Source organism: Thalassophryne amazonica, chromosome 16, assembly GCF_902500255.1.
Source record: "Thalassophryne amazonica chromosome 16, fThaAma1.1, whole genome shotgun sequence".
In the NCBI taxonomy this organism is placed as follows: Eukaryota; Metazoa; Chordata; class Actinopteri; order Batrachoidiformes; family Batrachoididae; genus Thalassophryne; species Thalassophryne amazonica.
The window spans coordinates 60,182,972-60,243,919 of NC_047118.1; the positions used below are offsets into that span (position 1 = coordinate 60,182,972).

Sequence of the window (60,948 nt, forward strand, 5' to 3'; positions counted from 1 at the left end):
ATTGTCCAGAGGAATCTGTGGGAAAGCAGCTGGTTAACCACACTAATGAAGAACTGGAAAATAAAGAGGCACAGGTCACGTTTAGACCACGTAAGAAGCCAGAAGGCACAATTATTATTACAGACACTCAATGAAACAACATTTTACTCAATTAGTTAGCCCACAGGTTAAAGACTCAAAGCACTGCCTCTGGATCCTGAACAGGTTTTTCATTACTTCAGTCTGATTTAAACTGTACAGAATGTATTTGATTTTGCACTCAGATGGACCTACAGATTCATAAGCTGACTGTCCAAACCTTGGCCCACGAGCCCTGTGCCGTGTATCTCCGGTAGCGTATCCAGCGTCTACGACGAACACAAGAGTTCCACTTCTTGTCTGGGGAGAAGTTGGTCGGGAAATCTACTGCGTATTCCCAGCCCTGAAGAGAAACAGGCAAATTAGCATAAGGCACCCCCTCCCCCCACCCCTCAAAATTGAAAAAACAAAACAAAACAAAAAACGTGTGGTATTGACCATTTTTGCAGTCTCCGTCCCACTAGGACAGTGGCACAGTCTGTTCATTTTAATAATGACAATGCAATCTACTATCAGCAGTGAAATTTTTACCATAGTGGTGCACTGTTTCTTTTTTAAGGCTCAGCAGGACTCACAGATACCCCCAAATCCCAAGAAGCATAAAGCAGGAAAACACGAGGCACATAGACTCAGAAAAGCAGCATGCTAAAAAAGAAAACAAAAAACCTTTAGCCCCACTGAAAACAAGTACAGAAATATTCCATTGCATAAAAATAAACTCTGTAACTAACAAGCTTTGCAAGGATGGCTCATTGTGAACACTGTAAACATGATTAATGGATGTGCCAAAATGATTATTGATTTTTAGTATTAATTTTGTTATTTTGTCTGTATTATTTTTTGTTGGCGTTATTAAAAAAATATTTCTCATCTGGTAGAGGTTTTCATTGGCCTGGTGGCCCGCCAGGAACAAGCACGCCACCCCTCAAACATGGCTGAGTACACATTTGTTGTGTTAAGCCTGGGTCCCACCGAATAATGAAGGATGAATAATGAGCCACGCAGCATGTTTTCTTTGCTACGAGAGGGTTTCTTCAACTATCGCGGGAGAATAGTGGCTCTGAATGGCTCTTAGACTAGAGGCATTATCTTCAGTTAACGAGCATCCTCTCTGAGCGTGGCGCTAATTTCAAGATGTTCAAAATTTAGCAACAACAGTGTGGGGCAGGTTGTGTATGAGGTTTTAGAGGCATGTGTGTGGTGCTTACGAGGCTGCTAAAAGGCCATTATCTGTGTGCCTGGCAGCGACGCAGGACCTGAGAGACTATTTTTGGAGCGGCTGCCCTCTTGCGCACACAATTCCACTTGCTCTGTGCGTTGGACACTGTATATAAAAGAATTATTTTGTAGCAAATTAATCATTTTCTGACAAACCTTGGATACTGAAAACACCTCTAATCGGTTCTGGAATCACAGAGGACTGTTTCATCTGGAAGCTTTTTGTCCCCTCTCTTTCCTGCTCCATGTGGAATGTATTTTGAAAATCTTAAGGTAACTATTTTTAAAGTTTTTATAGCTTGATAAAAGTTCCTAGCTGTAAAACTATGTCTATAGTTGATTTAATATCTTGTTAATGGATAACATTACCAATATATTATTATTCATTATTCATGGCTTATTATTCGGTGGGACCCAGGCTTTAAGCCCCTTTCTCACATGGAACTGGGCACATTTACAGAAAACCATTGTTCTGGTAACAGGAGAGATTTGACATTCACACCCAAGCTTTGCTTACGTAAAATTTCTCTAAACACCTTGTACACTTTTAAATTAAATTTGACCTTTATTTAACCAGGTAGTCCCATTGAGATTGAGACCTCTTTTGCAAGAGAGACCTGGACAGTTATTAAGTTTCCAATTCACCTGAAGTGCCACGCTCCCACGTATGTTGAATAACTGGACTCGTACCAAAAAAGCATGCTACATGGCTCATTATTCGGTAGGACCAGGGCTTTAGTGGCAAAGATGAGGCTGTTAGAAGCCCATTATCTGAGTACCTGGTAGCTACGAGGACAGGACAGACTATTTTGGCTCCACCCTCTTGCATACTTCGTCCTGACAATCCCACCTGCTTTGTGCGCCGGACGTTATATATAAAATAATTATTTTGTAGCGGATTAATCATTTTGTGTCAGAGTTTGGATGTTGAAAACACCTCTAATTGCTTCTGGAATCACAGGACCATTACAGCTGGAGCTTTTATTTTCTCTTTTTTTCCTCTCTCTCTCATGTGCTGCATGAGGTGGAGAATGTGTTTGGGACAGCCTAAAAGGTAATTATTTGAAATGTTAATACTGTCATGGTTTGGTAAAACAGTTGCATGTTCATTCTTTCTTCATAAGCAGCTGTAAAAGTATGTTTATGATAGATTTAACATCTTCTTATAATGCAGAACTTCTCAAAGTGTGGGGCGCGCCCGTTTGCGGGGGGCGTGGAGAGGCATCGGGGGGGGGGGGCGTAAACAGGCTGGAAATGCGCTGCAAAAATGTGCGGAACAAATGTTGAACGGTGCAGCATCATGGACCCGTTTTAGAGCACACCAAACTACCGCGCTTCCATGGTTGCACCACGCTGCAGGCAGGGAGGGGGGTCACGATGGAGACATGCAAAGGAGGAGCAAAGCAAAAGACAACAGACGCTGAAAACAGCATACCTTCATCAAAGACTAAGTCCCGGAAGTATGATAAAACATATCTTGCTCTCGGATTTACTTCAAGACTCGTCGGAGAAGAAGAGAGACCATTGTGTGTGCTTTGAAAACACTTGCAGCGGACAGTTTGAAACCATGTAAGTTAAGAAGACACATAGAGTCAACACATCCCTCCCATGTCAACAAACCGCTCGAGTTTTTCCAAAGGAAACTAGAAGACTACAACAAGCAGCACATGACCTTTACCAAAGCAGCTTCAACTAACAACGCGGCACAACTAGCATCATATAAAGTTGCTTACAGAATCGCTGTCTGCAAGAAACCACACGATTGCAGAAGAGCTCATTCTCCCCGCAGCTATAGATATGGTCTCTGCTATGATAGACGAGAAAAGCGCTCTGAAACTGAGGTCTATTCCCCTGTCTAATGACACAATTAGCAGGCGCATACGTGACATTTCACATGATTTGGAGGAGCAGCTAACAGAGAAAGTGAGACAGTCCCGTTATGCTTTACAAGTGGACGAAGCCACAGTAAATAATAAAGACTGCCTTCTCATCGCATATGTTCGCTTTCTCACGCCAACCTCCCTGAATGAGGATTTACTGTTTTGTAAACACGTAACAAACAGAGCCACAGCTGACGAAATATTTCAAATCATAAATGACTATTTGATGAAACACAACATAAAATGGGAGAACTGCGTCGGAATCTGCACAGATGGAGCAAAGGCAATGGCAGGACACAAGTCGGGGCTGCAGGCACTGATACGCCGAGTGGCACCAAACGCGCAGTGGACGCACTGTATAATACATCGAGAGGCACTTGCATCAAGACAACTGAGCCGTGAATTAAACGAGGTGTTATCTGATGTTGTGAGCGCAGTTAACTTCATCAAAACAAGACCCCTAAAAGCACGCATGTTCTCTGCACTCTGTGATGGGGCGGGACACTCAGCCGTGTTGTTTCACAGTGAGTCCCGCTGGCTCTCCCAAGGCAAAGTGTTGTCTCGAGTGTTTGAACTGAGAGAAGAAATTTGGATTTTCATGGAAGAGCAGCACATGTTTGACCTTGCATCAAAGTTTAAAGATGAGCAGTTTGTAATGAAACTGGCATATCTCAGTGACATTTTTGCAAAATGACTTAAATCTGCAGCTACAAGGCAAAGAGAAGCATCTCCCTCACCTGGCAGACAGAATTAACAGCTTTAAAAGAAAGCTGGAGATGTGGGGAAAATGCATTGAAAGGGGAAACACTGACTCATTTGAGAACCTAAGTGAGTTTGTAGAAAGCTACCACCTGGATGCTACACCAGTTATGAACTGTTTCAAGGGTCATATCTCTTCTCTTGGGGATTTTTTCCAAAAATATTTCCCAGATGACTGTGCTCACTATGACTGGGTGAGAAATCTTTTTCAAGCACAACCACCCACTGGCCTACAATGTAATGAAGAAGAGCAGTTCACTGATTTGACCAATGACTCGAGCTTCAGGCTGAAGTTCACAACACAGACACTGACTGAGGTTTGGATTGAGGTGGCAAATCAGTACCAAGCCATTGCTGAAAGGGCCTTAAATATTCTCCTTCCTTTTGCCACTTCATACCTCTGTGAGGCTGGATTCTCAGCTGTTGCCTGTATAAGAACCAAGTACAGGACAACTCTTAACATTGAGCATGAACTTAGAGTGGCTTTGTCATGTATTGAGCCCAGATTTGATGCTATCTGCAGTGGAAAACAGGCCCACTCTAGTCACTGAGATTGAAGGTGCACAGATGTTGTAGGCACTTTATGTTGCAATAATATTACAAATTGTTATTGTGTTCAGACCATTGTTGCACACCTTGTTATGCAATATTATTAATGTAAATTACATGTTATCTACATGTTATCTTATCTATCTTTAAGTTATATGACGTTTTATTGCTATCTAAAAGCACTTTTTCAGTTTGGTGACACAATAAAAGTAAGTTTATTTGAAAAGAGTATTAAAGTTGCTGTTTTATATAAGCCCTGAATTGGCAAGGGGGGCATGGATTATTTTTTCCATCCAAAGGGGGGTATGGCAAAAAAAGTTTGAGAAGCGCTGTTATAATGGAGCTGATGAGCTGCACTGTGTGCACGTTGACGCAATGATTTGCACTCAAGACGACCATTTACGCAGAACGCAAGCGTGCAAAAGCGCGATTTTGCTGACAATAACGGATGAACACAGAGTTAAAAGTTGGATCACTGTGTCAAAATGACTATAAAGCTGCGAAAGAAATAAGGCCAGCAAGAAGAAGTGCAGAGGCGACTGTCTAGGAACCCATGGTTTGGTTCTAGCTGGTTTGGTTATGGACGGGTTTTGTGTTTTGTGTTGTTTTTTTTTTGGGGGGGGGGGGGGGTGAACCACACAGGTGTGGGTGTTGGTCACAGAGAAACTTCTCCACAGTAGTTCTTTTTCTTCTATTTTTTCAACCTTGCACTGGGTGCACACGCAGAACTGCTGCATTTAATGACTCTGTAACACAGGTGAACTGCAGCCAGACACACAGATGTGCACACCGCCTAGACTGTGCAGAAGTGCCTTTTTTGCACTGCGTTTAAAAAATGTGATGACATCTTGAATAGATGCTGTGAATGGGGGACTTTCAAGATCCCGCTAGACAGCGCCTACGTACATGCGTGATGTCGTCACAACTGTATCCGGTTAGGGAGACGCGGTTTTGTTCAATAACATGAACTGTCAAGAAACTTTCTTGTGTGTGATTGGAGTTGTAATAATAGTGAAAAGATGTTCATTGTGCCCAAAATGTTGGTATTTTGGTCGTTGAACTTTCCTAGCAACGAATCCCCAGTCACACGGCACTAACGAAAGATACTGAAGCCAAAACGAAACAATAAATCTGGACTTACGTTGACTTTCAGAGACATCATTTAACCATCGTCCAGCTTTGTTCCTGTACGAATCCCAACGACAACTTCAAGTCCTGCGTATTCCGTTTTTTGTTTCTGTCTTGAGAGTTCCTCATCATTCGCATAATTCCCGTACCGTCAGCATTCCGTTTGACTGTCATCCAACTTCGTTCAACCTCCCAAGTCCGACATCTTGCACGAACAATGTACACACACACAAACGGCTGTTCACATGCTGTCTTTGGCTGGAGAGGCTGTGCACCACAGATGGCTGTGTGTGTGTCGGATGCAGTCCCCGAAGTCATGTCATATGGATGCAGTCCCTGAAATCATGTTATCCTGCTATCGCCACAAAGTGCTCTACACAGTGTGCATCTTCTATGGCACACTGTGCATGGCTTTGTGCTGTGTGGAGGATACAGCCTTTTGGCTCCTAAGTGGTTTATTTCAAAAAAAAAAATTGGAATCTTACTCTTGGACCACAACTTGTTGAGCTCTAATGAATGCTACACTGCAATAACCTCGACTTCTGGGGAAAAAAAAAACACATTTCCCCAAAAACAGAAGCCAGTATCAGTAGAAGAGGATTAAAAAACCTTTAGTATTTGGGTCTTGACTCAAACTTGTGCGTGTGTATGTGTTCAATGAAGAGACAAAAGAACACTATAAACAAACATCAGTATGATTGTGTGTCTTCATGTATTGCTTCTCACCCCAGTTTGGCTGAGCTCTCCTCCACAAGTCTGATCCACGTACCAGTCTCCCTCCCACTCCCAGCTCCGGGAGGGCAACTGGAAGCTATGGAGCGGCTGCGGATTCATCCCCGTCACATCGCTCCATGGCCAGCGGTCTGTGGGCAGCAGCGTGTCAGTGAAGCCATCTCGAGGGTTCCACCTCTGAAATAACACATACAAACAACCAACAGAAGATCTTCACAACACAAAGCAGCTGGATTTGCGAACTTCACTGTTTCATTACTTTAAGAAATCACATGTCCTTAAGTATTCACACCCTTTGGTCAATACTTTGTTGATGCTCCTTTGGCAGCAATTACACTCTCAAGTCTTCTTGAATATGATGATACAAGCTTGGTGCACCTATCTTTGGCAGTTTTGGATAGAGTAGTTTCTCCTGAAACCAACTCTCCTCTGTTTGCAGAGGATAGAACTATACATCTACTACAAAACATTTAACAGGTAGGCTCTAAAATCTTGGACATCAGACTTCAAAAATGTTTATTAACTGTTAAAGCTTTATTCAGTAAGCCTGCAATAATATGTCAGCAGTCTAAAAAATGATCAGACCAAAATTTATCGGAAGATAATTGATCCGCTGATGGTTTTCAAGGTTATCTGAAAAGCTAATCTGATAATGAAAACATTAGCTACGATAATTAGCGGTTAGCGGATTAATGGAACTGTGCCCCCCACTGAAGTATTGTGTGTAGAACTCTGATGGAAAAAAAAAAGAATTTCATCCATAACATAACAAAAGCCCTGTGAAAACTTTCTGGATGCATTGTACAGAGCCTGATTTATTGCTGCACTACAAGTTGTACTTTCAGCAACTTTTGTCACCTTAATTAAGGTGGTGTCGTGTGGTGTAGAAATTTTCACTATGCATATAGATTTTAAAAGGATTTTGGATCATTCCTATACCACTGAGAAAGAGTGGCTCTGGGTTTTATCTCAGGTAAAACCAGAGCATCTGGGGAACAGGTTATTTCCTCATGGTCACAGAAGTAGTACAGTAGTGTTCAGAATAACAGTAGTGCTATGTGACTAAAAAGATTAATCCAGGTTTTGAGTATATTTCTTATTGTTACATGGGAAACAAGGTACCAGTAGATTCAGTAGATTCTCATAAATCCAACAAGACCAAGCATTCATGATATGCACACTCTTAAGGCTATGAAATTGGGCTATTAGTAAAAAAAAAAAGTAGAAAAGGGGGTGTTCACAATAATAGTAGCATCTGCTGTTGACGCTACAAACTCAAAACTATTATGTTCAAACTGATTTTTAGCAATCCTGTGAATCACTAAACTAGTATTTAGTTGTATAACCACAGTTTTTCATGATTTCTTCACATCTGCGAGGCATGGAGTCAACCAACTTGTGGCACCTTTCAGCTGTTATTCTACTCCAAGATTCTTTAACAACATTTCACAATTCATTCATATTTCTTGGTTTTGCTTCAGAAACAGCTTTTTTGATGTCACCCCACAAGTTCTCAATTGGATTTAGGTCCAGGGATTGGGCAGGCCACTCCAAAACATTAATTTTGTTGGTTTGGAACCAAGATTTTGCTCGTTTACTAGTGTGCTTGGGGTCATTGTCTTGTTGAAACACCCATTTCACCTCTTCAGCATAAGGCAACATGACCTCTTCAAGTATTTTGACATATCCAAACTGATCCATGATACCTGGTATGCAATATATAGGCCCAACACCATATTAGGAGAAACATGCTCATATTCCTCGGCCTCCTTTAGCAGTAACGGTACTTGTAATAAGTGTAGCTTGTTCGTAGCTTTGGAGGCCAGGCTGGGCGAATTGGAGACTCGGCTCCGCACCGTGGAAAATTCTACAGCTAGCCAGGCCCCTGTGGTCGGTGCGGACCAAGGTAGCTTAGCCGCCGTTAGTTCCCCCCTGGCAGGTCCCGAGCAGTCGGGAAAGCGGGCTGACTGGGTGACTGTGAGGAGGAAGCGTAGCCCTAAACAGAAGCCCCGTGTACACCGTCAACCCGTTCACATCTCTAACCGTTTTTCCCCACTCGACGATACACCTGCCGAGGATCAAACTCTGGTTATTGGCGACTCTGTTTTGAGAAATGTGAAGTTAGCGACACCAGCAACCATAGTCAATTGTCTTCCGGGGGCCAGAGCAGGCGACATTGAAGGAAATTTGAAACTGCTGGCTAAGGCTAAGCGTAAATTTGGTAAGATTGTAATTCACGTCGGCTGTAATGACACTCGGTTACGCCAATCGGAGGTCACTAAAATTAACATTAAATCGGTGTGTAACTTTGCAAAAACAATGTCGGACTCTGTAGTTTTCTCTGGGCCCCTCCCCAATCGGACCGAGAGTGACATGTTTAGCCGCATGTTCTCCTTGAATTGCTGGCTGTCTGAGTGGTGTCCAAAAAATGAGGTGGGCTTCATAGATAATTGGCAAAGCTTCTGGGGAAAACCTGGTCTTGTTAGGAGAGACGGCATCCATCCCACTTTGGATGGAGCAGCTCTCATTTCTAGAAATCTGGCCAATTTTCTTAAATCCTCCAAACTGTGACTATCCATGGTTGGGACCAGGAAGCAGAGTTGTAGTCTTACACACCTCTCTGCAGCTTCTCTCCCCGTGCCATCCCCTCATTACCCCAACCCCGTAGAGACGGTGCCTGCTCCCAGACCACCAATAACCAGCAAAAATCTATTTAAGCATAAAAATTCAAAAAGAAAAAATAATATAGCACCTTCAACTGCACCACAGACTAAAACAGTTAAATGTGGTCTATTAAACATTAGGTCTCTCTCTTCTAAGTCCCTGTTGGTAAATGATATAATAATTGATCAACATATTGATTTATTCTGCTTAACAGAAACCTGGTTACAGCAGGATGAATATGTTAGTTTAAATGAGTCAACACCCCCGAGTCACACTAACTGTCAGAATGCTCGTGGTACGGGCCGGGGCGGAGGATTAGCAGCAATCTTCCATTCCAGCTTATTAATTAATCAAAAACCCAGACAGAGCTTTAATTCATTTGAAAGCTTGTCTCTTAGTCTTGTCCATCCAAATTGGAAGTCCCAAAAACCAGTTTTATTTGTTATTATCTATCGTCCACCTGGTCGTTACTGTGAGTTTCTCTGTGAATTTTCAGACCTTTTGTCTGACTTAGTGCTTAGCTCAGATAAGATAATTATAGTGGGCGATTTTAACATCCACACAGATGCTGAGAATGACAGCCTCAACACTGCATTTAATCTATTATTAGACTCTATTGGCTTTGCTCAAAAAGTAAATGAGTCCACCCACCACTTTAATCATATCTTAGATCTTGTTCTGACTTATGGTATGGAAATAGAAGACTTAACAGTATTCCCTGAAAACTCCCTTCTGTCTGATCATTTCTTAATAACATTTACATTTACTCTGATGGACTACCCAGCAGTGGGGAATAAGTTTCATTACACTAGAAGTCTTTCAGAAAGCGCTGTAACTAGGTTTAAGGATATGATTCCTTCTTTATGTTCTCTAATGCCATATACCAACACAGTGCAGAGTAGCTACCTAAACTCTGTAAGGGAGATAGAGTATCTCGTCAATAGTTTTACATCCTCATTGAAGACAACTTTGGATCCTGTAGCTCCTCTGAAAAAGAGAGCTTTAAATCAGAAGTGTCTGACTCCGTGGTATAACTCACAAACTCGTAGCTTAAAGCAGATAACCCGTAAGTTGGAGAGGAAATGGCGTCTCACTAATTTAGAAGATCTTCACTTAGCCTGGAAAAAGAGTCTGTTGCTCTATAAAAAAGCCCTCCGTAAAGCTAGGACATCTTTCTACTCATCACTAATTGAAGAAAATAAGAACAACCCCAGGTTTCTTTTCAGCACTGTAGCCAGGCTGACAAAGAGTCAGAGCTCTATTGAGCTGAATATTCCATTAACTTTAACTAGTAATGACTTCATGACTTTCTTTGCTAACAAAATTTTATTAGAGAAAAAATTACTCATAACCATCCCAAAGACGTATCGTTATCTTTGGCTGCTTTCAGTGATGCCTGTATTTGGTTAGACTCTTTCTCTCCGATTGTTCTGTCTGAGTTATTTTCATTAGTTACTTCATCCAAACCATCATCATGTTTATTAGACCCCATTCCTACCAGGCTGCTCAAGGAAGCCCTACCATTATTTAATGCTTCGATCTTAAATATGATCAATCTATCTTTGTTAGTTGGCTATGTACCACAGGCTTTTAAGGTGGCAGTAATTAAACCATTACTTAAAAAGCCATCACTTGACCCAGCTATCTTAGCTAATTATAGGCCAATCTCCAGCCTTCCTTTTCTCTCAAAAATTCTTGAAAGGGTAGTTGTAAAACAGCTAACTGATCATCTGCAGAGGAATGGTCTATTTGAAGAGTTTCAGTCAGGTTTTAGAATTCATCATAGTACAGAAACAGCATTAGTGAAGGTTACAAATGATCTTCTTATGGCCTCGGACAGTGGACTCATCTCTGTGCTTGTTCTGTTAGACCTCAGTGCTGCTTTTGATACTGTTGACCATAAAATTTTATTACAGAGATTAGAGCATGCCATAGGTATTAAAGGCACTGCGCTGCGGTTTGAATCATATTTGTCTAATAGATTACAATTTGTTCATGTAAATGGGGAATCTTCTTCACAGACTAAAGTTAATTATGGAGTTCCACAAGGTTCTGTGCTAGGACCAATTTTATTCACTTTATACATGCTTCCCTTAGGCAGTATTATTAGACGGTATTGCTTAAATTTTCATTGTTACGCAGATGATACCCAGCTTTATCCATGAAGCCAGAGGACACACACCAATTAGCTAAACTGCAGGATTGTCTTACAGACATAAAGACATGGATGACTTCTAATTTCCTGCTTTTAAACTCAGATAAATCTGAAGTTATTGTACTTGGCCCCACAAATCTTAGAAACATGGTGTCTAACCAGATCCTTACTCTGGATGGCATTACCCTGACCTCTAGTAATACTGTGAGAAATCTTGGAGTCATTTTTGATCAGGATATGTCATTCAAAGCGCATATTAAACAAATATGTAGGACTGCTTTTTTGCATTTACGCAATATCTCTAAAATCAGAAAGGTCTTGTCTCAGAGTGATGCTGAAAAACTAATTCATGCATTTATTTCCTCTAGGCTGGACTATTGTAATTCATTATTATCAGGTTGTCCTAAAAGTTCCCTAAAAAGCCTTCAGTTAATTCAAAATGCTGCAGCTAGAGTACTGACGGGGACTAGAAGGAGAGAGCATATCTCACCCATATTGGCCTCTCTTCATTGGCTTCCTGTTAATTCTAGAATAGAATTTAAAATTCTTCTTCTTACTTATAAGGTTTTGAATAATCAGGTCCCATCTTATCTTAGGGACCTCGTAGTACCATATCACCCCAATAGAGCGCTTCGCTCTCAGACTGCAGGCTTACTTGTAGTTCCTAGGGTTTGTAAGAGTAGAATGGGAGGCAGAGCCTTCAGCTTTCAGGCTCCTCTCCTGTGGAACCAGCTCCCAATTCAGATCAGGGAGACAGACACCCTCTCTACTTTTAAGATTAGGCGACACCCTCTCTACTTTTAAGATTAGGCTTAAAACTTTCCTTTTTGCTAAAGCTTATAGTTAGGGCTGGATCAGGTGACCCTAAACCATCCCTTAGTTATGCTGCTATAGACGTAGACTGCTGGGGGGTTCCCATGATGCACTGTTTCTTTCTCTTTTTGCTCTGTATGCACCACTCTGCATTTAATCATTAGTGTTATGTGTCGGACGCAGCTCGGAGAACCGACCAGCGTTTGAAGGACCCAGTATGAAATAAGCAGAGCACGGTACAAAGGCTAACTGAATTTAATACATAACAGTGATAATACAGAAAGGTGCGGTCTGGCGTGGTGCGCTCCCAGCAGCGCTAACGGTCCGGAGCCAGAAGCTGTTTCGGACCCAAGGACCCCGCCGACACCCCCCAGGTGGCCGCAACAACCGAGTCTGTGAAAGAAGGAACCATTATGTGAGTCCACACTCTACACACAGAACACTTAAAGGTGTACAAACAGCAAACACTTCCTGGCTTGATTGCTGATCAGCTTCCAACCTGCAGGCATGGAACATCCAGTTCACAAAACTCCACCGCAGTGGAAGCTGATACATGACTAACAAACAGCTCAATACAGTAAGGTGTGAGGGACACCACATTTACTGACTGTATAACTGTTAGTCACAAAATCTAACGTACCTCAGGAAGTGTGCTGACGAGCGTGAGACCTCACCCCCTCCTCTTTCACAGACTGTGCATCAAACCTGGACGTTTCTCAGCATCCGCTGCTGATGAGATGGCTCCCGAGACGACGATCTCACCCGTCTGGTCACAAGGTCGAGTCTCTGGCAAATACACACTGTGCACTCCAGTCTTAAATGCCAACATGCTCCAATCCATCCAGATGCACCTCAGCTGTGAGTCCTGACGAGTCGCAGGTGATCAGGGTGAGGTCCTGACAGCCTCAGCAACACAGCCACTCAGTCCCAAATGCACGCCACCTGGGAGGAAAACAAACAGACAAACAAACCGGCAGCCAGGCCCCCCCCAGCCATATAACAATTAGTGATCGATCTCTGCTCCCCTCCACAGCATGTCTTTTTCCTGGTTCTCTCCATCAGCCCCAACCAGTCCCAGCAGAAGACTGCCCCTCCCTGAGCCTGGTTCTGCTGGAGGTTTCTTCCTGTTAAAAGGGAGTTTTTCCTTCCCACTGTAGCCAAGTGCTTGCTCACAGGGGGTCGTTTTGACCGTTGGGGTTTTACATAATTATTGTATGGCCTTGCCTTACAATATAAAGCGCCTTGGGGCAACTGTTTGTTGTGATTTGGCGCTATATAAAAAAAAAATTGATTGATTGATTGATTGATATCATGATGCTTGCACCACCATGCTTCACTGTGAACTATGGCTTGAATTCAGAGTTTGGGGGTCATCTCACAAACTGTCGGCGGCCCTTGGACCCAGAAAGAACAATTTTACTCTCATCAGTCCATAAAATATTCCTCCATTTCTCTTTAGGCCAGTTGATGTGTTCTTTGGCAAATTGTAACCTCTTCTGCACATGTCTTTTATTTAACAGAGGGACTTCGCGGGGATTCTTGCAAATAAATTAGCTTCACACAGGCGTCTTCTAACTGACACAGCACTTACAGGTAACTCCAGACTGTCTTTGATCATCCTGGAGCTGATCAATGGGTGAGCCTTTGCCATTCTGGTTATTCTTCTATCCATTTTGATGGTTGTTTTCCGTTTTCTTCCACGCATCTGTTTTTGTTTTTGTCCATTTTAAAGCATTGGAGATCATTGTAGATGAACAGCCTATAATTTTTTGCACCTGCGTATAAGTTTTCCCCTCTCCAATCAACTTTTTAATCAAACTATGCTGTTCTTCTGAATAATGTCTTGAACGTCCCATTTTCCTCAGGCTTTCAAAGAGAAAAGCATGTTCAACAGGTGCTGGCTTCATCCTTAAAGAGGGGACACCTGATTCACACCTGTTTGTTCCACAAAATTGACAAACTCACTGGCTGAATGCCACACTACTATTATTGCGAACACCCCCTTTTCTACTTTTTTTTTTTTACCAATAGCCCAATTTCATAGCCTTAAGAGTGTGCATATCATGAATGCTTGGTCTTGTTGGATTTGTGAGAATCTACTGAATCTACTGGTACCTTGTTTCCCATGTAACAGTAAGAAATATACTCAAAACCTGGATTAATCTTTTTAGTCACATGGCACTACTATTATTCTGAACACTACTGTATGTGACCACTGGTCAATTCCATTCCCAACATTTAGTTGTTGTTTTTTTTTTAACAAACCAGAACTATACAATACAACATTGGATGCATTGTAACAAAAGACAAAAATCACCAAGAGATTTCATGACTAAAATAAATATAATGAGAAAGAAATAAAAAATAATTCTTACTATTCCAAATACATTTTCTTTATACTGACATGTCTTGTGCATTCAATGTTTTTGCATATTGCCCTTGGTTATCATGAACATAAAATGACCATTTAGACCATAGTTTTTAAAAATTTGTTCATCTGTTACCAGAATGGAAAAAGTCATTTTTTCAATTTCAATTTATATATCACCAAATCACAACAGAGTTGCCTCAAGGCGCTTCACACAAGTATGGTCTAACCTTACTAACCCCCAGAGCACCAGTGGTAAGGAAAAACTCCCTCTGAGGAAGAAACCTCAAGCAGACCAGACTCAAAGGGGTGACCCTCTGCTTGGGCCATGCTACAGACATAAATTACAGAACAATTCACAAAACGAAAATGTAGGAAATGCTGTTGGTGCACAGGACAGGAGAGTCTCCAGCACAAATACCACACCCATCTCTGGATGGAGCTGCACCTTAAACAGAGAGAGAGAAAAAAAAAAACAGAATCAGGCATCAGAAAGACAAGAAATACAGTATAAATTGCCAGCATTAAATAACAAGAAAAACAAGAAATACTAAGGTGATTGCTGGCCACTTGCCCTAAGCTTCACTAAAAGACCCAGAATTTAGGTAAAGTTGAGGCCGTGGCATGCTGTTTCCTAATAAAAATGAATTAAAAGAGTAAAAAGCATAGTAACGTACTATGCCAGTATGCTAGCCATACAAAAGGGAAAATAAGTGCGTCTTAAGTCTGGACTTGAAAGTCTCCACAGAATCTGACTGTTTTATTGACGCAGGGAGATCATTCCACGATAAGAGAAAGCGCTGTGACCCGCAGACTTTTTATTCAACCTAGGGACACAAAGTAGTCCTGCACCCTGAGAACGCAAAGCCCGGGCAGGTACATAGGGTTTAATTAGGTCAGCAAAGTAGGGAGGTGCCAGTCTGTGAACAATTTTGTAGACTAGTAGCAGAACCTTAAAATCTGATTGAGATTGAAAAAATTGACACCTTATAGGTGCCGTAATTAAATATTAATGAATGCGTTATTTTGACACTCACACATAATAGTAATCATACACTCAACCATCATGAAAAGGAAATGTGTTAATGTTCAAAATTTTATGTCATGACCTATGATGTTATCAAGTTATAAATAACATACATTATTATTATTAAAGATACACAATATTAATAATAGAAATATTGGAATTTTGAAATTGCTTTACACACACACACACACACACACACACACACACACACACACACACACACACACACACACACACACACACACACACACACACACATCTTCAACCACTGAAATTGCTTTACATAAAAGCCAAATCATATTTAACTATAAAAGTTGGGTAAGAAACCATTTGGATTGTTCTGAGCCCTTTGGCTGAGGATACCTTTTAGCCTCATGTACCTGGTTTTCATATGTCTCCTCACGGTGGCGGATGGGGGTCTCACTTGGCATCATGTTGAGGTAAATGTGATGGTCACAGCCAATGCCCCAGCACCTCCCCTTTCCTGCAGTGACCCGTTTGAGTTCCAGAAGCATATCGTCAGCTTGCTCCCAGTGCTGTCCGGCTGTGGACAGGCTGTAAACCCTGCCGTATACGTCCACGGCCCACAGCAAGGTGATGGGCATGTTGAACTCTGAGCACATAGAGTAACATCTGTCACTTAAATATATCCCTCTGTGTAAAGACCATGAAAATTAGCCACCCTGGCATTTAGATTATTGGCTAAGTATCAGGGGTGGAACGATACATTGTGTATTGTGATAATTGCATCTTGGGGCCTGTATTGAGCTATAGCATATTCTTTTTTAAGTCAATATGACACCACGAAAAGTCAACTACTGCATTGACGAAATAATGATCTCTTACAGAAGAATCATAAATGATTCATAAAATATAGAAATAAGAAACAGATAACATAATTACAATTACAATTGAGAATAATTTAATGATTATTATTATTAAATTAATAATTCTTCAAAGTGAAGCATTCACCAGATTACTTTCTACATAATGAGTGTGAACAGTAACACAATTATATATCATGACGTTTTAAATCGTGATATGCATCGTATCGCGGAGCTACTGTATCATTCCACCCCTACTAAGTATTGAATGTTAATGTGCAACTCATCAGAATTTTAGAGTAAAACTTAACATTTCTAAATTAATTGTAAGATACAAATCATTTGCAGGCAGTGCTGTATATTTCTCTTTTCCAGATTTTCCTTATTTATTATACTCAAAAGTCTCACCCATTTGCACAAATTTATATATTAAAGTCAACATGAGTAAATGCAAAGTACTGTTTTACAATGGCACTTTTACTTGTGTAAGGTTAAAAAAAAAACATTCACGATCTGCATATCAGAATGTACTTCACCCCAATCCCTTGCACAGTAGCTTAACTTCTGTCATCAATACACATCCATCCATCATCTATACCCGCTTACTCAGATTAAGGGTCACAGGGGTGAGGATGGGGGGGGGCGGCTGTAGCCTATCCCAGCAGTCATAGGGCGGGAGACCGGGTACACACTGGACAGGACGCCAGTTGACAGTGCCAATCCATGCACATTAATTCATTCATTTTATAGATTATGAGTACAATAAGAATAACAATAAAGACTGTTATTTATAAAGCACATTCAAGACAAAAATGACAAAGTGCTGTATACACCTAAGTTATAAAGGTTATAAAAATTACAACAAATATTTGGAAAAGTTTCAAATAAAAGCCATACTCATGAAAAATAACAAAAATATTCATTTTAAATAAATTACAAGCATACACTAAAGGTTTCAAGATTGAAGTGGACGCCCTAGTATCCATGGTCAGTCCGTTCCATAAGGTAAAAGCATGATAAACAAATACCCTATAGCCTGTTATACCAGCCTTATAACACAAAGCAAGCCTTCATCCTGAGATCGCAAAACAAGGGTTGGTACATATAGCCTAATAAGATCCATTCACAGAAATTAATAATGTGTACTAGAGCCCGCAGTCCCAATGCTGCCTACTAAACCTGAATGTCCCTTCATGGAAAGTGACATGACATGTCCTAACCGGGCAAAATACTGACGAATTGCCCGGATGTTAATGCATTTTCAATGCGGATACGCGACTGAACACACTCTGGAAAAAGCTTGAAAAATACTTGTTAAAATGCCTGTCTGACCTGGATATCAAGCCAGTAAAATTAATTTACATTAAATTATGTATTTGGGGAAGTGATGCTCTAGTGGTTAAAGCGTTGGGCTTGAGACCAGAGGATCCTCGGTTCAAATCCCAGCCTGACCGGAAGATCACTAAGGGCCCTTGGGCAAGGTCTTTAATCTCCTAGTTGCGCACCTTGTATGGCAGCACCCTCATATCAGGGTGAATGTGATGCACTATTTGTAAAGCGCTTTGAGCATCTGATGCAGATGTTAAAGCGCTATATAAATGCTGTCCATTTACCATTTATATGTAAGAAAAGTATTAGACTTACTCTGACACCCACACATTCCGTATTAGTGTTAAAAGTTACACAGATCTGATCTGTTCCAGCTGCGTTGTTTAATCAGAAGACCCAGAGCCCTCTGCAGGGTTAATGCGGCTCTGATCATCTCTTAATGTGCCTGCAGTGTCCCGATTCTTAGTCCTATTGTGATCCATTCAGGCAGGTTTCTGAGAGCCCTTAAAGTTTGGAGCTAAAGCGTTCAGTTGGACCCCAGATGCTGCAAAGCAGAAACGTGACCAGAATATTTCTGGGTAATATTCTGTAAAGAAACAATATATATTTATTTATTTATAGTGCAATAATAAAACTATGAAACTACATCTTACCTGAGTTATTGATATTTGATCCGGGCTGTTGTCAAGGTAACAGCAACAAGCGACTCATGACATCAGGGTCAGCAGATAACCTAATAATAATAACAATAACAAAATAAACACTAAAAATGTTCATTGGCGCACAATGTGAACAATGTTTAATAAGGACAGAAAGATAAATACAGTTTACCGTAATGTCTCTAAGCTGTTTACTAAAGCAGCAGCTAAGCTAACACTGAAAGAAACAAAGCACCAACAAAACCTACTTACGCGTGACGGACTTTTCACATGCAACACATCACCGTCAGAAAAACTAACTCCTTTAAAATAAAAACGCTCAAATACTTAATCCGCATTCTGCACCAGAGGAATGTTCCATCCAACTCCAAATCCACCACAACAGCAAATGGAGGAAGTGCGGCTCTGATTGGCTGAAACTCGGCAGGAGTGTTGGATCGCTGTTTCTGATTGGTCGGCTAACGCGACCTCTATTTTTTTTTTTTTTTCTGACCGCCGCAGCTGATTGACGTGAATATTTCAATAATTTATTCAACGCAGCTGACACAGGATTAATTATTGAAATACGGGTTCGGTTTTACCTCTTTGCGCAGCCGCAGCATGCCGCTGGGAGACGCTGGTGCAAACTGATACCCGCAAACCAGGGGTGTAGTTAGAATTTTAATCCAAGGAGGCTCAGGAAGGACACCTTGCCAGAAAGTGACGGCAAAGAACTAACGTTATGGACATCAAATCGAATGATACAGCTCACTTTGAAATAAAAAAAATCCTCCTGCAGCCCACCCAAATCTTGAATCACAATTACTATCAACAGATGACATTGAGAAGCATTTCCATACATTCAGTGGTGGGGACAGTTCCGCTATCTGCTAACCATTAATTAGCTAAGCTAACTTTTTCGTTAGCGGATTAGCTTTTCAGATAACTCTGAAAACCATCAGCTGGTAAAGTAAGTAAAGTTTAATGGTCAAAAACCTTTATAAACCCTAAAATCATACATGTTAGTTCCTGTCTGTTGTGTGTCTACAACAGTCAGGCTGCTGTGAGGAGCTCAGCCCCCCAAACACTCTCCCTGCCTTCACTGCACATGCGTCATTTTGGAGCGTCAGCAGAAATTCACAGATTATTGCCTTGTTTCTGCTTAAAACTGCACTCCAGTCATCATCTATCTCAGCAACACATATCTGAAGTTTTTGTACGACACTCATTTCCACATAAATTTAGCATTATTTCATAATAAAAGACGGAGAAGCTCTCAGTGTGACAACAGCACCGGTATTCTGTCCAGACGAGCTCCCATAGCGTAAATCAACAGTGTGTCTGCTTTAAAGATATTGTGTATATGTAAATCTTTCCTTTTTTTTTTAATGAAAAGACATTTATTGCTGAATTTTTATGTAAAGACAAAACTTACGTGGATTTTCTTCTGTGGGGAAGCTCACTGCGACGGATGAGGTGTAGATTTACCAGTCCCATTGAACGCAACACAGGTAAGCCATTCATGTGTTTATACGGAGATAAACTGTGACTATTAAAACTGCGATTTAATTGCTTTTTATAAAGACAATGACCGCGTTTGGGATTTTATTTATTATTTGTTATTTTTTAGTGCTCTTGTTTTGTGTTTGTGTTTGTGAATGCAACTCAGTTAACGGTTATAAACATTGTAGCAATCGCCAGGCCAGTCACTAAGACCATGGAAATAAAGACTGGAATGCCCGTCACGTGACTAGCGGCGTGCCGCATGGCGGCTATTACTAAGGGTGGAGAGAGACCTTGAGCCAGAAGCTAAATGAGGGGAAAAAAAGGCAGCCAGTGCTTCACCATCAACTGCACCAACGACAAAAACGAATTCTCCAATACTACGAGGTCTATTAGAAAAGTATCCGACCTTATTATTTTTTTCAAAAACCATATGGATTTGAATCACGTGTGATTACATCAGACATGCTTGAACCCTCGTGGGCATGCAAGAGTTTTTTCACGCCTGTCGGTTACGTCATTCGCCTGTGGGCAGTCTTTGAGTGAGGAGTCGCCCACCGTCTCGTCGTTTTTTCATTGTTTAGGAATGGCTCAGAGACTGCTGCTTTATTTGATAAAAATTTTTTCAAAACTGTAAGGCACAACTGAGTGGACACCATTCGATAAATTCAGCTGGTTTTTGGTAAAAATTTTAACGGCTGATGAGAGATTTTGGTCTGGTAGTGTCGCCGTAAGGACAGTCCACGGTGCCTGACGGAGATCTGCACTTCAAGGCGGCAGCGTCTCACCGTTTCAAGTTGAAAACTTCCGCATTTCAGGCTCTGTTGATCCAGGAAGTCGTCAGAGAACAGAGAACTTTCAGAAGAAGTCGGCATGAGGAGTTTATTCGGACATTCCATTGTTAACGGACATTTTGTAATGAAAGAACGTGCGAGCAGAGTCGCATGTCGGGCTGGACCTGACCGCGGGGGGTCACGACAGGAAAAACACCTCCGTTGGAAACCTTAACGGGCAAGTTGGAACATGCCCAAGCTGTTAAACAATTTCTCAGTTACTCACTTGTTGAAAGCCATCAAAAGCCGCCTGAATTTTACAAATGGTTTTCAACACAGAGGTGTTTTTCCTGTCGCGGCGCACACCTATTTGCCGAGTCGTCACGGAAACGACTCGGCGAATTTGTGCGCACGTCTTTCATTAAAAAATGTCCTTAAACAGTGGAATGTCCGCATAAAGTCCTCATGCCGGCCTCTTCTGAATCTTCTCTGTTCTCTCACGACGTCCTGGGTGAATTAAGCCTTAAATTAGGATGTTTTCAGGTCGAAACAGGCTGACGACGGCGCCTGGAAGCGCTGCACGACATCCTGCTCTGTGGGAAGTCCTTACACTGACAGAAACACCCCATAATCTCTCATCAGCCGTTAAACTTTTCACCGAAAACCAGCTTAATTTCTCGAATAGTGTCCACTCGGATATTCCTCACAGGTCCAGAAAAAATGTTGATAGAGTAACGCGCGCCATCTCGAGCAGCGTGTGAAACAAAGGAATTCAGCCGAGAGGGCGGTACCACATCTCACTCAAGGCCTGCCCACAGAGAAATGACGTCACCGACACGTGTGAAAAAACTCACGCATGCGCACGAGGGTTCAAGCATGATTGGTGTAATCGCACCTCATTCAAATCCATATAGTTAAAAAAATAATAAAAGGGTCGGTTTATTATCTAATAGACCTCGTAAAATGAACTGTACAATAGCCTTAATGTAATTATGTAAAATTAATGTCTGTTTTAAAGTCGTTATGTCGCAATTTAATATTGATATACTGAGACTATAACTCAATGCCATAAGTTCTTTTCATTAAGATGCGTTCACACATGCATACAAATATGGAAACAAATATATTTATGTATATATACTTGCAGTTGTTTAATATGATATGTACATGGTGGTCACAAGCGGCATTTAAATTTTAACAGTGTGGTTGGAGGGGATGGAGGAGGTACTTTTTTTTACCCTGACTGAGGGTAAAAAAAAAAAAACATCACAGTAAATGATCAGAATGACATATTTCCCCCCAAATTTCCACACTTTACATGAAACATTTTTTTTTCTACCCAGACATGTATGGGTTCATTAGAAAGAGCAATTAAATGGCTTTAAAACAAGCCTACATTTATTAAAATCTGTTAACAAATAGCAACAATAGAGAGAGAAAAGCAGCACAGTTTGTCATAATTTCCCCAAATTTCTGCATTTTACATAAAGTTTTTTTCACCCACACATGCATAGGTTCATTGGAAAGAGCTTTCAAATGGCTTTAAAACAAGCCCACATTTATTAAAATCCGTTAAGAACTATTGATGCTAGTGCAAAAAAAGCGGTCAGTTTATTATTGATGCTCGGCACATCTCCACCCTTAGTAATGGCACCCTAGTTCCTGTCCTGAGCAACACTAATAGATTGAGGCGCGCACGTCCATTCCAGTCTATATTTCCATGACTAAGACTGTAACTGTTGTGCTGCAATGCATTATGGGAGTTTGGGTTTTTTGTGTGTGTGTGTGTGTGTGTGTTTTTTGTATTGTTATTGTGGTACATGTTGGTTTAGCAGTGTTGTTAAGTGTTATAGATGTGTTGTGGGTTGATTTTTGGCTGTAGGGTGCATAAAGACAAAAGCTCTGACTTGTTCTTCCATACAGGTTGCCACAGTATATAATATAGAGATAAGCTGTGACTTCTAAAACTGCAATTTACTGCTTTTGATAAAGATGATGACAGTGTTTGGGGTTAAATTTTTTTACTTACTTATTTTTTGTATGTTTGTGATTGCCTTTAAATTTACCTAGCAGTCCCTGCGTTGCTTAAACCTGAAACTGGCTTATCAGTAGCCAACAATGGACTGAGTCAATATTAAAAGTTAGCAGTTAGCGGCAAGTTCCGCTAATTTTTTTAGCGGTTTATCAGTTTGATGTTATAAAAGTTAACTTTTCAGTTAGCAGATTAGCAGTTATCGAAGCTAACTTTTTGGTTAGCTATTCCCACTACTGCATACATGTACCAGTCAAATGTTTAGACACACTTTGGAAAGTGAAAACTGAAAATAAGGGGTTTTATTTATGGATTTTGAAAGAGCTCTCATGGTCCACCTGCAGTACCATCACTGTCCATTAGTCGGTTGCACCCCACACTTTTGGAATCACAGTAATTGAATTTTTGATTCTGAAAGAGACGGGATCTTGTGGAATGGTCGTACTATCTCTCCACAGGGGCATCTCATGACCAAATGCCCGCTTCATTTGCAAAGAATCAATAAAAAATCAGCTATTGGAGCACTATTGAATCACTTTCGGTCCAAGGCAGACAGCCGGTCCATCCCCACCTCTCTCACCATAACCAGGTGAAACGTGGGTGTGTTCTTGGTCTTTTTGCACCCAGATAACTGTGTGGTGGATAATGCTCACAGAAACTCACAAAAAAGTAAAAGAAAAAAGAAAAAAAAAAAAAAGAAAAAAAATACATTTTTCCAATTTAACAATACAACGCAGTTATATATTAAGGAGAAAAATGGTGTTGAGGCAAACTGCCATGGAGGTGATAATGGCATGGGCGATATGTCTCCGAACCCCAAAGACATCTTGTCATCACCTTTGGTCACTGCTTAGCCTCCAAGTCTCACAACCATATAATAAGACAGGAAATCTTACTGTACATTTCACATTTCTAACAAATGTATCCCATTTCTCCCCCGAATATTAAAACAAAAACATCAGAAGTAATTTCGGGTCAGGGTGATGTTCATGTTGTGATAAGAACAGGAGATCAGAAACGCCACTCTTTTAGTTTATTTTGAAAGTCATTCCCAGAAGTACTGATGCGCACCACTTTGTCGGACTTTGAGACAAATGTTGCTGTCTGTTACATGTGTCGTCTCTGGTCTTCACTGCCCTCTGGTGGTTACAGAGTGAAACTAAAACTCATTATTTCAGTAGCTGCATTTCTCTTTTTTGTAGCGCCTGATTGTGACCACAAGTGGGCAGTGTTGGGAACTGAATTACATAAAGACTGACGCTTCTCCATGTAATGCCTGTCAAAATATAACCTAAATCAAATCACTGTAAAGCTAAACATAATACTAGATAAACACGGCTTCATGTAACAGCTTTCAAAACAAAACTAATCAATAGCAACACGGTAAAGACAGAGCCAGGACCATATAACCACTTTTCCAGGTAATAACTTTCAAAATAAAACGTCAACCACGTCAATGTAAAGTCAAAAACAATAGCATAGAGGCGCCTTCTCTGGGTGACACTTTCAAAATAAACTGACAAACAACTACGTCCATCACTGTAAGGACCACCACAATAATATACACTTCTTATTTCATGAGAAAAATCCACCGCACAACTTACAAACATTTCTTCATATAAAACTTTCAAAATAAAATATCGAATCTGATCATGATAAAAATTTATGTTGTCACTACGTGTAGACTTCCAAAATAAAAGAAACCAACAACTTTGCTGTAAAGACCATTAATTTTCTATTCAGGACACTATAAATTGTTTTTGATTCTGGTATTATTATAGTCAAGTTGATTAATTTATTCCAATTAATTTGATATGAATGCAAAAATAAATCCACTGTTCCTAAATTTGGTTTAATTTAGCTGTAGGCACATGGTAAAAAAAAAGTTCCCAGGAAACAGTAAACGTACAGAGCAGTTGTAATCCAGTTGCTGTCTGCAGCAATCCATCCAGGGCACTTCAAGCATGCACCAGAATGATGAAGGATGAATTTTACTCCACATCAATCCATGTTGGTGAGTGTCAGAAGAACAGCAGCAAAAGCAGATGGAAACAAAATTGCTGCATTTGGAGGATCAATACTATTTCAGAAACAATACTGAAGTGATGCAAATATGGACAAAGCAACAGCTGTTTGAAAGATAAGAGATGGAGGGACAAAATGGGCATCAAGATTCTCTCATTGTTTATTATATTTTTAAATTCCTGAATGGAGGTTTTCTGATAAACAGAAAACCAAAACCAATGAGCCATTTGACTGAGTACAGTGATTGATAAAGTGTCTATTTCTTCTTCTGTGTCTGAGTGATTTTTGGAACATAATTGCATGACAGTGCTACTGATAGGTGCAACACTGAAGTGCAGTCTTTGTGGTTCTTAGTGTTGCCAATTTAGCAACCTTGCTTAAGCGATTAAAAATCCTATTCTCGACGTCAGGGTCCCATAATCCTTTGTGCGTGGAGGGGTTCCGGTTGTTGTGTGGGCCGCCAGAAGAGGAGGTACTGCTGGCCCACCACCAGAGGGCGCCCTGCCTGACGTGCGGGCTTCAGGCACGAGAGGGCGCTGCCGCCTCACAGGAACAGCCGAGGTGACAGCTGTCACTCACCAACTATGACAGCTGTCACCGATCATCTGCACTTCACCCCGGATAAAAGCAGGATGACACCTCCACCACGTCGCCGAGATATCGTTCTTCTACGGAGGTAATACTCTCAGCCTGAATATTCCAATACTGATTCCAGTAGATACATTGTTGCAGCTGTCTCCCCGGAGGACCGGCGTGGGCCGCGACTGCTTCGCTCTGCTTTCCGCCATATAAGTGAATAGACAGACGCTGCACGAGTGTGTGTTAGAGGTGGAATTCCCACCGTTGTTGTTACTGGGTGTACACACACCCACACTTGACTGTCTTTGCTCTTCGCCAGCAGTACCAGATCCGACACGCGGAGACGGTGGCCACCTGAGGGACTCGTGACCTGGAGGCTCCAGTATCCTTCGGGTTCGGTGGCGGAGGAAATCGTGTGGTTCCGGTTCTTCTCTAGACGGACGTCTCCTATCGTCGAGCCTGCCCACACGACACCTTTATCCATTGACTTTGTATTTATTCTATAATCTGCTGTGTGTGGTTGTGGCATTCACAACAGTAAAGTGTTCAAATTTAACTCCTTCTATTGTCCGTTCATTTATGCCCCCTGTTGTGGGTCCGTGTCACTACACTTTCACAACTCCGGTACCATGCTAACATGGTCCCAGTATTGCCGATATCGTTACCGATACTTTTTCATATTTAAGTTTCATAGATCCAAAGGATCCAAAAGACCTAGGATAGAATTTCGCCAAACATTGTACGTGACAACAAAATACTTTATTATCACAATCAACATTTTTTGTTTAAAAAATATCACTCAACGCAACTTAAAACAAAATCTCCTGAGGTAGAGGGCTGACAAACCACAATACAAGGGTGCACTACTCCGTGTTGTGTGACACAGCGCAGCGCTGCTCTTACAGACAGAGAGTAGACTTTGATCAATCTGCGTGTGCAGCAGTCAGTGCGTGCGGGAGAGAAAAGAAGGTTGAGTATTGATCTTTTTACACGAGGATCATTTAATATCAATACCAGCGTTGGTATTGATATTATCGATATTAGGATCGATCCGCCCACCTCTACTAGCGACTATTTGCAACATTTCAGAGTCAGTAGCAACTTGTGGGGAGTCTTTTTTTTGGAGCAACACTTCTTATGAAGGCTTTCAGATGGGCTGCCTATCATGGAGTCATCTGTATGACGTCATAAAAAGCCCTTATGACAGGGGCATCACAACAGTTGACCCCTAAAGGCTCGCTTTACTCGAATAAAAAAAACAACAACCAGAAAACAAATCAAGGCAACATATTTGGCAATGTGGTGACTTCAGTGATACATGGATTTGATGAAACTCAAGCAAAGTGAAAATTGAAAGTCAATCAGTTCTACTCACAAGACAAGCAATTCAGTCGTGTCAGAATCTTCAGGTCAATTCCGTTATATTTTCTATTCTGGTGCCAGTTGCAGGTGTAACAGCCTGCTATCAAAGTGAGTTTATGGCTGTGGTGCTGCACTGCAGCCGACGGCAGCCACAAGGTTTTTATTTTCCTCAACTGGCCCTTTAAGAAACCTCTGACTGCCGCAACTCCAGTGTTGCCAGGTAACCTCCTTATACGAACTATCGACAACTTATTTCAAAAACTTCAAAATAATAAGTTGTCAGAAAGCGAATGGGCTGCATTTATGTTGTGATTTTGTCCCCCCCCCCCCCCCCCCAAAAAAAAAACAACAACAACAAAACGCACGCACGCACGCACGCTCTGCTTATTTGTATGAAGCGGTTAAGAGACACTTTTTGCGATCCTACATGACGGAAAGTTTATTTTAGTTTTCCCACTAACCTATTTGAATTATTTTTGTTTTTAGTTGGCTCTTGATCTTTATTCGGCTGCTCCCGTTAGGGGGCGCCACAGTAGATCAGCCGTTTCCATCTCACACTGTCCCTGCCCTTTATTTTATTTATTTTACTTAACCTTTATTTAATCAGGTTAAATAAAATAAAACATACTGCCCTGAGCACATCATAAACCTGAAAAAAACATAAAAAATTTGATCCTAATTACATACTGCTTCATTTTTAGTCGACAGCTTCAGCATGCAACTGCAAAAAAAGCAAACTAACAGACAAACAATGATTGCAAAAGATTTAGTTGTGCAGTTTAACATTAAGTACTGAATAAAATTTAATTTAAAAGGATGGCTGGTGGTTTGGTCATCAGCACTGTTGTCTCACAGCTAAAAAGTCATGGGTTCAATTCCCACCTGTGGCCTTTCTGTGTGGAGTTTGCATGTTCTCCCCATGTTTGTATGAGTTCCCTCCGTGTGCTGCGGTTTCCTCCCACTTCCAAAAGACATGCAGGTTAGGTGAACTGGAAACTCTAAATTGTCTGTCGGTGTGCATGTGGGTGTGAATGTGTTTGTTTGTCTATATGTGGCCCTTTGGCATCCTGTCCAGGGTGTACCCCACCTCACACCCCATTACTGCTGGGATAGGCTCCAGCCCCCCTGCTGTGACCCTTCACTGGAGTAAGCGGGTATAGAAAATGGATGAAAATGGATGAAATTTAATATTGAAAGGGTTATATTTCCCAGCTGGCTTGGGAATGCCTCCGGATCCACCCAGCAGAGTTAGCTGGATAGGGAAGTGTGGGAGGAGCTGCTTGGTTTATTGCCATCGCTGAAGGAGGAAAACTGTTGTGTGAAATTCAGTGAGCAGGTGAGAGAGGCACTGGATGGAGGGGAAGCAGTTTTGGACAGCTGGAAATGTATTGCAGATGCAGTGAGGGAGATAGATAGGAAGGTACTGGGTGTGACATCTGGACAGCAGAAGGAAGACAAGGAGACTTGGTGGTGGAATGAAGATGTCCAGGAAAGCCTAAAGAGAAAGAGGTTGGTGAAAAATAATTGGGATAGTCAGAGAAATGAGGAAAGTAAACAGGAGTACAAGGAGATGCAGCCTAAGATGAAAAGAAAAGTGACAAAAACTAAGGATAAGGCATTTAGCAAGCTGTACAAAAAGATGAATCATAAGGAAGGTGAAAAGGACTTTTGCCGATTGGCCAGACAAAGGGACCGCACTGGAAAGGATGTGCAGCAGGTTAGGATGGTAAAAGATGCAGATGGTAATGTGCTGACAAGCAAGGAGAATGTGTTGAAAAGGTGGAGGGAATATTTTGAGGAGCCGATGAATATAGAAAATGAGAAAGAGAAATGGCTGGATGATGTAGAGAGAGTAAATCAGGAAGTGCAAGAGATTAGTAAGGAAGGAGTGAGTGCAGCTAAAGAGGATGAAGAGTGGAAAGGCAGTTGGTCCAAATGACATTTCAGTGGAGGTATGGAAATCTCTCAGAGAGATGGCAGTGAAGTTTCTAACCAGATTGTTTAATAAAATCTTGGAAAATGACAGGATGCCTGAGGAGTGGAAACAAAGTGTGCTTGTTCCTATTTTTAAGAACAAGGGTGATGTGCAGAGCTGCAGTAACTACAGAGGCATAAAGTTGATCAGCCACAGCATTAAGTTATGGGAAGGAGTAGTAGAAGCTAGGCTTAGAAAACAGGTGAAGATCTGGAGCAGCAATATGCTTTCATGCCAAGAAAGAGCACTACGATGCAATATTTGCTCTGAGAACCCTGATGGAGAAGTATAGAGAAGGCCAGAAGAAGTTACATTGTGTGTTTGTGGATTTAGAGAAAGCTTATGACAGGGTGCCAAGAGAAGAATTGTGGTATTGTTTGAGGAAGTCTGGAGTGGCAGTTAAGTATGTGAAGGTAGTGTAGGACATATACAAGGATTGTGTGACAGCGGAGAGATGCGCAGTATGAATGACAGACTCATTTAAGGTGGGAGACAGACTAATTTAAAGTGTAGGTGGGATTACACCAAGGATCAGCTCTGAGTCCTTTTTTGTTCGCAATGGTGATGGACAGGTTGATGGACTATGATGTTTGCAGATGACATTGTGATCTGAGAGAGCAGTGACAGTAGAGAGCAGGTTGAGTCTAGCCTGGAGTGGTGGAGATATGCTCTGGAGAGAAGGGGAATGAAAGTCAGTAGGAGCAGGACTGAGTGCATGGGTGTGAATGAGAGGGAGCCTGGTGGAATAGTGGAATAGGACTGTTTGGAGACAAAGTCAAAGAGGTGAGATTGAGATGGTTTGGACAGGTGCAGGGTATATAGGGAGAAGGATGCTGAAGATGGAGCCACCAGGCAGGAGAAGAGGAAGGTCAAAGAGGAGGTTTATGGATGTGGTGAGGGAGGACATGCATGTGATTGGTTTGATTGATAAAGTTACAGAGGACAGAGTGAGATGGAAACAATAACCTCATCAGTTTTCTACTGTTTATAAATGTATGATTTTAATTATTTCAATTTTTGCTTAATTCTTTTTTCATGTTTTTGAGGTTTGATGTGTTTTTTTTTACGCATGTTCAGCATGTTAAAGTTTTCTAAATGTGCTACGAAAATAATATTTCCTTATTATGTATTTGTGAGACGTGCTGGTTTGTGGCTACATGTTCTCACAAAGACGTTGCTTGTTTCTCACACAAGATATGGCAACAGTGAGCTTGTCACATGATTCTTTTCCTGTCATAACCAGAAAGGGGGGGAAAAAAAGGCTTTGACGTGACGTGCAGCTGAGTTTGAGGTGCCGTGGTGACCCTTTCGTCATGAAACGAGCGACGACATAGAGGACAATGACTATAATTAACCACTAGCACACTGTTTCGGTACATTCCGGTCTTTCACGTGGACGTTTACCCAACATCCGGGTTGTTGCGCCTGTCGGACTCAAAGTTGGCGCATGGAGAGGAGCGAAGTTTCATTTTTGCGCAGCGTCTCGTCTTCGTTTTGTGTCAGCGGACGTTGGCTAACAAAATAGTCCGAAAGCAGTTCCGTCCCTTTTTTTTTTTTTAAATTGTGCTGCGGAAGGTTTAAGTTAAGGTTACAGAAAGGAGAAGAAGTTTGAAGGCGCGCTCCGTCGGCTGAGATGATGGACAACAAACCGTTGCTCCAGGACGCACCTCCCGCCTACAACACTGTCCCGAGCGCATATGAGTGCGGCCCGCAGCAGCACAGCTACGGGGCCATCCCCGCCTCGGTCCCGCCGCCATACGCGGTGCCCTACCCGGGCGGTCCAGGCAAGTTCCTCCGCAGCGAGTGCACAGGGGCGGCTGCAGGATTTATCCGGGGGGGTGATTCTGAAAACCCAGAAATTAGACATGTCTGATTGTCCACTATTTGTTCTATAACAGAAAAGTTATCTTATTTTTAAAACTGGAGCCATTCTTTTTTTTTTTTTTCTTCTCTGTATCATTGAATGGGGAAATAAATAAGGAAACTATGGGTTGCTGCAGAGCCATATCACTATTGGCGAATCCGAAGGCGAGAATTCGTACTTACGCGACTGGCCGCCCAATGAAAACAAGCTTAGACTGTATTGATTCTCTATTGAAATCAGCTGTTTTGTTAGTCTTTAATTGCTTCTAAGAGCCAGCTGATAGCTATCACTGCCTGGAACAATGAGATTTATACACCAAGCTGACCCGAAATGAAACATTGTACATTAAATTGACTTTATTGAAGAGTCCGACCCCTTTGAAAAGTGGCCAAGTTACATGTGTGTGTATTGAGCTCGGCGATGTTTTCATCAGCCAGAAATGGCCACCAGAGGGCGCTCGGTGTAAAGGCCACGGCAACCCATAGTAGAACTTAATTTAAAGGCCATGGATATTGTTGCAGTAACTCTAACTATGTTTTGGTAAGTTAGCGATGTACTCCACAACACTTCAGTGGAAGGTGCATGGAAATGTTTTAAAGATAACTTTATGTCTATACTAGATAAGATTGCTCCATATAAGTCTGTACGTATAAAAAAAACAACTCTGATCCATAGAAGTCTCCTGAAATCATATGGTTAATGAAAAACCAAAGCAATTCACAAATTTGTGGAAAAAAAAAGGATTCTTCCTGGTACAGTAAATTCACTGAGCTGAGAAACAAGGTCAGCTATTTGAAGAATAAAGCAAAATCTGAGTATTATAAAGATAAGGTGGAGGAATATAAAAAACAACCAAAAAAACTGTGGACGGTATTAAATAGTTTGGGCTCTTCCATAAAACTGAATGCTCACATTATAGGTCTGGTCAAAAATGGTATTGTTACTTTTGACAAATTGCAGGTGGCAAATATTTTTAATTCTTATTTTTCCACAATTGCCTCAAATTTAGTTAGCATCTACCTCAAAGTTCTGGTAAATACGATTCAGAACATATAGAAAAATTTTATAATGGTAAAAATATTCAGCCTAACTCTCTTTGTCTGCAGGGAGTGGCTGAAGACAACGTGCTGGACCATTTGTTAAAACTAAATTTGAATAAGGCAACCGGTCTGGACAATATACAGTGGTCCCTCGCTATAATGCGGCTCACCTTTCGCGGCCTCGCAGTTTCGTGGATTTTTTTAGTGCAATTTTGCATGCTTTTTTTTTAACAGCACATTGTGTTCTGCGTCCTTATCAGGCGGGCCGGTCGCGGCACCGGTCGGCATCACTGCGATTGCTCTCACTGCCTCCGATGAGCTTATTGAGTCTGCGGACTCGGTAAACGCAGCAGCGGGACACTCACACTGCCCTCTTGTCTGCTGTGCGGAGCTGCGCCAAATCTGGCAACAGGTCCAGAGACTACGCTCGCTGTTTTGATGTGGATGTTGACCGCAGCCGCAGAGCTCCGTGGCCACCGAGAGAGGACTTGGATTCTTTGTGGGTCCCGCATCCGTACCTCCGGAGGCAGTGAGCGAAGGGAGAGTTCTGCATGTGTCTGTTTATAACAGGGGTAGGCAACCTGTTCCAGAAAGAGCCATGAGGGTGCAGGTTTTCTTTGCAGCCACTGACTCCACCAGGTGATTTTACTGGTTAATATCACTTGGAGACAAAGTCAAAGAGGTGAGATTTGGACAGAGTTGTAGTCTTACACACCTCTCTGCAGCTTCTCTCCCCCTGCCATCCCCTCATTACCCCATCCCCGTAGAGACGGTGCCTGCTCCCAGACTACCAATAACCAGCAAAAATCTATTTAAGCATAAAAATTCAAAAAGAAAAAATAATATAGCACCTTCAACTGCACCACAGACTAAAACAGTTAAATGTGGTCTATTAAACATTAGGTCTCTCTCTTCTAAGTCCCTGTTGGTAAATGATATAATAATTGATCAACATATTGATTTATTCTGCCTTACAGAAACCTGGTTACAGCAGGATGAATATGTTAGTTTAAATGAGTCAACACCCCCAAGTCACACTAACTGTCAGAATGCTCGTAGCACGGGCCGGGGCGGAGGATTAGCAGCAATCTTCCATTCCAGCTTATTAATTAATCAAAAACCCAGACAGAGCTTTAATTCATTTGAAAGCTTGACTCTTAGTCTTGTCCATCCAAATTGGAAGTCCCAAAAAACAGTTTTATTTGTTATTATCTATCGTCCACCTGGTCGTTACTGTGAGTTTCTCTGTGAATTTTCAGACCTTTTGTCTGACTTAGTGCTTAGCTCAGATAAGATAATTATAGTGGGCGATTTTAACATCCACACAGATGCTGAGAATGACAGCCTCAACACTGCATTTAATCTATTATTAGACTCTATTGGCTTTGCTCAAAAAGTAAATGAGTCCACCCACCACTTTAATCATATCTTAGATCTTGTTCTGACTTATGGTATGGAAATAGAAGACTTGACAGTATTCCCTGAAAACTCCCTTCTGTCTGATCATTTCTTAATAACATTTACATTTACTCTGATGGACTACCCAGCAGTGGGGAATAAGTTTCATTACACTAGAAGTCTTTCAGAAAGCGCTGTAACTAGGTTTAAGGATATGATTCCTTCTTTATGTTCTCTAATGCCATATACCAACACAGTGCAGAGTAGCTACCTAAACTCTGTAAGTGAGATAGAGTATCTCGTCAATAGTTTTACATCCTCATTGAAGACAACTTTGGATGCTGTAGCTCCTCTAAAAAAGAGAGCTTTAAATCAGAAGTGCCTGACTCCGTGGTATAACTCACAAACTCGTAGCTTAAAGCAGATAACCCGTAAGTTGGAGAGGAAATGGCGTCTCACTAATTTAGAAGATCTTCACTTAGCCTGGAAAAAGAGTCTGTTGCTCTATAAAAAAGCCCTCCGTAAAGCTAGGACATCTTTCTACTCATCACTAATTGAAGAAAATAAGAACAACCCCAGGTTTCTTTTCAGCACTGTAGCCAGGCTGACAAAGAGTCAGAGCTCTATTGAGCTGAGTATTCCATTAACTTTAACTAGTAATGACTTCATGACTTTCTTTGCTAACAAAATTTTAACTATTAGAGAAAAAATTACTCATAACCATCCCAAAGACGTATCGTTATCTTTGGCTGCTTTCAGTGATGCCTGTATTTGGTTAGACTCTTTCTCTCCGATTGTTCTGTCTGAGTTATTTTCATTAGTTACTTCATCCAAACCATCATCATGTTTATTAGACCCCATTCCTACCAGGCTGCTCAAGGAAGCCCTACCATTATTTAATGCTTCGATCTTAAATATGATCAATCTATCTTTGTTAGTTGGCTATGTACCACAGGCTTTTAAGGTGGCAGTAATTAAACCATTACTTAAAAAGCCATCACTTGACCCAGCTATCTTAGCTAATTATAGGCCAATCTCCAGCCTTCCTTTTCTCTCAAAAATTCTTGAAAGGGTAGTTGTAAAACAGCTAACTGATCATCTGCAGAGGAATGGTCTATTTGAAGAGTTTCAGTCAGGTTTTAGAATTCATCATAGTACAGAAACAGCATTAGTGAAGGTTACAAATGATCTTCTTATGGCCTCGGACAGTGGACTCATCTCTGTGCTTGTTCTGTTAGACCTCAGTGCTGCTTTTGATACTGTTGACCATAAAATTTTATTACAGAGATTAGAGCATGCCATAGGTATTAAAGGCACTGCGCTGCGGTGGTTTGAATCATATTTGTCTAATAGATTACAATTTGTTCATGTAAATGGGGAATCTTCTTCACAGACTAAAGTTAATTATGGAGTTCCACAAGGTTCTGTGCTAGGACCAATTTTATTCACTTTATACATGCTTCCCTTAGGCAGTATTATTAGACGGTATTGCTTAAATTTTCATTGTTACGCAGATGATACCCAGCTTTATCTATCCATGAAGCCAGAGGACACACACCAATTAGCTAAACTGCAGGATTGTCTTACAGACATAAAGACATGGATGACCTCTAATTTCCTGCTTTTAAACTCAGATAAAACTGAAGTTATTGTACTTGGCCCCACAAATCTTAGAAACATGGTGTCTAACCAGATCCTTACTGTGGATGGCATTACCCTGACCTCTAGTAATACTGTGAGAAATCTTGGAGTCATTTTTGATCAGGATATGTCATTCAAAGCGCATATTAAACAAATATGTAGGACTGCTTTTTTGCATTTACGCAATATCTCTAAAATCAGAAAGGTCTTGTCTCAGAGTGATGCTGAAAAACTAATTCATGCATTTATTTCCTCTAGGCTGGACTATTGTAATTCATTATTATCAGGTTGTCCTAAAAGTTCCCTAAAAAGCCTTCAGTTAATTCAAAATGCTGCAGCTAGAGTACTGACGGGGACTAGAAGGAGAGAGCATATCTCACCCATATTGGCCTCTCTTCATTGGCTTCCTGTTAATTCTAGAATAGAATTTAAAATTCTTCTTCTTACTTATAAGGTTTTGAATAATCAGGTCCCATCTTATCTTAGGGACCTCGTAGTACCATATCACCCCAATAGAGCGCTTCGCTCTCAGACTGCAGGCTTACTTGTAGTTCCTAGGGTTTGTAAGAGTAGAATGGGAGGCAGAGCCTTCAGCTTTCAGGCTCCTCTCCTGTGGAACCAGCTCCCAATTCAGATCAGGGAGACAGACACCCTCTCTACTTTTAAGATTAGGCTTAAAACTTTCCTTTTTGCTAAAGCTTATAGTTAGGGCTGGATCAGGTGACCCTGAACCATCCCTTAGTTATGCTGCTATAGACATAGACTGCTGGGGGGTTCCCATTATGCACTGTTTCTTTCTCTTTTTGCTCTGTATGCACCACTCTGCATTTAATCATTAGTGATCGATCTCTGCTCCCCTCCACAGCATGTCTTTTTCCTGGTTCTCTCCCTCAGCCCCAACCAGTCCCAGCAGAAGACTGCCCCTCCCTGAGCCTGGTTCTGCTGGAGGTTTCTTCCTGTTAAAAGGGAGTTTTTCCTTCCCACTGTAGCCAAGTGCTTGCTCACAGGGGGTCGTTTTGACCGTTGGGGTTTTACATAATTATTGTATGGCCTTGCCTTACAATATAAAGCGCCTTGGGGCAACTGTTTGTTGTGATTTGGCGCTATATAAAAAAATTGATTGATTGATTGACTTTGAGCTGATGGAATCAGTTAATCAGTGAAATCACCTGGTGGAGTCAGTGGCTGCAAAGAAAACCTGCACCCTCATGGCTCTTTCTGGAACAGGTTGCCTACCCCTGGTTTATAATCTTCTTGCCCAGAAGAAAAAAGAGAGTGTTTACACAGGAAAGAAAAGTGAGAAAATGTTAATGCCTGTTTGAGAAAAGTGTATAAAGTATGCAGTGAGGGGTTTTACAGCCTTAAAACATCTATAATAATTGCAAAAAAATAGTGCTGACTACTTTGCGGATTTCGCTTATCGCGGGTTATTTTTAGGACGTAACTCCCGCGATAACTGAGGGACCACTGTACTCGCAGATTTTCTTAAAGATGGTGCCAAGTTCCTCTCTACTCCACGAACCTATATTCTCAGTTTATCGATTCATAGCGGAAAACTACCATCTGATTTAAAATCTGCTAGAATCACTCCTATATTCAAAATGAACTCTTAAGACAGAAGCAGGCACTATAGGTCAGTCTTGGTATTGAGCAATATATCTAAAATCTTTGAAAAAATTGTATATGAACAAGTTGATCGCTATCTGGGTGACAACAATTTATTGTACGATTTTCACTCTGGTTTCAGATCACAATATTCCACAGATACATGTCTTATCCACCTATTGGACTTTGTCAAATCACAACAAGACAAAGGCAGTTACATAGATATGACCCTGTTGGATCTACAAAAAGCCTTTGACACTGTGGACTATGAAATTCGCGTACATAAACTTAAAGCCTTGGGATTCAATTGATCAACCATAGAATGGTTCAGATCCTACCTTGATGGAAGGCCGTAGACTGTGGATATAGGGGGCACACTATCTATACCTGCTATAGTTACCTGCGGGGTACCACAGGGCTCTATCCTGGGACCACTGCTCTTTCTTATATATGTGAATGATATGCCCTCAGCAGTTTGCTGCAAACTGTTGTTGTATGCTGATGACTCTGCTTTATTAGTAACTGGTAAAAATGTGGCAGCTATTCAGCAAACCCTGTCCTCTGAACTTGAATTGGTTAGAGTGGTTAATTGACAACAAACTGTATCTCCATCTTGGTTAAACAGAATCGATCCTGTTCGGATCCAAAAAAATGACTCCTGGTAAATGACACTGTTGACGTATCATGTGCTGGCAACAAAATTATCAGTAAATCCTGTGTAAAATACATTGGTCTGGACCTAGACCAGACCCTGTCTGGTGATTTGATAGCTGATAAAGTGATCAGCAAATCCAATGCAAAATTAAAGTTCTTATATAGACAGGCCAAAGATTTGGATCAACATACAAAAAAAAACATCTGTTGTCAGCCCTAATACAGTGTCCTATGGATTATGCCACTTCTGCTTAATATGATGGCCTGACCAAGCGAAACCAGGGGAGGTTACAGATTATGCAGAACAAAATTATATGTTTCCTCCTCTCTGCTCATCTTCGGACCCATATAGGTCCAGCTGAATTCAGACAGGTCGATATGTTGCCAACTTAATCATGTGTTTAACATCGTAAATAGCCAATCCCCTCATTTGTCCTCTTCTTTCAAGTTCACAGCCGACCAACATCGCATGAACACACGGTCCAGCAACTTGTCTCTAGTCATTCCCCATGTTAAATCCTTTGGTGCTTCCAGTTTTATGTACACCGGTGCTAAGCTTTTTAACAGTCTACCTCGTCAAATTAGTCTGTGATTCAAAGTCCTTATTTAAAAACAGGGTTAAATACTTTTTATTTTGCAAAATGTCCCAACTAGAAAATAGTCAATTTATTTATTATTAAATTAATTGTGTTTGTTTGTTGGACCTTCCTACGGTCATATTTGTCTTTGTTTGCTTGTCATGTTGATGTGTGTTTTATTTCTTGTTGGGCCACAATGGAAACAAGTGCTTTATGTTTTTTTTTTGTGTTACCCTGTACATTTATGTATCTGTATTTATTTAATACATTTTTATACGGTATTATCTTACACGTTTAAATTTTTATACAAATAAAAATCAAATCATATTATTATGGCGGTGATGTGACACCGTAATCCTAATTCTCAAGGACAGCGCTATTTCACTTTGGCAAAGTGGCGAATCCGAAGGTGAGAATTTGTGCTTCTGTGACTGGCCGCTTGGTGAAAACAAACTCGGTCTGTATGTTGTTTTATTGAAATCAGCTGGCTTTTTATTGTCTCTAACTTGCTTCTAACGGCCAGCTGACACCTACAATGGAACGATGAGATTTATACACCAAGCTGACCTGAAATGAACCATTGTAGATTAAATTGACCATATTGATGAGTCTTACCCATTTTAAAAGTGACCAAATTACATGTATTTGTATTGAGTTCGGCAATATTTTCACCGTGAAAGCCTACCCCTCGAGGTTAAATGCTTGGAATAGCCCAAATAACCCAAATCTTCAAGATATACATGAACCAAAAGAATAACTGAAACAGGAAATGTTGGTTGATATGAAAGGAATGAAAAAAAAAGTGTTATTCTCCCTGTTAGAGAATCGAATCTCGGTCTCCTACATAACAGGCAGGGATACTGACCGCTGTACAAACAAGGAGATAGCAACAAGCACAAAGTCACAGAACTCAATTACGGCGGCTTTCGTAAGCATAGCCCCAAGATTTAGGGTTACGGCTGCTGTAACTGTAACCATGTTCTAATTTAATACTGTGTGCCTGGACCTTAAAATTGTACAGTGTAGTTACGAACACATTCTTGAAATTTATGATAAATTCCAGCATGTGCGTCTGGTCACTAGGACAGCAAGTAATGACAGTTTTTTTTTTTTTTTATAATAAATACATTGATTTTCTTGATTAGGTGTTTGGGCTATAAAATGTCAAAAAATTGAAAAATGTCTATTAATGTTTTTCAGAGTCCGAGATGACATTTTGAAATAAGTTTTTATTTATTTATTTATTTATTTATTTTATTTTTTATTTTTTTGTCGGCAGCCCAAAGATACGAGATCTGTCCGAAAAGTAACGGACCTTTTTATTTTTTTCAAAAACTATATGGATTTGAATCATGTGCGCTTGCATCGGCCAAGCTTGAACCTTCGTGCGCATGCATGAGTTTTTTCATGCGTGTCGGTTGCGTCATTCGCCTGTGGGCAGGCTTTGAGTGAGCACTGGTCCAGCCCCCTCGTCGGATTTTCATTGTCAGGGAAATGGCTGAGCGACTGCCGCTTTGCTCCATGAAAATTTTTTCAGAAACTGTGTGAGACAGCCAGGTGGAAACAATTCGAAAGATTCAGATGGATTTCGGTGGAGATTCTGTCGGCGTCGCACGGATTAAGGAGTGTTAAAACCTTTTTAAAGACGGCCCACAGCGGCGGAGGGCGCGCGGCGCACCGAGCGGACATCGACAGGCTGAAACGACCAGATTATTTCCAAAGTCAAGGCTGTGTTGATCCGGGACGTTGTGTGACTACCAGAGAAATCACAGAAAATGTGGACATCAGCACTTTTGCGGCACATTCCACTGTTACAGGAGATTTTGTAAAGAAAGATGTGCGGAGGAATTCGCGCGTCGGGACGGAGCCGCTCATGGCGCACAACAAAAAACACCTCCGTGTTGGAAACCATTCGGAAGATTCAGACGGCTTTTGGTGGCTTTTCAGTCGAGTGAGTATCTGAGAAATTGTGTAACAACTGGGCATGCCACAACATGTCCTGTGAGACTTCCAACATGGAGGTGTTTTTTTGTTGTGCACCATGAGCGGCTCCGTCCCGACGCGCAAATTCCTACGCACGTCTTTCATTACAAAATCTCCTGTAACAGTGGAATGTGCCGCAAAAGTGCTGATGTCCACATTTTCTGCGATTTCTCTGGTAGTCACACAATGTCCCGGATCAACACAGCCTTCACTTTGGAAATGATGTGGTCGTTTCAGCCTGTCGATGGCCGCTCGAAGCGCGGCGCGCCCTCCGCCGCTGTGGGCCATCTTTAATCCAGTTGTAATCGTCCTTAATCTGTGTGACGCCGATAGAATCTTCACCGAAAGCCATCTGAATTTTCCGAATGGTTTCCACCTGGCTGTCTCACACAGTTTCTGAAAAAATTTTCATGGAGCAAAGCGGCAGTTGCTCAGCCATTTCCCTGACAATGAAAATCCGACGAGGGGGGTGGACCAGTACTAACTCAAAGCCTGCCCACAGGCGAATGATGCAACCGACAGGCGTGAAAAAACTCACGCATGCGCACGAAGGTTCAAGCTTTGCTGATGCAAGCGCACATGATTCAAATCCATATAGTTTTTGAAAAAAATAAAAAGGTCCGTTACTTTTCGGACAGACCTCGTACTTACTTTACTGCCAGTTAGTAGTAAATCGATTAATAAAATATTCACATTTAAGAAGCTGAAATCAAGCATTATTTATTTATTTATTTAACCCCTTAAGCCCTAGAGCCTCTTTCACCAAAATCACATACCCATACATTATGATTTATTTCTCAGCTGGTACAAGGTCAAGAATGCAAAAGTTTGGATCAGCTAAAAGACAGGTCCTAGGGGATATTGTGGATGCAAAAAATTGAAAGTAAATAATACTTGGTAGCAGTAAATGAGTTTTTTTTTTTCCCAACAAATGAATTCCGATTTATGTCTTTATTTGCTTGGCATTTCAGCTGTGGTTAGTTGATATGTGATTGAAGTCGATACTTTTGTAGAGGAGACTTTGCTTGACATTTTGATGTATAATAAGTGTATGTTGGTGTCAGCATTGGTTAGTTATGAGTGTTCAAATGTTCCAAAACAGGGCAAGTCCGCAAATTTGGGGAGTCTAGGGTTTAAGATGTTAAAATAAATAAATAAATATTGTTTGATTGAGACAGTGACTCAAAACAACTAATTGATTCATTCATTGATTTTCTATACCTGCTTACTTCAGTTAAGGGTCACGGGGGCTGTATCCTATTCCAGCAGTCATAGGGTGAGAGGTGGGGTACACCCTGGACAGGACGTCAGTTTATCAGGGGGTCAAAACAATTAATTGAATATCAAAATAGCTCTAGATTAAATTTAAAAGTCAATTGTCAATTAGTCATTGCAGCTCTACTGGACATTTTATTAAATTAATATCTGGAGTATTGACTTTGTGTCACATCCACATCAAAGAGAATAGAGTACTAAGAGGCGAAGCTCAATACAACGCCCCATAGTGACAGATTCCCCCATGGCACCGTTCTGTGACTACCAATTTGGATAAACCTGTCAGACTGTGTGGCTGTCAAAAGGAACCAAGATCACTGCAGCTGCTACAGAGTGAACTTATTGTGTTCTCGTCTCTTCCTCATACTTTGAATCAGTAAAATAAGTACAACAATGCATGGGTAGAATAAGTGAAGTCGCTATCTCAGCAGGAGCATGTGCAGTGTGACTAAAGTTCCGTCGGAAATAGAACGGTGCTGGTGTAATCTGCATACATATTGACAATGTTTTACAGGCTTCAAATCTGTGGCATATAAAAATATTGTGAAAATATCAAACATTGGGTGCCTGTTCTTCCATTCTTAGCAAATTTAGTGTGAACTAGTTGTAGAATTACTGAAAATGGAGCATATTAGCGCACATAGAGATTGCTGTTTCTCTGAAAGCTGGACGCCAACGTTTGTTTATGTTTGTGACACCGAGCGAAGCTACTTGTTATATCGTTGTATTTCAACAAATTTCAGGTATAGTGGAGCAGATAACTGTAACAGTTGTTCATTTCTGGAAAGAAGCACCAAAGTTGGCACAAATACTCCTTAAACATTACTCTCTCGAAAAAAACTGAGTAGCCACTTGAATTTTCAGTAGGCGGCCAGGTAGGGGTCAATTGAAGAATTACACAGGGGTCAAAATTTAAAAATGCTCCAATCATATTGAAAGCTGTACCACATTATTTGTCTGATCACAACTATACCAAAAAGGTATAGTTTGGACTATCTATGACTGAATGATATGGAGTTATGGGGTAAAAACAACAAGAATGGTGACAAAGGTCAATATCAGTTTGTACAGGGGTTAGAAGTTAAAGTTGCTCCAATTTTTGTAAAAAGTGGTGCAAATTATTGGTTGAACTAATAGGATTAATAAATGAAATAGTTTTGACTGTTGAATGCTTGGTCTGCAAGGTAAAGGTAGAGCAATGTCGACGTCCATTGGATTCTATGACATGTGACATATGTTACCCTGTAACATGATAACTAAGCATGCCACATAGTGCAAACTATTCCGTTTTAAAACCCCATTAACTCAACCAATAATTTGCATCACATTTTTCAATATTTAGAGCAGCTTTAACATCTAACCCCTGTACAAACTAATGCTGACCTTTGTTACCATTCTTGCTGTTTTTACCCCATAACTCCATAACATTCAGTCATAGATAGTCCAAACTATACCTTTTTGGTATCGTTGTGATCAGACAAATAATGTGGTATAGCTTTCAATATGATTTGAAACATTTTTAAATTTTGACCCCTGTGTAATTCTTCAATTGACCCCTACCTGGCCGCCTACTGAAAATTCAAGTGGGTACTCAGTTTTTTCAAAAGCGTTATGTCTAAGGAGTATTTGTGCCAACTTTGGTGCTTCTTTCCAGATTTGAAGGATTCCTCTGTAAATATCCTGTTATCTGCTGCACTAGTATTGTTCTGTGAAATGAACCGGTAATATTTTATACAACCCCTGGCAAAAATTATGGAATCATCGGCCTCGGAGAATGTTCATTCAGTTGTTTAATTTTGTAGAAAAAAAGCAGATCACAGACATGACACAAAACTAAAGTCATTTCAAATGGCAACTTTCTGGCTTTAAGAAACACTATAAGAAATCAGGAAAAAAAATTGTCAGTCAGTAACGGTTACTTTTTTAGACCAAGCAGAGGGAAAAAAATATGGACTCACTCAATTCTGAGGAATAAATTATGGAATCACCCTGTAAATTTTCATCCCCAAAACTAACACCTGCATCAAATCAGATCTGCTCGTTAGTCTGCATCTAAAAAGGAGTGATCACACCTTGGAGAGCTGTTGCACCAAGTGGACTGACATGAATCATGGCTCCAACACGAGAGATGTCAATTGAAACAAAGGAGAGGATTATCAAACTCTTAAAAGAGAGTAAATCATCACGCAATGTTGCAAAAGATGTTGGTTGTTCACAGTCAGCTGTGTCTAAACCCTGGACCAAATACAAACAACATGGGAAGGTTGTTAAAGGCAAACATACTGGTAGACCAAGGAAGACATCAGAGCATCAAGACAGAAAACTTAAAGCAATATGTCTCAAAAATCGAAAATGCACAACAAAACAAATGAGGAACGAATGGGAGGAAACCGGAGTCAACGTCTGTGACCGAACTGTAAGAAACCGCCTAAAGGAAATGGGATTTACATACAGAAAAGCTAAACAAAAGCCATCATTAACACCTAAACAGAAAAAACAAGGTTACAATGGGCTAAGGAAAAGCAATCGTGGACTGTGGATGACTGGATGAAAGTCATATTCAGTGATGAATCTCGAATCTGCATTGGGCAAGGTGTTGATGCTGGAACTTTTGTTTGGTGCCGTTCCAATGAGATTTATAAAGATGACTACCTGAAGAGAACATGTAAATTTCCACAGTCATTGATGATATGGGGCTGCATGTCAGGTAAAGGCACTGAGGAGATGGCTGTCATTACATCATCAATAAATGCACAAGTTTACGTTGATATTTTGGACACTTTTCTTATCCATGCCTCAGAGACTGCAAGCTGTTATAAAAGCCAGAGATGGTGCAACAGAATACTAGTGATGTGTTGGAGCGTTCTTTTGTTTTTCATGATTCCATAATTTTTTCCTCAGAATTGAGTGATTCCATATTTTTTTTCCCTCTGCTTGGTCTAAAAAAGTAACTGTTACTGACTGCCACAATTTTTTTCCCTGATTTCTTATAGTTTTTCTTAAAGCCAGAAAGTTGCCATTTGAAATGACTTTAGTTTTGTGTCATGTCTGTGATCTGCTTTTTTTCTACAAACTTAAAACAACTGAATGAACATCCTCCGAGGCTGGTGATTACATAATTTTTGCCAGGGGTTGTAGAAGCTTATTAGAACTGTTTTCTTAAAATTGCTGTTTTTGATTGACGTAAATGTGACATTTGAATGAGCTTTGATACCACTGTTTGCTGGAAACACGAATGCCCATATTTGTTTACACAGATCATAACAACTGCTTTAGCAAGATTTTGTTACAAACATAGCTGCTTAATTCAGTCAAATAAATATTGTAGAAGATTACCCACTCCATCCTTCTCCCCTGTCCACTTTTCTTTCAGTCTTCATGGGGTCTGATATTATTTCCCTGTCATTGGTGATACAAGATGACTATGTTTATTTCTTGAACGCTCATGCCACCAACTCCTCTTTGCTTTTCCTCATTACTTCAAAATGCTTTTAAATTCACCACTGTCCATCGTTGAAGATCATCCAAACTCATCTCCATATCATCCATTTCCATTAATTTCTTCTGTCCAAAATCGTGTCCTAAGTCAACTTTTCCATCACTTTTTACATTGACCTTTTCTATGCCGCTATCAAAACATTGGCGGCTTATTCCTCCCAGGTCAAATTTATCACGGGTGACCTTTGGGGGTACCCAGGATTCATTGTGCATGTTGAGATTGTGACTTCACTTAGTAACAGATTCATAACATGTAATGAGCCTCCTAATGCCATTGTCAAATCAAACAGTTCATGCAACTGTACACATCCATAAAATGATTTGATGTATTGACAGCATTGTGAAACTTCATCAGAAATCAAAGTTGACGTTGGAATATTATACTTTCCTTTGTATTTGCGTTGCTTCACATTAGCTCAACATCTTGAATGTGTGGTCATTAGAGTGCAGTATGGACCTCATATTTCTGTCTGAAATCGATCTGAACCCAGTCCTGTTAATGTGAATAATTTCCATTCTAAACAAATCCCCAGCTAGTGAACAAGAAAAATTGCTGTTAAATTCTGTATTTTCTTTTTTTTTTTTTCTTTTTTTTTATTTAACAAAAAGTTTGCATAATTTGAAGCAGACCTGCTGGCTACCCCAGCACACAGACTAAATTATGTTTTTGTTTTTTTGTTTTTTAATCTGACATGTTGGTGTTCTTTCTATCGGACTCACCATCGCAGCCTGATGAAAACTGTTGTACACATAAGAGGACTAGAAATACTTTAATTCCTCATTGTGAAAATTGCGCATGAGTATCCACAGCATTATTAAAGAAATCCGTCAGTGTTTGCTCCAGGTGTGTTTTTAGCCGGCAACAAGAAGAAAAAAAAATCACTTATTTTAAAAGCTGAAAGTCCTTTTTGCAGTTGTTTTGTCAGCGTAACAGCACTCCTTTTATTCACGATCAGTGTTCACCACAGCCATCTGTCATCTCTTCAGCATTCTACCCGCAGTGAAAATAAATGGCATTAATGATCCACTGAGATAAAAAAAAAGTGTGTTATTACACTGTCTGGGGAGCTGGTGGGGATTTCCATGCTGAATGGAAAAATTAGGCAAGATGTTTTTTTGTGTGTCTGTTTATCTTGCATTTTTAGTTTTCTAGATATAAAATAACTTTTTTCAGGAAACAGTGGACTTTTGGTGTAACACGAGTCACACTGTAATTAGAAGTAATTAAAAGACTAATTAAAGATTTATCTTACTTTTTATATATAATTTCATACCTTGTGTCAACTGGCTCATGCATGCAAGAAATGGTGTCTAAAAATGTATATGTGTGGGAGGTACACAAAAAAAAAAAAAAAAAAAAACTTGAAAAGTGACCAAAAACTAGACTGCAAGTCTGGAAATGCCCTGATGATAACATCGATAGTTCAAGATAGCAGCAGTACTTCCACAGCGCTGCCAACTGGCTGTTGTCTAAAATGCATCAGATCTTCCCTTCTCGGTACGACATTCTCTCTGGCCGCACTAAAGAAACTGACAGGAACTAGGCATTTAACAAGAAATAATTTGGTTGGCCGATATGTTCTGCTCAGTGTGATAAAGTACACTAGCATAGAAGATTGTGGACTCATCAAAGGTTTTTTTTTTTTTTTTTTTGTGTGTGTGTTTTGTTTTTTGAAGGGAGCTGTCTAAACTGATGACTGGGCGATCTTGCAAATTACTTTCAAATGGTTTAAAGTTCACAGGCAACAGCTGTGGTGGACACTTCAGCAGTCAGTATGCCAGTTACGCAATCCCTCACATCTTGTGACATCTGTGGTATTACATGATAAAAAATGCACATTTTAAAGTGGGCTTTTATTGTGATCAGTTCAAGGGACATTATGTGCAATGATCATGCTGTTTAATCACCATCTTTATGTGCCACACCAGCCAGGCACAGGTGGAGTGCTCACAAACAGACTTTAAGAAATTTGTGAACAAAACTTGAACAAACATTTTTCTCTCGAAGAAATTTTAGATGGCATACAATGTAATCACAATGGGAACAAAAACAAAAGTTTTGCATTCATATGATCAATGATGACTGTATCTTTTGTTGGAGAAGACAATTAGGCTGTTGTTTTGGTCCAGATGCCTACATATCTGGTTGTTTATTATTACGTTTGTGTGTAATTCTGGGAAGGTTAATTCAATAAGTTTCAGATCAAATCGTGGCTCCGCTTTACCCGCGGAGCTTCCAACATGCTAACTGTAGCATTTAAGCCCATCGCAGATAAACAGTAATAATAGCAGAAATAAAGTTGCACAGGATCTTTCATGGGTTCAGGTCCAGACCTGCAGATACTTTGGGGGGGGGGAAAAGACTTTCTGATCCTTATCATCACTTGTTCAGACTCGGTTTCACTGGGTAACAGTTTATTCAAAATGTCCATGTATTCCTGATGTTTTAATGACTGCTGACGGTCTGTAACAGATTAAAAAACATTTACTGGTGTTTAAGTGTTGTAACAAAGGTCACTGTCATGTAAATATAACTGTAAAATCAATATGGCCTGTGAGCGTTTGTGGAACAAATCTGTGATTCTGTAAAACTTTATCTCTAGAGCTCGTGACATCCTGGCTGTAAACGGGACTGAACACAGAATATTTTGGGGAAAGCTGGTTGTGTTTTAGTAACCAAACTGCATTATTTACCATTCTCAGTTAATTTTGGGTTTACGGCCCATAAAATGCCAGTAAATACTGAAAAATAACCAATAATTAGGCCCATTCAGGATTGTTTTTCAGTGACTAAAATCATGTTTTTACAGGGCTTTTTAATTTGTTTTTTGTTCTAAGTATGAAACCCTTAATGTTCAATTTACAATAATGTAAAACTCTTCATGATTAAGTTGTATCAACCGAAACTCTTGATATTTTGGCAGGATACATGATTTACATATTTAACAGGTTATAAAAATGGTTAAATTTCCTTCAGTTGTAGTAAGAGTTTTGCCTAAAGTAACTTTTATGCCACAACATTTTGAATGCAGTTTGGCTCAAAGTACCTGACAGTTCAGCAGAGAGCTTGAAATAATTTAAAACATTCTTACTGCCTTTCAATCTGTTTTACGTATTAAGCTGTTGCTTTGTAGGGTAGTTTGTTAGACGTAGTTTGTCTCACAATTCCATTACCAAAATTAGGAATACTTAAAAATAGGGCTGCAACTAACAATTATTTTCACTATTGATTAATCTGTCTTTTTTGTTGATTAATTAATTACTTGATTGATACAGAAAATGATTTTTAATTTAACCTTTATTTAACCAGGTTAATCTCATTGAGACGAAAAATGTTGATTAGCAAGATGTTCTCAATTGTCTTGTTTTGTCCACAAAACAAAGATACTGGTACCAGTATTTTGTCAGAGTAAAGAAACCATAAATAATCCACATTTAAGAACCTGAAATTGGAACATTTGGACATAAAAAAAAGACATGGAAGCAATTAATTGATTATCAAAATAGTAAATACATGCAGCTCTACTTATAAATACTGATGACGGCTAACGATTACTTTTGTTATTGACATTTTTTTTTTTTTTATTGATTCATCTAGAAAAAAATTCTAGAATGTCTGCACAGATTTGGGTTACAGTCTGTAGCCAAACCAATATTCATTCTAAAATTAAATGTAAATAATAATAATGAAAATTCCAGTTGTGCTTTGCTAATCTTTGTAGCTGTGTAGATTGATGCATGCCACTGTTTTTTAACCACAGGGTACCCATCAGCCCAGATGACCCCTGCCGTATCCCAGCAGCCCTATAGTGGGACATACGCAATCATCCAGCCCTCTGTAGTCGTGGTGGGCGGCTGCCCCGCCTGCAGGTCAGGACACACACGTGCACAGTATGCAGATTGACATGTGATCACATGCAGTGTGCACCTCCACCTTCCTTCAGTGAAGCTGCTGTTGCACCTGCTTGAGTTTTGCACCATAACAGCCTGAACCACAACTCCATGCACCTCCTCCCCCACAGAAGCTCCCACCTGAGTCCTCCCGAACAGGCATACCACTGAACAAAATTCATCCAATGGTTTTTTTTTTGTTTTTTTTTCTTCTCCCCCAGAACTCACTTGATTCTCAGCTACGTCAGCTTTATCTGCACTGAGGGGTGGATAGGTGTCCGAATGACATCCAGAAAATTTCGAACGTGTTCAGAACTGGAATGAGTTTAAGTGAGCATTCACAAGTTGTACTGATCTGTATCTTGAATACAGTTTTAAGCTTTAAAATACAATTGCTGCTGCAACAGAAACTCGCTTGCTGCCCGAAATTGGCGGAGTCGTGTTTGAAGCATGCATTAGTATGACTTGGTCGTGAAGTATTGCTTCGTTGGTGCTGATTCAGGGACAGCTTGTTGTGGTGTAATGTTATCATTGGTAAACACTGACCAGAAGAAAATGTCGCAGAACATTGTGATGTAACAAGATTAAACATGTTTCTTTTAAGCGTTGTTTGGTGTAAAAGTTGCTAAAAGCTTCATTATTTGGGAGGGTTATCTTCTTCTACCTGCTTCGTTATGTGTCGCCACAGCAGCTCATTGTCATACTAACATCTACTGGTCAAATATGGCTTTTTCAGCAAATAATATTATAGTTATTATTGACTATATGTATAGAACAACTCCAGATCAACTAAGACTTCATTTCATTAACTGCTCTCGATTTTTATTTGTCTTGGTCATATGTTGAGATATTTATTATGACAGTGAAAATTGGCCATATTCAAATGAATTTAATGCACCACATGTGTGCTTTTCAAGTAAAAAATTTCAAATCCTTCCTCTGTTACTTTGCTCCCACACTTTGGAGGATTTTAAAATTTCCCAAGACACCCTTAAACGGTCCACCTCAGCAACATTAACATGTAAAAGAAAAAAAATACAGGAATGTGTGCAATTGTTTGCATTGTCAGTATAACAAACTAAAATGTGTACCCTCAATATAACAAAGGTTATGTAGGTAATTATATATTAACAGCTTTTTTTAAATTCATGCTGAGAAGAAGCCAAAACATCTAATTGAATAAAATCTTATGAATCCCTTTTCAGTATCTAAACCAGGACTAAATTGTTTTGGAATAATATTCCAAGTCATTCTAATTAATCAAGATTCCATCACCATTTGAAGGCCAAAAATCATTCCATATATTTAAAGCAAGAGCAAATTGTTTATTTAAAAAGAAATATGCTTTGCTTCATAGCAATGAGGGCATAATTTTAGCCAATAATGATAACTAGCATGTTGCCCGTGGGGATCCATGCGCTCTAGATTGGGTAGTGTTTATAAAATAGGTAGCTGATATTTTCAAGGGTGGGAATAAATCATGCAAAGCTTGTATAATGAGTTGGAATGGTGTGTGAGTCCATCTTGTTTTTAGAACCTTAGACCTCAACAAGTTTTAGAAGAGGAATGCAACCCTTTTATTTTCTGTTAATTATGCGGGGGGATTTATTTATTTATTTATTATTTTCTTGGAAACAGGTACATATAAGGTCTTTTCAAACCTGAAAAACGACACATACAGCACCTGCATACCAAGTGAGAAACTGAAAAGATCAGATATTTCTAAAATAAATCTTGTGTCCATGTTGAATAAAGTTGGTGTACTGCACGCTAGTAACATGATAAACATGCATACTGTTTGTGAATGAGATGGAGCAACTGACTGTGTGGTTGTCAATGACAACAAGCTGCAAGTTCTGGACCCGGCTCGGTAAAGACGGCCAAAGCATACACGCCACCTAGTGGCCACCTGCCACAAGCAGGTGCTTCTAATTTTAGACCTGCAGAAACAGAGACAGTGGTGGAAGACATCAAACGCACTACATTTCTCACTCATGTACCGGCAACATGAGACTTAACTAAATTGACTAAACCAATTTATCTCCAAAAACACAATAAATCAATAACACTAACAACACTGTTAAACTAACATGAACCACAATAAGAACACTAAAACCCCCAAAACCCAAACTCCCATGGTGCATTGCAGCACAACATCTATTGTTTACTGGTTAGCTGAAATTGTGAATTTCTTCAAAAATATTTGTCCTATCAACTTTCCTTTTTTGCAGTGTTAATCATTGAACCAAAATACATAAGCATACCAAACAGCAAATGTCAGCTCTCCCCGGTTTTGGCGTGATCAAAGCCGCACGGATGCACACAGAGGCCACTTGGCTATTACAATATATATATAATAGTGATGATGATGATGATGATGATCATAACAATGAATTGAGTGAAAGCACAATTATTCCCAGACTTTTTCCTGTTTGTGTATGTAACATTCCCTAAAAGGTTTGGCATACCACCTGTAGTCACTGTACTGCATATTAAGAACCATTTTGTTATACATTTAGCATTTTATACGCAACCACATTGAGCACACATGCTTCATAACTGAAACAAGAAGCGGTACGGTTATTGGTCTATGAATTGTCACATGTTTAACATTAGTGTTCCATGTTTGCTATGATGAAGTTCAGGGATTTTTTTTTGCACTTTTGTGTCTGCTGGCGTTTGGCAGTTCTGTGTACTGTCAACCCCACAGGGGGACTTAATTTTAGCAGAGCTGATTTTCAGTTTTAAAAGAAGGTTTCACTGCACTTAAGTCAACATTCTGTCAGTCAGATGACTTCAACTTCAAACATGTGACTGAGCCAGTCAGGCTTCACGTGGTTAAAGGTGACTACAGGTCACCGTTTGCCTGTCTCATTTTGGCTTGTCAGTATCGCACAAATAAAAAAGTGAAATTTCCCATTGATGGGATATACAGGCTTAGAAGTGTTTAAAGAAAAAAAAAAACTAAATTAAAATAAACCCATTTGTTAGTTTAGCATTGCTAGTTATTTCATATAAATAATTTACATATTTCTTCATTTTGTTAAATGTGACCGTTTTAAAAATAAATTGCACATCACAGTTTCAAAGAATGATGTCCCAGAATGACTAGTTTGTGTAGAAAAGGTTAACATTGTAGACAGTGGGGCCAAATGTTTTTTTTTTTTTTTCTTTTCCCCACACCATGACCACAATGATTAATTTCATAACTTTTACAAATATTTTTGTGCTTTTCAGCTAATTGATCAATTAAAGTTGAAGCACCAGAATAATGAAAAATCTACATTGTATCTATTTCAGAAATCTAAACAAACCAATTCTCTGTTTTCTAACAATGAATGAATGATTATGAATGTGCATCGGGTGTGAATCTTTCAATATCTCAGGATTCATTTCTGAATCACAAGGTCATGATTTGATTCAAAACAATTTTCGATCCTAAATCAATTGAGTACATAGAGCTGCTAATTTCAGGATTTACTCAAGTGTGTTGCTGTGCGCTCAGAAAGGTGTTGTGGCAGATGATGCACTGGAAGCAAAGTGTGTCCAAAATGATGTTTTCTATTTGTGACAACTAGAGAGTGAACATTTGTAGTTTTCACACTTGAAATGACAATAATATTTTAGTGTAAGCAGATTAGTCTGCTGCAGCAGCCTTGATTTGTTTCAAAACGTGTTCAGATTCAAATGGATTGTCCCGCTGATAAAGCAGCTTACTGGAACTTACTTTATCCGCTATGAGCACAGAATGTTTTCTGTCAGCATTTGAAGACTGAAAACATTCTGAATTTGTAGTGATTACAGTGACTTATTTATTTATTTGTTTGTTTTAGACCCGTCCTCCACTCCTCTCTGACGTTTGGTGGATGGGCTCCGATCATCATCATCATCACTCCCTGCGATGCTTTCTTGAAATATGAGGGAATGATGATTAGACGCGGATATTTTCTGCCTTGATTGCAGCCCACAGGTGGAAGTGGGGTGAAGCAGTAGCAGTGACATAGCAGCAGCGTTGACAGGCAGAGGGGAGCTGGGAAATCGTTGCGTCTTAAAGAGCCCTCCCAGTTTAGAAGGAGTGTTACAGGGGATCATGTGTTTTAGTGGAGGCATGCAATAGTTATATGAGTGAAGCATGTTTGTGTGTATGTAGCATGCAACTCATGTTGTCTATCAGAACGACCTCACAAGTTTGCTTCATTTCCTCCTTCACATATTTGTCACGTAACACTCATGATTGCATTTTAACTTAATCTATTACAGTGAATGTCATTATATTATAAACTGTTAACTTTCTTTTTTTGGCCACACCTTGTTGTTTGGCGTCGTCATGGCAGATCTAAGGATCCGCATCTTGATTTAGTTTTACTCTGGATGCCGTTCCCAACGCAACTCCAGATGGATGGATGGATGAATGAGATTTATTGTCATTGTCATTACAAGTGGACCAACAACAAGACTACACTACAGGAATCAGATCTACAGATCTACAGGAATAATGGGTATGGGTAGGATTGAACCCAGGACCTTCTTGCTGAAAGGCAAAAGTGCTAAACATGACCCAATTTTCACACAAAAAAAAGGTTAAAAGTGACCATCTTCAAAAGAAGAAAGAAGGCACCTAAATGACTGTAGATACAACAGAAAATTTTCCCGTTCCAGTATCTGTAGTCACAGCTAGAGCAGCAGATATCTCCTTCAGAGTTGTCATGGGTGTCTTGGTGGCTTCCCTTGTCTCCCTGCACTATCACTCAGTATTTATGTGGTGATTGTTTTGGACCTTAAAAGAATAAGGCACTTTTAATGTCTTTAAAGGACAACTTGACGTATATTCAGGAGTGTAATTTTTTAAAACTAGTTTAGGAGGTCCTGCAACTTATACTCCAGACTTGAATACAGAAAAAAATCATGCATTCATTATTAATAATAGCTATATATGGATTTCTCAGGAATCAAAACACACACATATATACATACTCAACAAAAATATAAACACAACACTTTTGGTTTTGCTCCCATTTTGTATGAGATGAACTCAAAGATCTAAAACCTTTTCCACATACACAATATCACCATTTCCCTCAAATATTGTTCACAAACCAGTCTAAATCTGTGATAGTGAGCACTTCTCCTTTGCTGAGATAATCCATCCCACCTCACAGGTGTGCCATATCAAGATGCTGATTAGACACCATGATTAGTGCACAGGTGTGCCTTAGACTGCCCACAATAAAAGGCCACTCTGAAAGGTGCAGTTTTATCACACAGCACAATGCCACAGATGTCGCAAGATTTGAGGGAGCGTGCAATTGGCATGCTGACAGCAGGAATCAATCAATCAATTTTTTTATATAGCGCCAAATCACAACAAACAGTTGCCCCAAGGCGCTTTATATTGTAAGGCAAGGCCATACAATAATTATGTAAAACCCCAACGGTCAAAACGACCCCCTGTGAGCAAGCACTTGGCTACAGTGGGAAGGAAAAACTCCCTTTTAACAGGAAGAAACCTCCAGCAGAACCAGGCTCAGGGAGGGGCAGTCTTCTGCTGGACTGGTTGGGGCTGAGGGAGAGAACCAGGAAAAAGACATGCTGTGGAGGGGAGCAGAGATCGATCACTAATGATTAAATGCAGAGTGGTGCATACAGAGCAAAAAGAGAAAGAAACAGTGCATCATGGGAACCCCCCAGCAGTCTACGTCTATAGCAGCATAACTAAGGGATGGTTCAGGGTCACCTGATCCAGCCCTAACTATAAGCTTTAGCAAAAAGGAAAGTTTTAAGCCTAATCTTAAAAGTAGAGAGGGTGTCTGTCTCCCTGATCTGAATTGGGAGCTGGTTCCACAGGAGAGGAGCCTGAAAGCTGAAGGCTCTGCCTCTCATTCTACTCTTACAAACCCTAGGAACTACAAGTAAGCCTGCAGTCTGAGAGCGAAGCGCTCTATTGGGGTGATATGGTACTACGAGGTCCCTAAGATAAGATGGGACCTGATTATTCAAAACCTTATAAGTAAGAAGAAGAATTTTAAATTCTATTCTAGAATTAACAGGAAGCCAATGAAGAGAGGCCAATATGGGTGAGATATGCTCTCTCCTTCTAGTCCCCGTCAGTACTCTAGCTGCAGCATTTTGAATTAACTGAAGGCTTTTTAGGGAACTTTTAGGACAACCTGATAATAATGAATTACAATAGTCCAGCCTAGAGGAAATAAATGCATGAATTAGTTTTTCAGCATCACTCTGAGACAAGACCTTTCTGATTTTAGAGATATTGCATAAATGCAAAAAAGCAGTCCTACATATTTGTTTAATATGCGCTTTGAATGACATATCCTGATCAAAAATGACTCCAAGATTTCTCACAGTATTACTAGAGGTCAGGGTAATGCCATCCAGAGTAAGGATCTGGTTAGACACCATGTTTCTAAGATTTGTGGGGCCAAGTACAATAACTTCAGTTTTATCTGAGTTTAAAAGCAGGAAATTAGAGGTCATCCATGTCTTTATGTCTGTAAGACAATCCTGCAGTTTAACTAATTGGTGTGTGTCCTCTGGCTTCATGGATAGATAAAGCTGGGTATCATCTGCGTAACAATGAAAATTTAAGCAATACCGTCTAATAATACTGCCTAAGGGAAGCATGTATAAAGTGAATAAAATTGGTCCTAGCACAGAACCTTGTGGAACTCCATAATTAACTTTAGTCTGTGAAGAAGATTCCCCATTTACATGAACAAATTGTAATCTATTAGACAAATATGATTCAAACCACCGCAGCGCAGTGCCTTTAATACCTATGGCATGCTCTAATCTCCGTAATAAAATTTTATGGTCAACAGTATCAAAAGCAGCACTGAGGTCTAACAGAACAAGCACAGAGATGAGTCCACTGTCCGAGGCCATAAGAAGATCATTTGTAACCTTCACTAATGCTGTTTCTGTACTATGATGAATTCTAAAACCTGACTGAAACTCTTCAAATAGACCATTCCTCTGGAGATGATCAGTTAGCTGTTTTACACCTACCCTTTCAAGAATTTTTGAGAGAAAAGGAAGGTTGGAGATTGGCCTATAATTAGCTAAGATAGCTGGGTCAAGTGATGGCTTTTTAAGTAATGGTTTAATTACTGCCAACTAACAAAGATAGATTGATCATATTTAAGATCGAAGCATTAAATAATGGTAGGGCTTCCTTGAGCAGCCTGGTAGGAATGGGGTCTAATAAACATGTTGATGGTTTGGATGAAGTAACTAATGAAAATAACTCAGACAGAACAATCGGAGAGAAAGAGTCTAACCAAATACCGGCATCACTGAAAGCAGCCAAAGATAACGATACGTCTTTGGGATGGTTATGAGTAATTTTTTCTCTAATAGTTAAAATTTTGTTAGCAAAGAAAGTCATGAAGTCATTACTAGTTAAAGTTAATGGAATACTCAGCTCAATAGAGCTCTGACTCTTTGTCAGCCTGGCTACAGTGCTGAAAAGAAACCTGGGGTTGTTCTTATTTTCTTCAATTAGTGATGAGTAGAAAGATGTCCTAGCTTTACGGAGGGCTTTTTTATAGAGCAACAGACTCTTTTTCCAGGCTAAGTGAAGATCTTCTAAATTAGTGAGACGCCATTTCCTCTCCAACTTACGGGTTATCTGCTTTAAGCTACGAGTTTGTGAGTTATACCACGGAGTCAGGCACTTCTGATTTAAAGCTCTCTTTTTTAGAGGAGCTACAGCATCCAAAGTTGTCTTCAATGAGGATGTAAAACTATTGACGAGATACTCTATCTCACTTACAGAGTTTAGGAATGTCAACCAGAGCTGTTGCTCATGTATTGAATGTTCATTTCTCTACCATAAGCCGTCTCCAAAGGCGTTTCAGAGAATTTGGCAGTACATCCAACCAGCCTCACAACCGCAGACCACGTGTAACCACACCAGCCCAGGACCTCCACATCCAGCATGTCCACCTCCAAGATCGTCTGAGACCAGCCACTCGGACAGCTGCTGAAACAATCGGTTTGCATAACCAAAGAATTTCTGCACAAACTGTCAGAAACCGTCTCAGGGAAGCTCATCTGCATGCTCGTCGTCCTCATCGGGGTCTCGACCTGACTCCAGTTCGTCGTCGTAACCGACTTGAGTGGCAAATGCTCACATTCGCTGGCGTTTGGCACGTTGGAGAGGTGTTCTCTTCACAGATGAATCCTGGTTCACACTGTCCAGGGCAGATGGCAGACAGCGTGTGTGGCGTCGTGTAGGTGAGCAGTTTTCTGATGTCAATGTTGTGGATCGAGTGGCCCATGGTGGCGATGGGGTTATGGTATGGGCAGACGTCTGTTATGGACGAAGAACACAGGTGCATTTTATTGATGGCATTTTGAATCTTGATCATTTTGGATCCTGAGGCCCATTGTTGTGCCATACATCCAGGAACATCACCTCATGTTGCAGCAGGATAATGCACGGCCCCATGTTGCAAGGATCTGTACACAATTCTTGGAAGCTGAAAAACGTCCCAGTTGTTGCATGGCTGGCATACTCACCGGACATGTCACCCATTGAGCATGTTTGGGATGCTCTGGACCGGCGTATACGACAGCGTGTACCAGTTCCTGCCAATATCCAGCAAATATCCCCCCCCCCCCCCCCCCCGGCAATAAAACAAAACTGCACCTTTCAGAGTGGCCTTTTATTGTGGACAGTCTAAGGCACACCTGTGCACTAATCATGGTGTCTAATCAGCATCTTGGTATGGCACACCTGTGAGGTGGGATGGATTATCTCAGCAAAGGAGAAGTGCTCACTATCACAGATTTAGACTGGGTTGTGAACAATATTTGAGGGAAATGGTGATATTGTGTATGTGGAAAAAGTTTTAGATCTTTGAGTTCATCTCATACAGAATGGGAGCAAAACCAAAAGTGTTGCGTTTATATTTTTGTTGTGTGTGTGTGTGTGTGTGTATATATATATATATATATATATATATAAGAATAAATGCAATAATAAAAACTAAACTACAACAATTCACAAAAATCTCAAATTAAAGAGCTGATAATACATAAAAAAGTGCAACTTATACCTTGGAATATACTGCACATGCTTGTGAAGCTACATCTACTTTTAGATGTTTTGGGGTTAAAAAACAATTTTAATTGGTCCAGTATTGATTTAAGCCTGGTTCACGCGGCAGGATAATTAGGCCGATATCGGACCCGATCTTCCCCTTCCAACAATCCTAAGGATGCCCCGACAATCGTGATGACGCTAAACATAATCTTATGAGATATTCCTGCCATGTTGTGGTGTGTTAATAGTGCTCTGATCTGCTCGGAAGGACATCAGGGGCGCTCCGATAGCAAATCTGGGATATTCAACATGTGGGATTGTCTTGACCCGATATCACAACGTGTGTGGTGTCCTCCGACCACAAAACGAGCACGCAGCCTGCTGAACGTGATGTGCAGCCAATCAAAGTGATGTGACGGATGTACGGAGCGAAAAATAAAATCAAAACAGCTGTTCTGACTTACCAGAAAGTCCGGTCGTTGCACTGTCTCCACTCCTTTAAAGAACGCCTCCGTTTGTTTACTCTGAAGTCACGTTTAATCTCGAGAGATTTTGCGAGATTTCCTGTCTTAGCTGGGAATGTTCGTGTGTGGTGGTGGTGTTCTTACCGTGTGGCTGAACACCACACACTGTACGACCAAACCTTTTAGATCTATGATTTTTTTTTTTTTTTTTTTTATCTTCACGTGTGTGGTCTCTCAGGTTTTGGAAACCTAAAGATAACTTTAAAATCCTGCCGTGTGAACCAGGCTTTAGAGAACAAACCCTGTCATGGCCTAACGGGCTACATAATGCAGTGATTGGAGTTCTCCAGGAATTCCCAGAAATCTGGGTTTTATTTCCATGGTGAATGATTCTGGATTATTTTTGTTTTCCTTGCCCGCAACGGATTTAATCTATGGTCTGATTTAATGATGTCGGCATTTGTAAAATCATTTGGAAATGTCTCTGATGAGCCGCGTCAGTGGATATTAAGTCTCACGTTATCACGTCCCGATCTGAGACTGAAGGATAAATGTAGCGTGCCGCCGCTCGTCCAAACAGCAGTAAATGAGAGACGCACTTACAGATTTTACTGTGAACTCTGCGTCGTGTTGAAACAACAAAGAAAATGGATGAACTGTTGTTCTGATCGAGGGAGATGATTTAAAGTTCATCAGGAAGAAATTCAAGTGGGCCTGGTTCGAGCAAAACTGACCAACGCTGACCCGATTTAAATTATTTTTTTTTTTAAATTGTCACCCCCGGTAATTCTTTGATCTTATATTATGTTTTAGACGGAATTTGTTGCTAGTTGATGTTGTGTTTCTTCTATTACATGGGTGTGAAATATTCATGTGGAGGAAAATATGATAAACATTTAACACGGTCGTAGAAGTCAAATATTGATGTGAAAAACTTTTGTGCATCATTTTGTGTGTCACATAAATTGTCAGTATTAGTGGTGATCCTTAATAGAGCGTGACAGCGTTCTTCTCTGACGTGCGCACAATTAAACCCTGCTGCACCGCATTCAGTTTCATTGCTGCAATATGCTGAAGAAGGACAGTGATGCCATGTCGGCTAAAAGTCTTGCTCCAGTGCTCATCAGCGCGCTCCTGCAGGTGTTCCACCTGCTGCTGCTGCTGCTGTGCCTGATGTTTGGGAAAACAAGCGAGACGAGAGTCACGTGGAGCCACACATCTGGCTCTCTCCGTCTCCTCCTCCTTTCTGCACCATTCCATGGCACAGAGGCCAACTATGCATGCAGTCATAAAGTTCTTCTGCTGTGGATTTTGAGGAGCAAACTGGAGCGATCTGAATTGTTCAGCAGCTGATGGATGAGTGTGTGTGTGGACAATTTGCCTCATTCACAACATGACAGAACGATGCGCTGTTAACGCGCAATAGCACGGAACACCGCATGATGGTTCCTGAAAATTCGCCAGCAACACGTGTCATTAATCGTAACGCGTAGTACCAGGTTGCAGCAGTTCCTGAGGACACCTGACGCCTCTGCCTCAAATCATCACATTCATGAGCAGCGGCCAAGAACTTTGTGGCATTCGTGACTTGTCGTCATTATGTGTAAAGGCAACATAAGTGATTCTTTCCTTTCTTTTGCAGAGTCGGTGTTCTGGAGGATGACTTCACCTGCCTGGGGATCCTGTGTGCCATCTTCTTCTTCCCTTTGGGAATCCTCTTCTGCTTTGCACTGCGCCAGAGGAGGTGTCCCAACTGTGGCGCCACCTTTGGGTAGAGGGACCAAACTCCAGCTTGTACTCGCGCACATTTATTCACACATAATCCAGCGACATTTCTGTTTCATTATCTTTCCTTAGCACCGCTCTCTGCTGTTCTGTTCGTCATTACGTTATGATTAAGGTGATATACGCTGAATTGTGTTTTTATCTGAGGCACTTTGCAGAAATTTGTTGTTTCCATGTATTTAGCTGTTCTGATGTTGGTGCCTTCACAACATGCTGAGATTCCATTTCTTCTGTAATTGTAGCTCAGTTATTTAGAGCTGAACAGATTCCTTTTTTAATGTTAGAATTAACGTCCGGGGTTTGATTATTATGTCTTTGGTGGAAAACATACTACATATATTTTTTGCGCTTAGTAAAATTGTTTAATCAGTGATTCACTTTTTTTGGTGGGGGGGGGCATGAGTCACTCGCATGAAAACCTGCATCTTAAATGACATTTTGGGATGTTGTGGACATAAAGTGCCCTACCTGAAACAATGGACTTCTGTTTTTGTTGATTAATTTTGGGGCCATATTTGCACTGACATTTTTTTTGTGAATTTCCAGGGCCAATACAGGAACTCAGGTACAAAATCTGAAATGCCCTCAAATTTATGGCCTCAATCATTGTTTGACTTTGGACTTCTGCCAACTTTAAATGGCCTTTTTGTGTGTGTGTGTCACAACACAGACGCCTCCTTTAATGTGTGGCGTCATGTCATCGCTGAGAGTTGACGCTAAAGAACTGTGCGTGTGTGAGACGTCATCTGTTCCCAATCCTTGCAACCAGACAATCAAAGAATGTCTCCGTCCTCACGTCTGCTGGATCTCTGTTCATGTCTTCCATCACAGCAACATGTTGTAAAACAAAAAAAAAATCTTGCTTTAGAATAAAGACTACGCATGCTCTTAAGATTGAGGTTCTTACTTTTTATATTACTGTTATTAAAAAATATATGCTAAGAATTTGACTCTCTCTTCTTGAATTTACTGTCTTATAAATTTCTATATGGGGGTGATTCTTAGACTACGGGTCCTTTGATCATATTGTATGAAAAACAGAAAAAAAGGGGAAATTTCACACTTTTATAGTTATCTTTACAATGAAAGTGTGTTAAGAAATTTGTTCTAGTAGTCTATGATGACTTTCACCTTTTTCAGCATCATTATATGCAAATATTGCTGTTTTGTGCTTGTCCCACACCCAGACTTTTGATCTTCAATGATAAAAATGAATGGTAAAGTTTTTTTCTAATGTTTTAAAATATCGCTGAATAAAATATCAGTAAAATAATCAAAACATAATTGGGGTATTCAATGTCATACAACTGTTGTGATTTTTTTTTTAAACAAAATGTAGTTGTCCCACACTATTGCCGTAATTTCCACCACAACACTGTAATGTCCCTTTAAACAGTTTGTATGAAAAAGATTGTTTGGGTAGTTTCTATGGAGACAAACCGTGACATCAGAGCACATGTATATAGCGCCAAATCACAACAAACAGTTGCCCCAAGGCGCTTTATATTGTAAGGCAATGGTGTGGTGGAAATTACATTTACAAGGCCAATAGTACCCGTAGTTAAAGAATCACCCATTCGCGTGCTGCTCGTGCCGGTGTCGCAGACCGAACAGGCCCCCTAAAAATCGTCCCCCCTGAAGACGCGGTTCACAGATTAACACCTCATTTCCGCTTAAAACTGTACTCCAGTCATCATCTTTCTCAGTGAGATATCTGAAGTTTTTGTACAACAAGAATTTCCACATAAATGAGCATTATTTCATCAGAAAAGATGGAGGAAGTGATCAGAGTACCGC

General features: G+C 40.4%; 2 protein-coding genes and 1 long non-coding RNA gene across 6 annotated transcripts in view; 1 reads left to right on the forward strand and 2 right to left on the reverse strand.

The window, feature by feature from the left end:
• Positions 1-18,583, reverse strand: part of tecpr1b (tectonin beta-propeller repeat containing 1b) — a 70,523-nt gene extending 51,940 nt beyond the window's left edge. Inside the window, exons 1-6 of one of the 4 annotated variants that reach the window (XR_004565617.1) lie at positions 18,436-18,583; positions 18,187-18,257; positions 15,752-15,990; positions 6,339-6,521; positions 299-421; positions 1-15 (exon numbers count right to left, since the gene is read on the reverse strand). The exon at positions 1-15 is cut by the window's left edge and continues 108 nt beyond it. Coding sequence is in view for 3 of the 4 variants with exons in the window: in XM_034190345.1 (XP_034046236.1) it covers positions 1-15; positions 299-421; positions 6,339-6,521; positions 15,752-15,976 (546 nt within the window). In the remaining variant the exon portion in view is untranslated. Of the gene's footprint in view, positions 16-298; positions 422-6,338; positions 6,522-15,751; positions 15,991-18,177; positions 18,258-18,435 lie in introns of all 4 variants that reach the window. The other 3 variants (XM_034190345.1, XM_034190346.1, XM_034190347.1) reach the window with 3 other exon arrangements.
• Positions 18,584-23,370: 4,787 nt separating this feature from the next.
• LOC117527293 lies at positions 23,371-50,329 on the reverse strand. Its single transcript, XR_004565488.1, has 4 exons — positions 50,320-50,329; positions 45,233-45,308; positions 38,057-38,058; positions 23,371-23,382 (listed from the first exon to the last, which is right to left on the reverse strand). It is a non-coding gene; the product is annotated as an uncharacterized LOC117527293 (long non-coding RNA).
• bri3 (brain protein I3) lies at positions 29,698-60,096 on the forward strand. Its single transcript, XM_034189591.1, has 3 exons — positions 29,698-30,195; positions 47,709-47,817; positions 59,009-60,096. The coding sequence occupies exons 1-3, from the start codon at positions 30,045-30,047 to the stop codon at positions 59,139-59,141; spliced, it is 393 nt and encodes a 130-aa protein (XP_034045482.1). The 5' UTR covers positions 29,698-30,044; the 3' UTR covers positions 59,142-60,096.
• Positions 60,097-60,948: the final 852 nt, after the last annotated feature.

Bases quoted from the DNA above. Each gene is read 5' to 3' on its own strand.
- bri3 (XM_034189591.1), top strand. From the start codon at position 30,045: ATGATGGACAACAAACCGTTGCTCCAGGACGCACCTCCCGCCTACAAC. The intron at 30,196-47,708 runs GCAAGTTCCTCC...TTTTAACCACAG, and splicing joins GCCCTACCCGGGCGGTCCAG to GGTACCCATCAGCCCAGATG. The intron at 47,818-59,008 runs GTCAGGACACAC...TTTCTTTTGCAG, and splicing joins GGCGGCTGCCCCGCCTGCAG to AGTCGGTGTTCTGGAGGATG.